This window comes from Vicia villosa, linkage group LG1 (assembly GCF_029867415.1).
Source record: "Vicia villosa cultivar HV-30 ecotype Madison, WI linkage group LG1, Vvil1.0, whole genome shotgun sequence".
In the NCBI taxonomy this organism is placed as follows: Eukaryota; Viridiplantae; Streptophyta; class Magnoliopsida; order Fabales; family Fabaceae; genus Vicia; species Vicia villosa.
In genome coordinates, this window is record NC_081180.1 from 13879813 (window position 1) to 13951078 (window position 71266).

The 71266-nt window shown below is 32.9% G+C and overlaps 6 protein-coding genes and 1 long non-coding RNA gene across 15 annotated transcripts; 5 read left to right on the forward strand and 2 right to left on the reverse strand.

Annotated features, from left to right (window-relative positions):
• Positions 1 to 3414: 3414 nt before the first annotated feature.
• Positions 3415 to 5553, forward strand: LOC131601370 (protein transport protein Sec61 subunit gamma). 2 transcript variants are annotated; one of them, XM_058873171.1, is made up of 4 exons: positions 3415 to 3485; positions 3660 to 3779; positions 3896 to 4011; positions 5350 to 5553. In XM_058873171.1, the coding sequence occupies exons 2-3, from the start codon at positions 3686 to 3688 to the stop codon at positions 4009 to 4011; spliced, it is 210 nt and encodes a 69-aa protein (XP_058729154.1). In that variant the 5' UTR covers positions 3415 to 3485; positions 3660 to 3685; the 3' UTR covers positions 5350 to 5553. The 2 variants fall into 2 exon arrangements, with proteins under 2 accessions (XP_058729154.1, XP_058729162.1); XM_058873179.1 differs by lacking the exon at positions 3415 to 3485 and adding an exon at positions 3490 to 3537.
• Positions 5554 to 9203: 3650 nt separating this feature from the next.
• Positions 9204 to 18587, forward strand: LOC131629072 (calcium-transporting ATPase 8, plasma membrane-type-like). 5 transcript variants are annotated; one of them, XM_058899881.1, is made up of 31 exons: positions 9204 to 9293; positions 11911 to 12088; positions 12182 to 12298; positions 12389 to 12428; positions 12508 to 12617; positions 12713 to 12844; positions 12934 to 13023; positions 13179 to 13248; positions 13368 to 13438; positions 13516 to 13599; positions 13695 to 13772; positions 13857 to 14012; positions 14091 to 14173; positions 14261 to 14369; positions 14475 to 14530; positions 14638 to 14680; positions 14755 to 14838; positions 14942 to 15079; positions 15161 to 15226; positions 15308 to 15535; positions 15617 to 15790; positions 15899 to 15958; positions 16113 to 16277; positions 16369 to 16485; positions 16704 to 16802; positions 16907 to 17044; positions 17141 to 17241; positions 17461 to 17641; positions 18098 to 18205; positions 18293 to 18384; positions 18458 to 18587. In XM_058899881.1, exons 2-31 carry the CDS (start codon positions 11924 to 11926, stop codon positions 18564 to 18566), a joined length of 3264 nt encoding a protein of 1087 aa, XP_058755864.1. In that variant the 5' UTR covers positions 9204 to 9293; positions 11911 to 11923; the 3' UTR covers positions 18567 to 18587. The 5 variants fall into 5 exon arrangements, with proteins under 5 accessions (XP_058755864.1, XP_058755872.1, XP_058755855.1 ...); XM_058899889.1 differs by having other exon boundaries at positions 12517 to 12617; XM_058899872.1 differs by having other exon boundaries at positions 15617 to 15958.
• Positions 18588 to 19020: 433 nt separating this feature from the next.
• Positions 19021 to 22385, reverse strand: LOC131629102 (choline monooxygenase, chloroplastic-like). Its single transcript, XM_058899904.1, has 10 exons — positions 22044 to 22385; positions 21384 to 21429; positions 21016 to 21151; positions 20694 to 20768; positions 20392 to 20604; positions 20196 to 20291; positions 19982 to 20094; positions 19755 to 19848; positions 19272 to 19322; positions 19021 to 19172 (listed from the first exon to the last, which is right to left on the reverse strand). The coding sequence occupies exons 1-10, from the start codon at positions 22327 to 22329 to the stop codon at positions 19035 to 19037; spliced, it is 1248 nt and encodes a 415-aa protein (XP_058755887.1). The 5' UTR covers positions 22330 to 22385; the 3' UTR covers positions 19021 to 19034.
• Positions 22386 to 27470: 5085 nt separating this feature from the next.
• LOC131601384 (uncharacterized) lies at positions 27471 to 30721 on the forward strand. Its single transcript, XR_009283654.1, has 7 exons — positions 27471 to 27739; positions 28036 to 28145; positions 28268 to 28337; positions 28868 to 28932; positions 29016 to 29094; positions 30009 to 30081; positions 30484 to 30721. It is a non-coding gene; the product is annotated as an uncharacterized LOC131601384 (long non-coding RNA).
• A 10001-nt stretch (positions 30722 to 40722) lies between these two features.
• Positions 40723 to 42499, forward strand: LOC131629108 (plant intracellular Ras-group-related LRR protein 6-like). Its single transcript, XM_058899915.1, has 2 exons — positions 40723 to 41060; positions 41286 to 42499. The coding sequence occupies exons 1-2, from the start codon at positions 40881 to 40883 to the stop codon at positions 42147 to 42149; spliced, it is 1044 nt and encodes a 347-aa protein (XP_058755898.1). The 5' UTR covers positions 40723 to 40880; the 3' UTR covers positions 42150 to 42499.
• Positions 42500 to 44079: 1580 nt separating this feature from the next.
• Positions 44080 to 48918, forward strand: LOC131629114 (GATA transcription factor 28-like). Of its 4 annotated transcripts, none has more exons than XR_009291967.1 (6): positions 44082 to 44395; positions 45063 to 45168; positions 45570 to 45638; positions 45740 to 45831; positions 47057 to 47111; positions 48439 to 48570. XR_009291967.1 is itself a non-coding variant. In XM_058899926.1 (5 exons), the coding sequence occupies exons 1-4, from the start codon at positions 44235 to 44237 to the stop codon at positions 45794 to 45796; spliced, it is 393 nt and encodes a 130-aa protein (XP_058755909.1). In that variant the 5' UTR covers positions 44083 to 44234; the 3' UTR covers positions 45797 to 45831; positions 45955 to 47037. The 4 variants fall into 4 exon arrangements, 2 of the variants coding, with proteins under 2 accessions (XP_058755903.1, XP_058755909.1); XR_009291960.1 differs by lacking the exon at positions 48439 to 48570 and adding an exon at positions 48571 to 48907 and having other exon boundaries at positions 44083 to 44395; XM_058899926.1 differs by lacking the exons at positions 47057 to 47111; positions 48439 to 48570 and adding an exon at positions 45955 to 47037 and having other exon boundaries at positions 44083 to 44395.
• A 17055-nt stretch (positions 48919 to 65973) lies between these two features.
• LOC131601391 (auxin efflux carrier component 2-like) lies at positions 65974 to 68033 on the reverse strand. Its single transcript, XM_058873197.1, has 5 exons — positions 66920 to 68033; positions 66631 to 66826; positions 66291 to 66534; positions 66122 to 66198; positions 65974 to 66040 (listed from the first exon to the last, which is right to left on the reverse strand). Exons 1-5 carry the CDS (start codon positions 68031 to 68033, stop codon positions 65974 to 65976), a joined length of 1698 nt encoding a protein of 565 aa, XP_058729180.1.
• Between the last annotated feature and the right edge of the window lie 3233 nt (positions 68034 to 71266).

The window sequence follows — 71266 nt, forward strand, 5'->3', positions numbered from 1 at the left end:
ATAAAAATCTCAAAAATTAATTTTAGGATATTAATTAATTCACATATCATAAATTTTATATAATTTATGAGTAATGAATAATAATAATTATATATTTTGATATAATTTATGAGTTATGAATAATAATTATTATATATTTATATTCTGATTCATATTTTAAAAGTTAAAATAATTTTAATTAAAAAATTAAAATAATTTCACTTACAAACTGAGTTATAATTTTTTATTTATATATTTATATATTTATAATAATTATTATATATTTACAAAAAAAATTAAAAAAATGAGTGTTTTAATTTATATATTTATATAATAATTATAATAATTATTATATATTTATAAAAATTATTATATATTTATATATTTATATATTTATATAATAATTATTATATATTAATTATAAATATATTTGTATATTTATATAATAATTATAAAAATTAAAAAAATGAGTTTTTTAATTTATTATAATTATTATATATTTATATATTATATATTTATATATTTCACTTACAAAATTAATAATAATTATTATATATTTATATATTTTTATTCTAATTCATAATTAAAAATGAGTTATAATTTTTTATTTAGTTATAAAAAAATTAAAAAAAGATTTTGTCTTAATTTTATTTATTGAATAAATTTTATATTTAACTCTATATAATTCAAAATTTACTTATGAAATTAAAATGTTTTTGATTTATATAAGTTAGTAAAATAATTTTTAACTTTAAAATTGTTTAGGAAATAACTTTAAAATTGTTTAGGAAATTTTGATTCACCTTGATTTTATTGATTCACCTTCATTTTATTGATTCACCTTGATTTTATACCTATTAATTGTATACCTTGATTTTAATTTTTTAATAATTATTGAATTCTTTCGGAAGTGTATATCCGAAACATTCCAAGACCAATTTGGTCTTAGAATATTTCAGATATGCATCTCCGAAGACATCCCTCTCCCAAAAGGGCTGTTTTCGGAAATGCATATCCGAAAACTCAAAAAAGGGTGTGTTTTCGGAAATGCATTTCCGAAAATTCAAAAAAGGGGTGTTTTTGGAAATGCATCTCCGAAAACACCTTTTTTTCGTGTTTTCGGAAGTGCATTTCCGAAAACACATTTTTTTCCAATAAAAGTACGTTTTCGAAAATATATTTCCAAAACAAGGAGTATTTTGGTATATTCGCCAAAGGTGACTAAGAAGGTTAGGAGGTGGGTAAAGAAATTTCCTAAATTAAAGTTAGTAATCACTATTTTCATAGTTGATTACTTATCTTAAAATTGGTTGTAAATAAGTGATATTTATAAAGTTATTCGCATCACTACAGGACATGCACTATGGGTAGAATATTTCTTACTATCTAATGCTTTCACCATTGGTTGATTGCACCACATGAATTTTATTATGTGCAGACACAATACTAGTCAGATCTAATCATGCATCTTATGTTGCGGATGGAACATCTTGACTTAGGAGGAAGAAAATTAGGAAAAAACCAGTTTTGTTCTATCGTATCTATTTTGAATAACTGTTAACTTTTTGTTTTTTATTTTAAGATTGTGTTCATGTTTTGTTTTGTCGTATCTATTTTGAATAACTGTTCACCTTTTGTTTTTATTTTAAATTGTGTTCATTATAATTAAAGGAAATTTTTCTTCATATCAAAGTTATCTCAACCCAATAGAAGAATTTCATTATTGTTAGAGAAATGCTACTTGTACACTAAAGTGTACACCTATACCGTAAATTAGACCATAAATATATATTAATCAATTTTTTAATAATTTTTTTTTTACTTTGGCAACTCTACAAAGTTAAAAGAAGTATATACATACGATGTAAAAGCATTTGGTGTAGAAAAAGAGTGTATACATAAAATTGCTGTTATTCTTAATAGAGTTTCAACCATAGTAAAGTTATCTTAGTGGTGCTTTTCAATGCATTGAACTTTTTGAGCAACTTCTATGGATAGACACAACTAGGTTACATACAAATTGCCAATGTCTTTGACGCTAGAAGCAATTGAGTCTGCACCACCAAATTAGACAACACCAATTGAATATGCACCACCACTTTTCAATTCAGGCAAATCCAAGAAATTGTCGCAACCTGTATTGAGTCAACCATAATTATATTTATCTTTTATATACACCTTTTATAATAGTGTTTGCGTGTATCTTTTGTAGTTGTGTTTATGTACACCTTATGTCATTTTGGAATATGTTTAATGCATTTGATTTGAATAAGGAATGTAACAAGATTTTAGTTTAATGCCATTTAATTCAAGATTATTTTTATATAACAAGTTACAAATGCACTTTAATCACAGTGTTCAATTATCTTTTCTGATTTGGTCCTCTTAACTAACTATAAGGTTTCAATTTAATCTCTTATTAAATTGGTAATTCACTATTTTGACTCTTACATGCTGTCACGCCACATCCCAAGCTTACGAAACTATTTTTAAAGGACTAAACTGTAACATTTATTAGATAAAGGATTAAATTGAAATCTAAAATTTAATTAAAAGACTTCGTCACCAATTTAACCTAATTTATATTAAATACAAAAATACAAATTTTTTAAGGTAGAGATCAATTATAATAAATTGATAAAAGTAACCAATCGTTAGTTGATCTAGTGGTGATTGACGCTAGACTTGATAAGGAGAACCACAGTCCGATCCCCCCGCAACTGCGATCGGGAGGGACTGAACCCACTTGATGTCAGAACTTACCCCCGAACTAGACTATATCAGTGGTGATAAGCCAAAAAAATTGATAAAAGTAAAAGAGAAAATCACCGCAGTTCGACCACGATTTAGAGTTATCCCAACCGAAGTTCCCAGTAGGGAATTGGTTGCTTATGAGCTCAGACTTTCAAATCGTGGTCGGAAAAGACGCGACAAAGAAGGATTTTGGTAAAGGCATGCCACATCACACAAGTTAACATTTTTTCCAACTTAAACAAAAAAGATATTAGATAAATAATTAAAGTAAAATCTAAAATTAAGTTAAATGCCTTCGTCACTAATTAAATCTAATTTATATTAAATAAAAAATAATTTTGTTTAAAAATAGAGAATAATTATAATAAATTAATAAAAATAAAAGAGAAGAACACATAAAAGAAAAAAGAAAAAAGAGTATCACTTACCGTTTAAAATATTTTTACACTGCCAACCAATCACATACGTATATCCCGCCAAATTACGCTTTTAATTTTAAAATACTGATAAAATATAACTGAATATTATAATTCTATTACATAAATTTACACTGACAACACTACATTTAGCCTTTAAAAGAAAATGAATATTTTTAAAATATTAAAAATAAAATTAAAAATATTTTAATAAATAAATAATAATGTTAATATAAACGTTTTTAATTATTGATTGAGAATTAAATTCCTTTACAAAACTATATATCAATATTCATAAATCTTCGTTGCATAGAGAAGAAATCCTTAGCACACAGAGTAAGACTTCAATTGTTAAATTTTCCGCGTTCTCTCGATTTATCGATCATTGGTTCATCTTTGATTTCTATTTAGTTTTTCAAACTTCAATAATTAGGGTTTTTTCTCTTTCAATCGATCGTTGATCTGTTTTCTTTATTCCGATCTTGATTTTTCTTCTATTTCAATTCTCAGATCGAAACTCCAAAGCGAAAGAGAAAATGGACGCCATTGATTCTGTCTTCGATCCTCTCAGAGAATTCGCCAAGGACAGCGTCAGGCTCGTCAAGCGCTGCCACAAACCAGATCGCAAAGGTTAAACTCTAGATCTATTTCATTCCTATGTGATCTTCGTTTGATGCTTACTTGATTTGAAAATTGAATCTGTGTTATGGATCTTTGTTTTTATTGTTATGTGTTTTGTATTGTAGAATTCTCCAAGGTTGCGGTGCGAACTGCTATTGGTTTCGTTGTGATGGGATTTGTTGGCTTTTTCGTCAAGCTGATTTTCATTCCTATTAACAACATCATCGTTGGATCTGGTTAGGTAAAGTTATATTCCTTTGCTATATATTTTATTTGATATTTCATTTCCTCATTTTGGCTTCATAGATAATCTGTTTGTTATCTCGTCATGTTGAAACTATAAATTTAGTTTTTGTTTTGCAAAGATGGTGAAAAATAGGCTTAGTTGGTTTGGTCATGTAGATAGAAGATCTTTAAATTCTGTTGTAAGAAGAGTAGACCAGATAGATAATAATCAAACAATTTGAGGTAGAGGTAGAGGTAGACTTGAAAAAACTATAAGAAACTATTAAAGATTTTGAGATTAACGAATTTGATAGAAACATGGTAGAACATTATGGCGGAATTTGATTCATGTAACAGATCATACATAGTAGGATAATGCTTGGTGTTGTTGTTAAATTTTTAAGATCCTTTAAGTTGAAGGACATATTTGATGGATTGGCTCCTATGATGATAGGATGTAGATTGAAGACCTTTAGATTTTGTTGTAAGAAGAGTAGATTAGATGAAGAAAAATCAAACTTAAAAAAATTATAAGAGAAACTATTAAAAAAATCTCAACATTAATGAATTGGATAGAAACATGGACTTAGATAGAACTTTATGAAGAAATTTAATTCAGGTAGCCGAACCCACTTAGTGGGATATGGCTTGGTTGTTGTGGTTAAATTTTTAAATTCCTTTAATTTGAAGGATGAATTACTCGAATGTTGTAATTGTTGGAAACCCATGCTTTGTCCTTGCTTGTAAGATTTTTGCATGATTAACAATAGTAAAGAGGGTTTGCATGTGTGCTTACAGTGTATCGTTTTAGTTTGCTCTAGTTATGATTAGTTGGTGACTTTCTCTTCATTGGTTTTGGTTTGTAATGTTGGTATTGCTTTTTGATGTTGAGTTTTTCTGTAAAATCAACGATAGAAATGCATTTTTTGTTTTAAATCTACTTCTGCTTTTTCTAAATAAACATGTTTGTGACAGTAAGATGTTATCACTCATTTGAAAACTGCCGAGTTGTAATCAGTTGATCACTGATTCACTATATATTGTAAACATTAAGATGCAGTTACTGCATTGATACATGTACAAGAAATTATGTCTAATTAATTTCTTAGTGACTTATCTGTTTGTTACGAGCTTGTGTAATGACTCTGGCTCTTTCTGTAATTTATAGTGTTTATCTTTATTTGGTCTGTTTTGAACCGATTGTTCTTTACATTGAGTTGATACTCTAATTACTTGATTGCTGATATTGAACGCCAGGAGAAACCGTATCATATGGCATAAAGGATTTGAAATTCGTGTTTTGAGCAAATTGTGTGTAATAAATGATGTACATAACTCTTGGTTATTTGTGCAGGATAAAGGAAACTACAATCGCCTCAGGAATTCAAGCTGTGAAGCATAAGGAGGCAGATAGAACATTCAGTGCATTTAATTTTAGTTTTGTATTGGTTTTTCCATAGTTCTTTTTTCTGAAACATTACAGTTTAACATGTAAAATTACATTTTTCCATGTGTTAGAATTTTGACCCATTTTTCAAGGAGGAAAAAGTTAAGATAAGGAGTTGTACATCGGTTTTGATTATTTTCTCATAATTGCTTTTTAGTTATTTTGAACATCTTGCAAATCTTTTCCAGCACGGATCCAAAAGACTGGATTCTTGGTGCTAACTATATTTAGTTAGCCATTGCTGAACCAGAATCGGATCAGCTTATCACATTTTATCAGATTATTTATAATATTAAGTTTGGATTCTAAATGACAAATAGGAATGACAATTGGGAGGGTCTAGGTAGTGTACTGTAGTACTCATTCCCATATCTATGGTTTGAAAAAATTCTCGTACCTGAGTTCATATTCGCGTGGGCATCAACGTTTGTATCCCTACCATATGGGTAACTAAGTACCCATATTCGTATCTGTTTGCCTGCATTTATAATAAAAAAATTATCTATTAATTGAAAAAAAATTATCAATTAATTGAAATTTATTATTGCTATGTTTGGATACATGGTGGAAAATCCACAAACCCACATCTATCCCAGAAGCGGGAGATGAGTACAATTGCGATCACTAATGATGACGCCGGAGATGAGTACTATTGCAACCACTAATGACAAATGATTTGTTGGTTTTCACTTTTCACTGTGTGTGCGCTGCAAAATATAATTTAATAGCTCTCATTTTTAATGGGACAAAACCAAAGAAAAATTTAATTTAATTTTATATTTAAATGCTATGATATTTGAGGCCACTGACGATTGCATGCAAAGCAAGAGTGGAATTGGAGATCATGAGTTAGAGCTCCAAAGAGTGATTGATGGCTTCAACATTTGCTCTCATCTCTTGAAAGTCAAGTTTCAATTCTTACCTTACAACTCTGAAGTAATTTGTAACATCATACTTATGAGTTATGATATATTCAATTTCAGCTTACAACTTTGCATATTAAGCAACATTATGAAGCTCATTGGCACTTAAGACTTTGTGTAGTTGCTATTGACAAGTAGAAGACATTATCATAGGATGAGGCATAAGGAAATCTGCGGCGAGTCCAAAATTAATTTCTGGGGTCTTTTAAGACTATAATGTAATTTTTTGTTTTTACTCTTGGGAACAAGTTTGTAAGCCCTTAGATGAAGCTGACCTTCACATTAGATACCTCTGTCCTGGTTGAGAAACATATTCTTCTTCTAAATCTTAGGCTGTTTTTTGTCTAGCAAATATTTTGAATAACAAATGTATTAAATGGGGGTACATGTGATTGCCATTTTAAAGGATTTAAAAAATATTATGATAATTTTTGTGTGTGGTATTTAATTAAGATTTTTATAAAATTTAAACAAATATGAGATATTCATTTAAAATAACCGGTTGATATATTTTAAGGACATCGAAATCAATTTAAAAAATTTGTGATATTTTTTTCTAGGACAACGAAATCAATTGATATTTAATGGATATTTTCTGCAATTAATAAAAAAAAGATTCTTGATATTAAAAAATTTACATGTTTTTAATAGTTTTTTTTAGTGGAATAAATTTTGAGGATTTTTTATTCTCATTTAAATTTGGGAATTTTTCTCAAACTCTTGTAAAACTTTATGTGAAATCTATTTTTAAAATGAAAGACACTCACATGTATTTCATTCAATAAAAAAATAATATTTAAAAGAGTGTTGAAAAGAGTGTTTTTAGCATTCATCTTCTATTTAATTTAAAAAAAAAAAAACTTTTTGTTAAAACTTTTCTCAAACTCTTGCAAGACATTTTCAATCCTAATGTTTTATATTATATTTACTTTTCCTCTCTATTCGTTTTGTTTGCTTTATCATCAGACTTGATTCTATCAACATATCTACTTGTACTGATTGATTATTATTTTTTCCTCTAACACTTTTGATTTGATTTTAAATTTTCAACATAACATTTTCTTTTTGAGATATTTTATGTACTTGCTAAAAACCTACAATTAGAGTAATCCTATATTTGAATGAAAGGTTTTATGTGATGTTTTAGGGTTGTTTCAGGTGCTTAGACTATGTTCATGCAGAATGGTAAAAAGCTTCGTGTATATGGTTTTTCGATGAATCAATTGATCTATCTTCTCAATCCCATGACCGAGGTATTTATTTATAGAAATCTCTTGGGCATGTGTCTTAGAACTCAGAGAATGGCTATCATACTATTCTCATAGGAGTGTGAGACGTGGAAGTTGTTATTCACCCTATTATGATATAGAACATGACTTTCCCCTTCGAATGATATTTTTATATCATTGTGTAAGGGCACATTATTCCGTATGTTTTATAAGTGGGTGAGGGACGGACTGACCAACTCCAGTGGTATTGACTCACCACCAATGAGCTTTGTGTCGTTTCATTTAGGACTTTTTCTTCTAGGCTTGGTAACCTTATCTCAATATAGGGTTCAATATAATTATATTGATACAAGGTCCCTCAAGCCCGAGAGCTTGTAAAGGACTAAGTGATTTACTTTAATCACCTAAAATTTTCACGTTTGGGCTACCCCTGCAAGGCAATTAAAATCATCCTTTGGGCAAGTCCCTCAAGTGTCACTTGAGGTGAGTCCCCAAACATCAATTGAGGTGATTCTTTAAGCATCATAGGTAAACACATGCACATCGTTAAATAAAACTAATGATGAGATTGTTTTAGGAAGTCAAATCGGCCTAAGTTCCTTGCACGTGTCAGAGACATGAGGAATCTTTTTGTAATTATTGATGTACCTAATGAAAGGTTACTCATTTCTCCTAGGCCTTACTTTCAAATTCTTATAAAGAGGGGTTCATCCATTCCTCTCATCTTTTTCAAATATTTTCTCTTCCACAACCTTCATCTAAAAACCTTCATCAAGCTCAGAATGAACCTCCTTCCAAGCTTCACCAACTACAACTCTCAATCCTTTATTCACATGTATAGGTTTTAATTCTTCTTCCATCATTTTCCTCTTTAATTGAATTGGACCTCGAATTTGAGCCGATCATGTTGGATTGATTGGCCTACCTAAAACATAAATATTATATAGATATGAATGTATGACAAAAAAGCAACAAACTGCGTCACTAAACCTAGAAGAAACAATATATTGTTATGCATGATCTTTTAAACTTTTTTGTAAAATATTCAAAGCATGTTAGAAAGTCAAAAGTATCTAATATGAACATTTAAAAAAAATAAAAAAAATAGACTCTTATAACTTTTTTTAATGAAAAATAAGTTGTATAATAAATAAAAAATAAAATAAGAATGATTGAAATTTACTTAAAAAATATATTAAAATTCACTTAAATATGTTCTATATTAAACACTCCACGAATAGATGTTTTAGTGAAATTACTAAGAACTTTCTTCTGTACGTAATTAAACCATACATACAGAAATAAACTATCAAAGAAATAAACATCTTATTGATGGTTTTCACTACTAATTATGTTTGGCTTAGAAAGGATATAGTCCTTTTTCCTCATTTGCTTCCATTTATAGATTAAAATCATCTAAACTACAATTACACAATTATCTAGATATAAGAAAACAAATATATCCATATGGGGCCAGAATAATAATAGGCTATTATAGCTCCGACATGAATTTCCAAGAAGTTTCCTTCAATCCTGACCGATGTTGACGACAGAAAAATCAAGAACCAGTATAAATATAAGTTGTTTCTAATTTCTATGATGCATATAGAACTTGGACACTGCACATTCTAAACTTTATTCCATATACGTACGTGTGCTTTTATGTTCTTCTGAAAGTTTGAAGTAGAACTTCATCAGTGTAAGTATTGTATAGCCTTTTCATATTTGGAAAAATAAATATGAAAAATTGATATGTTAACTTACTTATAGTAATATGTTATACTTGTTCACTGAAAAATTGATATGTTCACTCACTTATAATAATTTGGTATACTTGTTAATGTTGTTATGTCCAACTAATATTTGAATGTCAACAACACAAATTTCTCTTAAACTATTATAGAAAATTTTCTATTAAGAAAAATCTTTAATCACATCAAGTTATTGAGCCTTGAGCTTCATGCTGGGTGCAAATCCAAGCACAACTCAAATAGAAGTCATCTTTTACCACAAGCAAGAATATATTTTTTTTCAAATTCAATACCAATCCTCCGATTATATACTTTCAAAACTAATCCTTCCTTGTATTTTGGTTGAGCCTTCTAATATCCCATCAAGTGAAACGGAGGGAGAAACATGGATCAAATTCACTACGATTCACTCTAATAGACTTTCAATAATTTTGCATGAGAGGGAATGCACTTAATTTTGTCATTAATCGTAAGATTCATTATCTTTGGAACTCCATTGTATTGAGGCATCTTTGAAATTATCTTCTCACGTTTGATTATATGTTCTTTGAACTACTCTTCAAATGGACCTCTATATTCACCGTCATTATTTTCTCTAGCACATGTTAATTTCCTTTCTTTTTCTCTTTAAACACTTGCATTAAAGAAGAAATCACATCTAAGAGTATCATGGTACGATGATCTGAAACCAGGGCCGGCCCTGGGCCCGGGCAAGCAGGCCCTCAGCCCAGGGCCTCAAAAAAGAGAGGGCCTCAAAAATTTGTTTGTGGGCTCTAGGAATTGTTACGAAACATTATTATATATACCGTGTTCGGGAATATTAGAACGTATAGTCTTTATGGTGCAGCGGATAGAAATATTGATCTTTAAGTGCACGTTTCTAGTTCGAGTCTTACAGGTTGAATTAAGTCACTTTATCTTAAAAGTTTGCATATATTACCATACCATTTGAACTAAATAATTTGATTATTAACTACTCCTTTATACTTTTTATTATATATATAATATTAATTTTATTAACCTTTTTTATTTTATTTCTTTATATTAAATTTTATTATCATATAATTATAGTGGTTTGCCCTTGTTTTATAAAAAAATATATTGTTAAATTTTATTTTATTAACACAATATTCATAAGATTTTATAATTTTTTAAATTAATTCAACTTTTTTAATACTACTACATCACATCAGTTATAAAAGCAATTAAAAAGAATTATCTCTATGTAATTATTACTAATAATTTCTACTCTCTTAATATCGAAAAAAAAAATAAACATTAGATAAACTTAATTTAAATTATTGATAGTTTTTTTTAAAAGATAAATTAATAAATTCATTTTACAATAATATATTAAAAAATTAACAATTTTAATATTATTTATAACTAAATTTTTTGATTATTTGTTATTTTTTTTAAGGGTCCATTTTTTATATTTGCCCTGGGCCTCTAAAAAGTCAGGACCGGCCCTGTCTGAAACCAATAATTCAAACTGAATCTTGACATATAAGATTTATGAAATTATCATCATAAATAATATAAATATCACTATCACATGCAACTTCAGATGTTTCTTTATCACTTTTGTTTTCTCTATCTTCTTTATATGAGTCCCACTTTGCTAGTTATTATCGTTATTTCTAACTCTGCTCCAAACCGCTGCTAAGTCACAAGCTAGCCATTATGGTTATTTTCGATAGCATAAACTATCAATTTTTGAAAATTTTCTCACTTTAGACAGTTTTCGAATCCAATCCAAATGCCGCCAAAAATTTTAGCGCTAAATGTTTTTGAGGGGCATGACTACCAAAAATATCTCTATGTTCATAATGGAAATATGGCTGCTGAAAAATTGTCTTTCAAAAACAAAAATTTTACAATATCGTTTATGGGGTTTAAAATCATCGGTATTTTTGAAGTCCTTGAGTTTAATGCTAACTCGAGAAGTTTCAATTCATATTGCTAAATTTCAAGATTCAAGTACCTTTGACTAATTCTGACACTCTCACAATCTTCTTAAACTTAAACGGATTTATACGAAACATGCTTAAGAAAGATTAGTCTAACTCGCATTCGACTGTGTTTAAGTTCGACTCACTTTCATTCAAGTAAATCTAATTCAACTCCTTTCATTTTCTATTAACAAATTAAATTATTCTTTATTGTAAACAAGGACAAACCCTTTAAACAAGCTAATAGGCTAGATCAAAATTTCGAAAAGGTCAAGTTAGACATAAAGTTACACTTAATTTAGAAGTGGGACTTGGAGCATATGTGTTGTGGAGATTGTGCTACAAGTTAGTGCATTTTTGTGTACTAGTTATTCTTCTTGTATATATATATGCACACATGCAAAAGCAAAAAGCATCTTAAAAAACTAAAAGGCAAGCCATCTAAATATTCAACAATGTGGAAAACTATATCAGTTTAAAGAGATCACATATATTCTCTTTTTGGATATTTTATTAAGCATGGTGAATGTATCATGAATGGAGTTTTCAGAATTTGCCTATGGATTAGCAGTATATAAGCATAATGTAATACTTGGCATCATTTCGGCGACAGGTTCCTGGAAACTATGACTTCGTCAAAGGATTCTCCTCCGGCACATCGTGACTTAGAGTCCGGTTCTCTCAATGCTATTACCTGTTCTGCTGATGTGGATGGCGAAGATTACTCAACGGATCCATTTGATATTAGCCGAACAAAGGATGCTTCCATCCAACGACTCAAGCGTTGGAGGGTAAGTTTCATATCAACAGCCAACTCACTCAAGTTTTGGGATCTTTGGTTACTATTTTGAACATCTTGTGAGTCTCTCATTTTGTTTTTCTAGCAAGCTGCACTCGTGCTTAATGCTTCTCGTCGATTTCGTTACACCTTGGACTTGAAGAAAGAAGAGGAGAGGAAGCAAATACTGAGGAAGATTATAGTTCATATACGAGCCATTCAAGTTCGGTTCTTTTGGTTGATTTTATTTCTTATTATTGCTCATGTTACACTTGCTAAGTGCACTGACTTGTTGATTATTTTTCTCTACCAGGCTGCATATCGTTTCAAGGAAGCTGCGAAGAACACAAACAGTGAGAACTAAAATTTCTTAACATATTCGAAATTTCGGTACAATATTGATGAACTAACACTTTTAACTGCTATGATTAGGAACCATAGTACTTCCTTCAAGCTCCAATGGAGAATTTTCAATAGGACAAGAGCAACTTTCTTCAATCTCAAGAGAGCATGATACAAATGCTCTAAAGGATTATGGAGGGGTAAGTGTGCCAAAAACAACTTTCTTAACTCGGTAATGACATTAATTAGTATCATAACTTCATATAAATTCACAAGTTTCTTCTGAATTTATAAGGTTATAGGGTTGTCAAATTTGTTGAAAACCAATTTAGATAAGGGGACTAAAGGCGATGAAGCTGACTTGGTAATCCGAAGGAATGCATTTGGTTCCAACAACTACCCTCGAAAGAAAGGACAAAACTTTTTGGTAAAATTTCGACGGATGTTGATTATTTGATGATTCTCTTTTAATCGGAGTATTATACTTATGTCTTTGTTTTCGGTTGCCTTCAATAGATGTTTATCTGGGATGCTTGCAAGGATCTGACCTTGATTGTTTTAATGGTCGCTGCGGTGGCTTCATTAGCACTTGGGATAAAATCTGAGGTGAGATCATGAGCTTTTCTTGAGTTGCAAGGTATTTCTAGAAACTAACAACTTAACAAAATAATGAATTTAGAGAAGAAAAGCGAAAGACAAGAATGAAATATTCTATCCTAAAATATAAGCCTTCATGCCGATGGATGACTTTTCTGTTTCAGGGTATTAAGGAAGGATGGTATGATGGCGGAAGCATTGCTTTTGCAGTTATTCTTGTTATTTCTGTTACAGGTATTAATTTTTGGCCTTGGTATAGACTTTTGCCGTTTATTGTGAATGTTGTCACAATAATTATATATCTAGCGATTCTCACATTATCCGCATTTGTTTCTCCTCCTTTTTATTGGTAGCGATAACCGATTACAAACAATCTCTTCAGTTTCATGACTTAAATGAGCATAAAAGAAACATACATTTGCAGGTTTGTGTGTTTTTCTGGCTTAGCTACAAATTTATCATATTTTTAACCTTATTATGTTTTGATTTGTGCTTGAAAAGGTTATTAGAGATGGAAGAAGAATCGAGATCTCCATATATGATGTTGTTGTAGGTGATGTTATACCACTCAATATCGGTAACCAGGTAGGTACCTGAGTTTATCTTTTAGAAAAATTTCCTATTGTACCTAATGATTGTTTTTGCTTCTAACTATTTAGTTCTTAACTGATTAATTCTAGGTTCCTGCCGACGGAATTTTGATCACCGGTCACTCTCTTGCAGTTGATGAATCAAGTATGACCGGGGAGAGCAAGATCGTAAGTGTTTATCTCTACCATGTAGAGAAGAATAACTATGGTTTTCTTTCTCTAAGTTGACAATGATTTTTCTTTTTTTTTCAGGTCAATAAGCATTCTAAGGAACCTTTTTTGATGTCGGGATGTAAAGTTGCAGACGGAAGCGGCACTATGCTAGTAACCGCTGTCGGTATTAATACCGAATGGGGGCTTCTAATGACTAGCATTTCAGAAGACACTAGTGAAGAAACACCTTTGCAGGTTTATCCTATTTCACATCAGGTTTCACCGTTGTTCCTTTAATTATATTGTCTGTTGATCTATGAGTTCTTAAAATAGGTTCGCTTGAATGGTCTCGCTACCTTCATCGGTATCGCTGGCCTCGCTGTGGCTATAATTGTTCTAGTTGTGTTACTCGCCAGGTTTCCATCTGCTTCTTTGTAAGATTCGATATAACCTGGTTGTTTTTACGGTACGTGTCTCTGAGATGGTAATCTGTTTATGCATAGATATTTCTCCGGGCACACTAAAAATCCCGATGGAAGTGTTCAATTTATAGCGGGAAAGACCTCGGTCGGGGATGCTATTAATGGAGTAGTTAAGATAGCCACTATTGCGGTACGTGCATCGATCAGAATTAGACTGCAAGTACATGCATGTACTTGCATAGTGCCACAATTTAAATTCAATATCTGAGATGATTGTGACTCCTTGAATATGAAGGTCACCATTGTAGTGGTTGCAGTACCCGAAGGACTTCCTTTAGCTGTTACCTTAACGTAAGTTTTACGAATTAAAATCTGAACTTCTAGTTTTACTTTTTACTTTTTTCCTTCCAGATCTTATTTCTCCCTAGTAACACTTTTTTATGTCAATTATTTTGTAGACTTGCTTACTCAATGAAAAAAATGATGGCAGATAAAGCTTTGGTATGTTCATTTTGTTTGCACTTTCCTTGAATTTCGATTGTGAAGCTCAATATAATACATCACATTGATTGCAGGTGAGGAGGCTTTCTGCCTGTGAAACAATGGGATCAGCCACAACTATTTGCAGTGATAAGACTGGAACATTGACAATGAATCAGGTTTTGATGCAGTATTTAAACCAGAACATTAACGATTCGTTCAAATTCTACTAGGCTATAGCGTTATTGCCGCTATTTAACAACACTTATTTTCTTGAGACAGATGAGTGTTGTTGAGGCATGTGTTAGTGGGAAGAAGATTATACCTCCTAACGATAAGTCGCAGCTATCTCCTATCCTCTATTCTTTGCTGATTGAAGGTGCTGCACAGAACACTAATGGAAGTGTTTTTGTACCTGAGGTGTGCTACAAATTTTTTTCCCCCACTCTGCCTCTATAACAATTTCCATTTATGTATAATTATGTTCTTTGCACTTTGAAGAGTGGCAATGGTGTTGAGGTTTCTGGATCACCAACAGAAAAGGCAATTTTACATTGGGGATTTCAGGTCTATTTTTAAGCTTGGATTTTCTTTTCACCGAGCTTTATGTCTCCACATATAGTTATTGACTATCATATTGAATCTCAGCTTGGGATGGATTTTGAGGCTACCAGATCAGAATCATCAATCGTACATGTTTTTCCATTCAACTCGGACAAGAAAAGAGGCGGAGTAGCATTACAAATGGTAATACCTTCTTTGCAGCCCGACGCTGAAATCCATATACATTGGAAAGGTGCTGCTGAGATAGTTCTTGCCAGCTGTACTCGGTATTTTGATATAAATGATCAGTTGGTGGATATGGATGAAGAAAAGGTTTGAGAACATTGTGATTTTCAGTCTAAATCTTCAATAATTCTTGAGAGTTCTTTTAAGTTAAAACTTATTGGCTTGCAGATGACAGTTTTGAGAAATGTCATAGAAGATATGGCTGCCAATAGTCTACGTTGTGTTGCCATTGCATATAGACTATTAGATAAAACGGAGAACATTCCAACCGGCGAAGAAGAACTTGCTTGCTGGTCATTACCAGAGGACGATCTTGTTTTACTGGCTATTGTCGGTCTGAAGGTATGTATTTCCTCCAGAATTAATACTATAATGTCATCTTTGTCTTTTTTAGAATCCATAACCATTCTTGAAGGATCCATTCCTTGTAAATTATGTATCGAAATGCAGGATCCTTGTCGACCTGGCGTCAAAGATGCAGTGCACCTTTGCCAAAAAGCTGGTGTTAAGGTATTTAGATATGTGAAGATCTTAAAAACATAAAATGACTATTTGTTAAAATTTTGTTTCCTTGAGAAACAAGTAAATGAGAAAACTTAGAAGTTTGTCCTGAAATTAATCCATGCATGGTTCAATGGCAGTAACTTATCACCTCTAACTCTAGGTAAAAATGGTCACTGGTGACAATGTTAAAACTGCAAAAGCAATTGCTGTGGAATGTGGAATACTTGGTTCATTGGCGGATGCTACAGAGCCAAACATCATTGAAGGAAAAACATTTCGAGCCTTGTCAGACAAAGAGAGAGAAGACATTGTTGAAAAGATCTCGGTATAATCGAACTACTATAGTCTATAACAGCTTTAGTGATATATCATTGACAAGTGGACAAGTGAGATGAGGTTTGAATTCAATGTAATAGGTTATGGGACGGTCGTCTCCTAATGACAAGCTTCTGCTTGTGCAAGCATTGAGGAGGAAGGGGCATGTTGTGGCCGTAACCGGGGATGGAACAAATGATGCTCCAGCACTGCATGAGGTTTGTACAGCATTTTTCATGTTTTTGGATTCAGTCGATCATGTTTATAATTTGAATAATTGTCATGGTGCACCAGATGAGTCATGATTGTAACCGATGCCAAATATGTTACTGATATGTCAATCTAATATTCACAGTTTGAACCTGTTGGTCTAACACACATTTTCTGATTCAAACCTAGTTTTTTTTTTTGAAATTGTATACTTTTTGGAGTCTAGGCTGATATAGGTCTTGCAATGGGCATTCAAGGAACAGAAGTTGCTAAAGAGAGCTCTGATATCATTATTTTGGATGACAATTTTGCTTCTGTTGTGAAGGTTAGTGCTCAGTTCTTATTTTGGGGGATTTTGATTTTGAACTGTTATAAAATTGATGTTTGAAGCATAATTCGTGTACCTTTCAATTTTCTGGACCGATGCAGGTTGTTAAATGGGGGCGATCTGTGTACGCAAATATTCAGAAATTTATCCAGTTTCAGCTTACAATCAATATAGCAGCTCTTGTTATAAATGTCATTGCTTCATTTTCCACTGGCGATGTCCCACTAAATACAGTACAGGTTTGCTCTCTGTCTGTCACTCGCTGGTTTGTGCTCGCAGTCGCAAAAGGCCAACCTTATGACTCTATTTCTTTATTGCTTTTGCTTTGTCAACAGCTTCTTTGGGTAAATCTAATCATGGATACTCTAGGAGCACTAGCCTTGGCAACTGAATCACCAACAGATCACCTTATGGATCAGCTTCCAGTTGGTAGAAGGTCAATCATGTTTCTTCTGTTTTTTGGTTTCGAACTTGGTTTAGTGGATCATAAGTTTTGTTAGCGAATTCTTCATGTTTGCATAGGTTCACTTAATGCATTCACGAAAAAAGGACCTACGGAGTTTGAAGCTCCATTACCAAAACATCAGATGGTGTTGACTTTATGCTTCAATCTTTTTTGTGTTACGAAATTGATTCTATCTTGTTTATTTTTCAGAGATCCTCTTGTAACAAATATTATGTGGAGGAATCTGCTAATACAGGCTATGTACCAAGTTTCTGTCTTGCTTATACTCAATTTCCAAGGCAGGAGCATACTGAGTCTAAGGCACGAGATCAACGCCTATGCTGTCAAAGTGAAGAACACTATAATATTCAATGCATTTGTTCTATGTCAAGTAAGTTGTTAGGAACCCGAATTCGAGATATAGGAATTAATGGATAAAAACACAGAATATATAAGAAATGAATTTAAAATGCTCCAAAATGGAAAGTAGTGTATTATTTCTGGAAAAGAAAAGTAAATGCAAGAGGATGAATATCCTAATGACCACAGAGCAAAGCTCCTACAGAGACACTACGCCAACTGTCCATAACAAACTATAATCTTCCATAATAATCTCACCCTCCCTGGCCTCACTCGATATACTACTAAGAGGCATAACAAACTTGCCAACTAAGCAGCCTACCCCACTCATTATATACCAAATAACCTCACCATACTCTTTATTACAATAATAGCCCTTTTCCTATATTTCTTGTACTCGTGTCTCTATCATAAGTCCTCCTCTTCATTTCATATTTGGTTTCTCTGTTTTTCAATGATGACAGAAAAATATTCTTCCAAACTGCAGGTATTTAATGAATTTAACGCGCGAAAGCCAGATGAATTCAACATTTTCAAGGGGGTTACCAAAAACTATCTATTTATGGGGATAGTGGGATTAACTATAGTAATCCAGGTAAGTCTTGCTACAAGTCCTCTGTGGTTGTTTAACTTTATTTAGGAAAGTAGAGACTGCAATAAAAAATTTCCGTGTTTTTTTCAGATTGTCATCATTGAATTTCTTGGAAATTTCACTAAAACAGTCAAGCTTAATTGGAAGCAGTGGCTCATATGTGTTTTTATAGGATTTATCAGGTCAGTTGATTATCATATGCACTTGAATGCATGATGCAACTTGCTCTTAACATTCTATTCCCAATGCTTGCAGCTGGCCTCTTGCAGTGATTGGAAAACTGATACCAGTACCTACGACTCCCATGAATAACTGTTTTAGAAGATTTCAATGTGGAAGAACTAGAAGAAAGATGGATTCTTAAGCTTCTCAATAGTAATGTATAGTATAGATATCTTTCTGGTTCACTCTCTCCTCACCGTCTTTTCTTATCGGAGATGACCTGCATTTGGCTGATACGAGAAAATTGGTTGTAGATAAAGGTTTCTTTTTGAACAGATAATGTTTGATTTGTTTTATGCTTAGGATACGAACTTCAGTCAGTCTCTTTTTTAGAGTGTATTTTATAGTTTAATGTCGTATGTTTGACAAGCTGCTAGAAATGGAGGATAATTCCAATTAATTTTTTCAATTCATTCCAAAGCTACTATACTACTATTGCAAGTTAAACGAGCCTACATTACTGGATATATACAACAACTTCGAGAGATTATATTTGATTAAAATAAAATCCACTCTGATAGAGTAATTACATACCATGCATTGGTTTCAAATTCAGACAGTCACCTATTGGTTGCTGCGGTAATTTATTATCCATCGTGAGTGACGTGATTTATGTTGTCAGGTTTTCGTGCAGCAGACAGTGAAAATGGTGCATGGCCTGCTCAACTTTAGGAGCATATCTTCCGACAGAATACGCTGGAGATTGGAGGCCCTTTTGAACACCTTCACACAACACAATATCTTCTATCTGCTCATGAGTTACTAAATGCATTACAAATTTACAATAATAGGTATGTTGCAACTTGAGGAAAATTTACAATCGAGTTTGCTAAACAAATGTTTGTACCTGCACTTTCTCACTGTCTTGTAAGCTTTTCTCTATGAAATCTTTGTCACCCTGCTCAGTCAAAGAGAAGTCAGCAGGCACTAAGGTTTTTGAATGGACTTAATTGTTCGAATAAGTATTGAACTATTTATCTTCTAAAGTCGTAACTCTTGAAGTTGACTCATAAAAAATAAAAAATGAGACACATAACACACCCCTGATGTCTAGGACTAGACATCTAAAGTGTGATCTGAGTGGTTTAAAAGCCAACGGCTCAACGAATTTTAGATAGGCTCTGATATCATATTAGAATTTGAGTTTGGTCTAACCTACAAAACCGGATTTTAAGGCGAGGAGTGTCCCTCTATAAATTCTATTCAATGTGAGACTTGAATTTTTTTTTTCAATATAGTATTTTTTTATGGAGTCATTCAAAATACGAAAGCAAACCACTGAACTTCGCATTGATTAATATTGCATACCCTAGCGATAACTACAAATTACCAGGAGCGAGGGTTCAAGATAGTAGTCAAAAACCACTTGACATTTGTTGGCTCCTAGTGGAAGTACAAGATTGGTGTCCATCCAAGGTCCATACCTATCAAGCATGTAAGCACCCCAAGTTATAAAAACCATGCTAATTTGCAAAACAATTAGGGGAAGATGCCAATACTTAAGCAAGAGCATGCATAGAAGAAAAAAAAAAGTTTAACAGATCATAAAGCAAGAACCTATTAATCATGAAGTTTGGGTAAATGAAAGCATATATAGCTTTTCTTCCAAGTCTATCTTCGCTTTTCCCTGAGCTTCCTTCACAACTTTGGATGCTAACCCTTTCAAACAACTGACTCATAACATGATTCAATTTGTCATGGTATACACTATACAATGCATTAGAAGGTAAACATAAGAGAATTTATAAAAGAGCTGCAGTAAAAAGCATACTGTGGTAGAATAGGAATCGAGATTAAGACCAGATGCCAGGTCTTTATGCGCATATGGCACATGATAGCCACCATCTAAGTAGTTATCACAGAATACCTACAAAAAAAGACCCAAAACCACCAAATTTTAAGCACGTTCATGAATCATATAAAGAAAAATGACAATAATAAATATAAGGTAAGACGAGAGGTCATACCTTCCAATTGCATTCAACGGTGTATTCACGTCTACATACATAACTTAACGAAGAATCAACTCCATTGGTACTCAGTATTTCTGAAGAGCTACCAAGCCATTCTTTTGCTACATTATGACTATCAACTTCCTCTTGAGTAAGATTCTCCTTTTCCAAATTGAGAAGGACAAAAGGCCCCCACGTAGCTACTTTGATCGGTATAAGACCAAAATCCTATCCTTCATGGTTAGAGAAATCAGCCAACCCTTTTGCTTTTGTACATACATTGTATAATTAACTTACTATATAATAGAACTGCATACATTTACGTTGAAATCTCGCATTCCTGATATCCTATTTGCCTTAAGAAGCGCTCCATTTAATCCATATGTCCATCCCTGCAAAAATAATTGTCTTCTCGCATCAAAGTTTTCAAAACAAGAAAAGAGGTATTGAAAATAGAAAACTAAAACGAAAAAGGATCAGATCATGGTAACAGTCATTATCCGTGAAGGGATTCATCGAAGCTTGACAATTGTGTCTTCGACCTCACAAAGGATGATAACATAAGAAAGAAGGGGATTCATGGAAAAAGAGAACCAAAATAATGCTTGAACGCATACTTAATGCTGTAATTAACCTCACGTGGTAAGGGCAGACAAAACAAGACTTTTGTCCACTTCCAGAAGCAAGAATAGAAGCATGATGACGACAGACATTGTAGAAGGCCTGGACATTTCCGGTGTCATCACGGCATACCACAAAGTCCACATCTCCTAGTCTGCAATATTTAGTCCTCCATGTGGTTCTTAGAAATCCGGAAGAAAAGAAAATAGTGTACACAACTTAATATGTCACTCCTAAATATCCTTTTCCCCTTCCAAGAACCAAATGGAGTTGCAATTAGACAACAATGTTAACAACATATGTAAACACAATAAAGAACTTGGAATCAAATCTATTTACTTCTATTGAAGACAGAGCGGATCATATATTATTTAAAAAAAATCCACCTTCCAGTGAAAAAATCGCCAGGATCCTTTATCTGCTCTGTCGATCCTAATAAATGAAATTGAAGACTTTTGGCCGTCAAAAAATCTCATAAGACAAATTGTAAGAGGGGAAAACTCAAAATGCAAGGATTAGTCTAGTTAATCTACCATAGTCCATAGAGATAACATAAGAACTTAGTATGAATAAAAGCATTATATTACTTACTTAGCAATCAACTTGACACGAACCACATGTGTTCATGTCATATAACATTCCGGGTCTGTTTGAATTGGCTTATTTGAACTTATCGTCTTGCATAACTACATGTAAGACTATTTGGAAGAACTTATGACATGTTCATAAGTGTTTTTTAGCTTATTTCCATAAGCATTCTAGGATGACTTATAAAAAAAACTTATTACTTATATGAAAGTAGTAATTTGACTTTATTTTAGTTTTTGTTATACCAAATACAAGCCTTAGAATCATATAACAAACAAACATACATACATACATGATAAAATCAAATGAATAATTTCAGATTCTAAACCAACGAAACTAATGATTGAATTGAAATTCTACATCATGAATATGTTTTTGTTTTCCTCTTTATCATCAGCAGGAACAAGAAAGCAGAATGAAAATACCCAAAAAGGAAAAAGAATGAAACTTGAACTGACCCACAGCTTGCCAGCCTCTGTAGAAGACGCGATCGAGCTCAAGGTGGAAGAAAGAGTGATCAGTGTACCATGATGATGGAGGTGTAACGGCTTTCTCTATGGGAATCTCTGGATTGAAGTGGTGAGCAAGTGTGTGAGATAGAACCGAATCTGAATTGATAAGAGAATAACAAATGAGGCTTGTTGAATGTTTGTTGGGAAAATTAAGGTGGTTTTGAGGTTGTCTCTTTCGGAGATTTGGGATAAAGGGTTTGACTTGCATGATCATCGCCATTTGCGTAAGCATTCTCTTTTGGTGTGTGTTTCTATCAACATGAACAAACACAACAGTTTTGTTACAGTTTCTTGTAATCAAATTTTATTTTGTTTTTTGTTTTTCTTTTGCATTTTCTTTATTTTAAGGGAAATAATTTATAAAGGATTTGTCAATATAAAGGACTTTATAAAGGAAAAATAATTTTAAAAAAAAAAGAAAAAAGGGATGTGCAGTGAGAGTGTAATATTTACACTGTCAGACAACTATGTATCTTATCAAGTCATCCTTTAAATATTAAACTAGTCAGAGACCCGTGCTATCGCACGGGTACATTATTTATGGTGTAGTATTTTTTGAATGATATGAAAAAAATATGAAATAAAAAGTTAGACCAAATTGTATATATAAAATAAAAATTAACCATTAAAAAAAATTTATAAATAAGATTTTCATAGTCAATTTCACAATGCTTTGCAATTTCAACAACATATATTTTGAGGATGGGTAATTTAATTATGATATTGTTTAAATAACTAAAAAAAAATGTAGTAATTTAGAATCTTCAAATAATAATCATGAATATATTTGGGGGCGACCGTTGTTGAACTGTCGTAAATTTCTTTTAAGGGCAGTTGGGTCTACAACCGTCGTAAAATATTTCAGATTTTTAAAAAATTATGTCCTAAAACTTTTTTTTCTTGTAGTGTGAGATGGAGAAAAAATTAATATTTAAAAATAAAGATTTTGTCTTTTGAATTAAAATAATGATTGATTAACTAAAATAAATATTGTCTTGTTAGTGACCCGTGAGATAAATACACTTTTCATCATGCTAATTAAATTAAAAAAATACATTATACAAATAAATCTAAAATGAATTATTTAATTATTAAATAATTATACAAAGAAAAATTGATCCATGAGACGGAAAGAGAATAAAAAGAATTTTAACATTTGAAAAAATAAATAAAATATGTATTATGTTGATAGTGACCCGTAAACTACAACATAATATCATGTAAATTTATTTAATATTGTATCATATATATTTACAAACATGTAAATTTAAAATGAATGATTCAATTATAAATTAATAATAATCATAAATATGCAACTATATTATATTTTCAATTGAAATTGTACTTTATAAAGAGAAAGAGAATGAGGTAGTGTATTATGTTTTTAAAATTAAAAAAAATACATTATACAAATAAATTTAAAATAAATTACTTAATTATTAAATAATTAAGCAAAGAAAAAAATTAATCCATGAGACGAAAAAAATAAAAAGAATTTTAACATTTGAAAAAATAAATAAAATATGTATTATGTTGATAGTGACCCGTAAACTATAGCCTAATATCATGTAAATTTATTTAATATTGTATAAAATATATTTAAAAATATGTAAATTTAAAATGAATGATTCATATAAATGAATAATAATCATAAATATGCAACTATATTATATTTTCAATTGAAATTGTACTTTATAAGGAGAGAGAAAATGAGGTAGTGTATTATGTTGTAGAAAGTTAGTGGACCAATGAGAGTAGAACACTTGGTGCAAAAGTTAAAAAGGTGAAGAGTTATTTTGTTAGTTACTAAAATGTCCATTTTATAGTGTAAATTTATTTGGAGGAAAGGGCAATTTAGGGAGTTTGGTCAATCTTTTAATATATGTTAGATTTGGAGGAAAGGGCAATTTAGGGAGTTTGGTCAATCTTTTAATATATGTTAGATAGTAGATAGTAGATAATAGATAGTAGATAGTAGATAGTAGATTATTGATATGATTTGACACTTTAAAATAATCTGATTGGATCACTACCATTAAACTCTTACAAAAAAGGTAAGTTTGCAATTATATTCTTTTAACAATTTTTACACTGACAGAGTATATTAATTAATTTCAAAAAGAATTTAATTGATACACACCGACGGTGTAAAGCATTTTTACACTGTCAGTAAATCATAACCGTTAAATTTTAATAAGTGTTTGACTTTTATTCTAATCATGTTCAAAGTATGACATACAAATGGTTGTGATACACTTTTTGTGTAAAATTTTTTATACCGACAAAATATATCAATTAATCTCTTTTAAAAAATAGGGGTGTTGTTAATTTATGTTATAAGGATGTATGTTAGAAAATTCAAAAATGATATTTTTATTAAAAATAATAATATTTTGATTTTTAAAAAGTTGAGTTTACGATTCTTATGTTAAACACATGTTAGGATTTTCCTAATCATAATCGAGCTATTTTTTAGATCAAGACTACATATCACTTATACACATAATCGATTCTTATAAGTTATACACATGTAATCTCTAAGATATGATGATTCCAGTTTTTATAGAATTTAGATCAAATATATCATACTATACTCTAATGTTTATTGCCTGTTGTTGGCAATGTCAACGTTGTCTTGATTTGCCATGCCTCATTCCTACTATGCATGATCTTCTACTTTTTTTTCCAAGTAGTTCTCCAACAGTAGTTCTCCAACAAGGATACAATAATCTTAAAAATGGAAATAGTCTATTGACATCTTCTCAAGTGTTTGAATGTTTTTTTAATCATAGGATCTAATCTTTATTAAAGATAATTCAAGTCACTACAATGGGTTGTAGTTTTAAGTAAGCGGTTACACTTTGCTTCTATTTCAGTTTTTAACTAAACGGGCCTTAAATGTAATCGGTTGTACTTTTAGTGCAACCTGTTGTATTTTGTTTTTGATTGACATTTTACAAAGGGGTGCAACCGGTTGTATAAAATTGCAACATATTGCACTAACTTGAATTATCTTCTATTCTTAACACATTATCTTAATTTAAGTCCTCTAAGTTGTTCATTCCCATTAACTTCGTCAGTCTCTTTAATACTTTAATCGTGACTCCACTGATCAACAAATCGGCCATTTGGTATTTACTTCTACAATACCCCAATCTAAACCTTCCTTCACTAATAAGTTCTCTCAAGTAGTGAAACTTCATCTCAATATGCTTGCTTCTCCCATGTGCAATTGGGTTCTTAACAAGGTTTATAGCAGAAACTTTATCAACCATAAGCTTACAATGTCATCCTCTTCGCTGTCCAACTCCTTCAACAAATTCATTAACCACACGACTTGGCACGCACACAACAAAGTGACAGCGTAGTCTGTAACACCCCAATTCTACCCCGCAATTATAAGCGAAAATCAGAGTGCATTTAAAAATATTCATCAAACGATGGGATGCCACATTTTGACTTAACCAAACAAATATACTTACACTACGCCAAAAAGGCTTTTAGACAACACACATTAGACAGCGCTTTTATACAAAAGCGCTGCTATAAGTGAAATAAAAAATAAAACCCGGAAACATTACACGAAAATTCTTATTCTTTCTATATTCTCATATTTGTTTCCTCTTTTCCCTCACACAGAAAAAAACCCTAAACACCAACAAAAAATTGTTCTTCTCTCACGAATCTCAGGTTCAGTGCTTCCCCTCTCCCTCTCATCGTCGTCACCCATGGATTCTTCGTTTCATCTTTGTTTCATCGATTCTCTGTCATCACCCATGGATTCTCCTCGGTCAGCCCTTCCTTCTTTTCGATTCACCACCGTCGACCCTTCCTTCACTTCATCGATTCACCACCGCCGGCCCCTTCCTTCCCTTCATCGATTCACCACCGTTTCACCAGAAAGAAAAAACGAACAAAATCCATTTGTCAACCATTGATTATCCACTGGAAAGAGGAAATACGATCGATTCAGATTCACCTCTGAATCACCACTCAAACAGAAAGAGGAAACGCCAGAAAGAAAGATTGGACAAAACCTATTCTACGTCGAACTCAGCCCTTCGTCATCTCACCACCGTCGTCCTTCTCTTCATTGGTATTTGGTAATCTTTCTTTTCTCAGTGTCCTTGTAATGTTGTATTTGAACCTTGTGACAGAACAGTTGACTCTGGAGTAAAATAAAACCAGTTGATTTCCACATGTTGTGAACCTGAAACTCAGCCATTTCCTTCTTTCTTCTGCAGGTCTACTACATGGTTTGCTTTGAATTAATTTGTGTGGGTTATGTGAACTGACTTTTAACATACAATAACTTAAGTTGGTTTTGGGATGCAGGGTTTGAGGGTTGTTTGTGAAAAGAATTGAATTTTTCATGTATGGATCTATTTGAAGTGAGACTTGAATTGGAGTACGAACACGGCTGCATTGCATATGGTGAGCTTATTTTGGACAACCTGAATTGCATTTGAGCTTTGGATACATATGCGAAACATTCGAACTGAAAGTGAGTGTCTTGAACTCTGATTTTGTCTTTTGTTATGGACAAGGTGTTGTTCTAGCATTACGTTTTGATGTGGGGCACTTTTGAAATTTGAATTTGCTCTAGTATGAACTTTGGTAGGGAGCTAGTTTTTTTTCTGTCAGTTTGAACCATGAGATCAGTTTTGTTCTGTTGATTTTATGGCATTGCTTTAGTTTTTATTTTTTGGTTTATTTGCTGATAGGTAACATTTATGCTGTTAGTGATTGGGTGTTTGGATGATACTTAATGGTTAGTATATCTTTTTGTGGTGTATGTTTAAACATGATATGGGCTGATTAATAGCATGGAATTGTTTATAGAATGTAGTGAGATTTATGTAAATGTATGCAAGGTTGTATGATATATATGATATGAAGATGTATCAGTGGCATATTGTGGAAACTGGTTTAGTGTATGTGCATAATTGTGTATTCTGATTCAGTATGGTTTCTGTTGTGCAAGGTCTCGCATGGCTTTCAAAGCTGGGAGGTTTGGAGGTTTGGTGTGTCGGAAGTCTGGGTCGGCTGAAATGAAGCTGTTGGTTTTGTTAAAACAAATTGGAGCTTAGTGGTGGACTAACTCAGTGAAAGGATGCTATTTAGAGGTTCAAGGTTAATTAGTGTGAACTGTATTTAGGTGCCAGTGTTGAAAGTTGGATTGCAGGCATAATCTAGAAGTGAACCAAACTTTAAGTCTCAATGTGATTTGGGACATGTGCTGATGCGCATCGAACTGAATTTCCTCACCGCTCCTGATCGATCTTCTTTTTTAGGATTTAAGAACTTGTTGAAGTACACCTCTATTTACTAATAAAGCTTGTGAACCACAACTAGAAATATGCTAACTATTTTCATGGATTACAATCTTATTGTTTTGCTTTGTCTATTTGTCTCTGACATCATGAATCATAAAGTTTGTATCAATTGCAACTCATTGTTCTGGATTACTTTGACAGTTGATCCGAATACGTTGCCCGTCCAAGATACTGTTTGCTCCTTCACGTCTTCTTTCAGAGATATTGTTTGCTGTTCTTTATTGCTTTCTTCCCGCACGTGGTCGATTCCTACAGTGCCTTCGACTTCACCGTCGCAGTCTGATCATTTGGCTTCTTCACAATTTGGTGAGTGATAACAAAATTTGTATGTCACTTTTTGGCAAAGCTGTCCAAAGTAAACTCATTCACAACTCATTCTGTCTAAATGGCTTTTGTTAAAACTTATGCATAAAATATACATATTTGTTAATTGTTAAAATATACATATTTCTTTCTGTGATAGGGATTCTTTCTGGAATTCCTTTTTGTGAACCGAATATGCTGGGTGATTGGTTTAGATGTCGACTGAACCGGTTTAAAGTTGAGCCGGTTTCAGTTTTATTTTGTATGGTGGGTACTGATTTGTATTGTTTTTGCTGTAGGTTTTGTTGGGATTGTATGCGGAGCTGTTGGGATTGTATGCGGAGCTGTTGGCAGAATTTTGTTTGAGAGATTTGGTTGGTGACGAAGAATTCTTGCCTATTAAAGAAAGGTGCGGGAGTTAGCTTTGTATTTAGTTACACTTATAGTTTAAACTTGATATTTAATGATGATTTTACACTTGACATTGATTTAATATTACCCTTATGAATTGTTTTACATGTACCTTTCCAGCTCAGTGGATTTGGTTATTAGTTGCTTGGGCCTTCACTGGACTAATGATCTTCCAGGAGCAATGATACAAGTAAACTTTTTTATACAGTTGTGATCATTGATGTGCTTATTAGCTTTATTTGTGTTTGACTTTGCCATTTCCTGTTAGTGTTCCAAAAAGAGCGTTAAATGATGCTAGAAAAATGCGTGGATTTTTGTCTCTTTAGGAGTTTGGTGGAATCAGTCACAGCATATTGAAGGCACAAATTGTGTTTGCATGATTTTTTATTGTCTTCAAATATTTTAATTATTTAATCAATTTTTGTAGTTGTTAAAAGGGAAATTTGGCGTTGTCATAATTTATGGGCGTTGTTAGTGTAATTTAGAACATCTTAGATTATCTTTCTAGGATTGGCTACCATGTTTTTTTTATATTTGACAATTTTTTATTTTATTTTAAATTACAACTAGGAGTATAGTATTAGTATCGATAAAGTTTAGTGCTTCATTTTTTCCAACACTATCTAGTCAACGCCCAAATCTTGTTTCTTTCACTTTATCCAAATTTCGGTTGTAATGTCATATATTATTATTTACAATGTGATATTTTATGTTTGGCAGTCTATGTTGGCATTAAAGCCAGATGGCCTGTTTTTAGCAGCTATCCTCGGAGGAGAAACATTAAGGTGACTATTATTATATTTTAGAGATTTGTTTAGAATATCAATGTATGCATGGAGCATTTTTATGACATTTGTGCTGAAATCAGGGAACTCAGAATAGCTTGTACTGTAGCACAAATGGAACGCGAAGGAGGGATCAGTCCCCGAGTTTCACCTTTAGTACAGGTATGCATTGTTGCAAAACTGATTTATGTAGTAGTTAAGATCCTTCGCATTTTGAATGAATGTAATGGTGTTCCTTTCAAATAGAATAATGTGGTGCTGTTAGATCCTTGAACCATAATACTAAGGCTCATACTTGGAGAGTGTAGATATGGAAATCAAGGTGTTAGCAGAAGAATAAACTGGCTAAGGATGCATGGACATTTTTGTTTGTCATGTCATAGGTTATAATTCTGTTTTATCACACTGTTACCTGATTTTTCTGAGGTAGCTATCTATTTTACATTGGCTGAGGGGAAATTTATAGGGATCCCATAGTAATCTTTATGTGGACTTTTTAGGTGTCTACTACAAACTGACGTACCTTTTCCTCGTGAAAGCTTAGCTCTGGGGATTGATTTATACATGTTCGCTTCATCGTTATTGCAAGCTTTGCAGAATGCAATAGATTTGTTTTTTCAAAACAATAGATTAATCAATGTCACATTAAATGATGACTAATCCTTGTCAGTTGGCACTGTTAAATAATGAAGTCCGTGGTTTTGTTGATGGTTGGTTGGTTTTGATGATGGTTGGTTGGTTTTGAAGTAATAAGTGCTGTTCAAATACATGGTTAGTTATGTTAGTTGATGATTAATGAAAGTAACAAGGTGTCACAACTAATTAATCACCCACTGAGCGCGATTAACCATGATTTTGAATTTCATTAACCATGATTTTCAGATGTACATTTGAACACGAATCATGGTCAATTGATACTATAGTTGAACACATGAAAATCATGTGTATTTGAACATAATTTATAAATATGATGTATATGAACACCTAAAAGTTGTGGTTAATGACGTTAACAAGGTGTCTCTTCTATTTTTTCTTTGGGTTCGTTGTAACTGTTACATAATTCTTGGCATGGTCAGGATCCTTGATTCCTCTCTCACTGCATCTGCTTCTCTAGAGTGTTCGCTGAGGATGGCGTTCATATCATCTCAGGTAAATATTTAAATATATGATTCCAGTTATGATTTAACTATTTATTTTGAGAGGAGCATGTTGTAAGAATTGTTTACTACTGGTCAGAATAGCATTTACATGCATATGATCTTGATTTAATTGACATGAATATAAGTGGGATGTTCTAGTTTGCTATATGGTGAAGTGGCTTGGTTAATTGTGGGTTAAAGGTCTAATTCTCACGTTAGGCTATCCAAAAATTAAAGTCTTCATTAAATACCTTATCCACGAGATGTTATGGTCTTGTTGTTTCCAGGTGTACATGTTATTACTGGGTTTGTTTTTCACTAATTATCAGATTCATTTTAATACATTTATTTATATACTTAATGAATATCGGTATGCCAATTACTTATAGTTTTACATAATTTGAAATGACAGGTCATAAAGGATGCAACTCATGGAAGTGAACCTGGAAAAACAATATCACTCTAAGTTTTTAATGCGTTGATTTGTATAGATCATGAGCGATATTTGATAGAATTATTTGAGAAGTATTTGAGAAGTATGTGATTTCTTATTTTGTTGATGACTTTTCTATTGAAAAGTTCTATCTATTCATTGTATTTACTTATGTTTTTGTTTTATATGATTGACAAGACATTATTCAATGTTCATATGCTTGGTTTTTTATATCCTGAATTTCTTTTGTGAAGATGTATATTAATGTTGTTGTTTCAAATTTTATATTGAAGCTACAAATTTGTTTCAAGTTTAAGCAATTTTGGTGCAAATTCTGATAAAAATCTGGTGCTAAAATGGTGAAAATCTGGTGCTAAAATGGTGAAAATCTGGTGCATATATGCTGACTTATAATAGGCAGCGCTTTGTTTTAAGCGAAAACAATTTTTATATAGGGGGGATAGACAGCGCTTTTAATGAAAAGCGCTATCTAAAGTTGAGAAAAGCGCTGCCTAAAAGGGGGATTAGACAACGCTTTTAAAAGGCTTTTTCTTAAAAATTTTGTTTGAGAAAAGCGCTGTCTAAAGGGGGTCTTTAGCAGCGTTTTTTATAAAAAAGCGTTGTCTAAAGGTGGCCTTTAGCAGCGCTTTATAGGTAAAAGTGCTGGCTAAAGGGGGCCTTTAGCAGCGCTTTCAAGGTGAAAAAAAGCGCTGCCTTTACCTACGGCAGCGGGGGAATAGACAGCGCTTTAAAGCGCTGCCTAAAGCAAAAAAAAGCGCTGTCTTTTTACTTGTTTGGCGTAGTGTTATATTGCATTTAATAATGATACATAGTCAGAAACATAACTTCATCCACAACTTCCAACTTAAACTAATAAACATCTTTCAATTCAACTTAGAATAAATGTCAACATAGAATACAACAATTAAACAATAACTACTAATCCCCCCGAGTGCTACGTAGCAGAGCAATGGACACCAACTCGACTTGCCATAAAGCAACGTAAAGACTTCACTAAGTCACTTCGAACATCCACGGCTAATCTTGAGTACCTGCCCATTTCCCATGGTAGGGGAAATATCAGCAAAGGGGTGATATATCTTACAATATAAAGGAATGCATGATAAGTAATATAGGAGATATAGATCATATATAATTTCACCACTTCATACAACAATTATCACAACTGCACAACTTATAACACAATACAACTTTTACCACAACCAAACCATCAACAAAGCGACTTTCACCATAACAGCTATGTTATTAGCCAATCATAACATCGTATTCAAATTCACAACTTTATCCTCAACACATAACAATCACAACAATTCAAAATGCAGCTCAATATGCAACTTCATTTTATGCGTATGCATGTGGTACCATTTAGAGTAAACTCCCAACTTAAACATTTTCCATTGGGCCAACTTAAACATTTGTCATATAGGCCAACTTGAATATTTTCCACTTGGGCCAACTTAAACAATATCATGGATGCGACTCAATGATGCACACCCATAAATACAACTTAAACAACATAACCAACATAACCAACTTGGACAACTTAATCAACTTGAACAACTCAACCAACATGAACAACTTAATCAAATTTGACCATAGGGTCTACAACAACAACAACAACAAATTCATCATGTTACAACAACAACAATTCATCATGTTACAATGATAACAACAATTCATCATGTTACAACAACAACAACAAATTCATCATGTTACAACAATAAACATCACATTACACGAATCAAGTAATATCATAACATGTTATATTCAACTTCATATATATTGTTAATTCATCACATGGTATCATCATCGACTCATACATATCAAATACGCACGATTAATCGCATATAGCATACAACATCTTTATCGACTCATACATATCAATACGTACAATAGCAACAACAACAACCTATCATTACTATTTATAGTAAGGCATTGTATCTCAACTACATCTTCACGGCATACAAACATACCCAAAGCATTTATCATCACAAAACATCATTGAATATTACACCACATAACATGCCATAACAACGTTATTCACAAATTATCAAGTTATAATGCACATATACATAATTACATGTTAACAACATCATAATTTATTCATCATGTGCTAACCATTCTACTTCTATCATATAGATGATTTCATTAGCTTCTCAACGCTTCGAACGACGCATAAAACGGGGTTACGAATCAAAAGATACATCATTTCAAAGTTTGGACAAGTTTTGCGCAACAGGGTCCGCTTAGCGAACCTCAAGAGCGCTTATGCACTTGCAAAATCAACAACCCCACTTCAAGCGGACCATAATGGAAGCGAACAATTTCTGAGCTCCGCTTAACGGAATGGCTCCGCTTAGCGAGCCTCTTTATTTTTCAAAATGAAACAGCATCCGCTTAGCGAGCCCGAGCCCGCTTAGCGGAAGAGCGATTATGCAAAAAAATGATAGCACCAACAGACCTGCGTAATCCCCCTTCCCTCACCCAAGACTCATTCAAATCAACAATTAAACATGTATAAACACAAAATCTATCATCATCCATCATCAAACATCAATCAGAACACATTTCCAATCAAAGATTTCATGCATTTTCATCATAAACCCTAACAATACAAAACTATGAAATTTAAAAGGTTAAAGATTGAACATAATTCACAACATCATCCACTCATCTAAACCTCTAATAATACATCAAGTTCTCAGCAACCATTCACCAATTTTGAACATTTATCAACATTGCAATTCTTCACACATTCATGGATTTCAATTATGAAACCTAATCTCTACCATACTCATCATCATGCCAACCCTTAGAGAGTAAGAACCTCACCCTTACCTTAGCAAAAGATCCACCTTCTTCAATGGAGTCATTCCTCTTCATGCCATAGCTTTCCTCTTTCATCCCTTCTTTCTCTTCTTTCTCCTATTTCTCTTCTTTCTCTTCTTTCTCCAAATCAGAGGTATGTCTCTAAAACCCTAACTCTCTTACTATCCTTCTTTACTTAATTGGGCTTAACCCATAATCCAATCTCATTGTGCTATATTTCTTCAACTTAAGCCCAATTCATAATATTCTTATAATTACTCAATTAAGCCAAACACACATCAATAAATAATCACATAACATAACAAATATTATTCCCAATAATATTCTACGACTACAATTGATCCATAACGCAAATAATACTAACTCGCAATTGTATTATTCCGACTAATCCGACCATAATTTAACTGCTCCAATCAACATATTATTCCAATTACGCCTTTAAAATAATACCGATAAATTCAACTTCGACTAATTCCAATGAATAAATCCTTGATTAATTAAATTAAATTAAATAATTAATTAAATTCGGGGTGTTACATAGTCAGCCCCACAAGAAGAGAGTGCTACTACCGGTTCCTTCTTCGAACATCATGAGATTGATGTTTCGCCAAACATAAAGATGTATCTTGCTGTACACTTTCAATCATCTTTATCTCCACGCCAATTGAAATCGGTGAAACTGAGCAAATTGCATTTTCTACCCTTGTCCATTGCGAGAAAGAGAATTCCGCAACGAATAGATCCCTTGACGTATCTTAAAATCCTCTTGATTGTTGCCAAGTGAGACACATTATGTCTCTCCATGAATTTAATCAAAATACCAACACTAAATGCCAAGTTTGGTCGCATATAGCACGAATAATGCAAGGATCCAATCAACCTCATATACTAAGTTGGACTGACCTCTTGCTTATCATCAATCTTCGAAAATTGTAGCCTTAGTTCAAATGGATTAATGGCAACATTGCAATGCTCCATTTCAAACTTCTTCAAAATCTCAAGCGCATACCTTCTTTGGTGCATGAGCAGTCCCTTCTTGGACTTGTGAAACACAATGCCAAGGAAGTATGTTATGAGGTCAAGTTCGGTCATCTCAAACTCCTTCATAAGCTCACTCTTGAACATAGAAATACATTTTTTGTCGCTGCCCGTAATTAACAAATCGTCTATGTATAGACAAAGGATTATCACCCCTTCATTTGTATTCTTCTTCACATACAAACAATATTGGGATACACGCTTCTTGAAGCCAATCTCCTCTAAGAAACCATCCATCCTCTTGTTCTAAGCTCTTGGAGGTTGTTTCAAACCATATAACATTTTCCTCAACTTGTAGAAATTTGACTCTTGGTTTTTCTCAACAAAACCAGGGGGGCTGTTCTCCATAAACTTCCTCTTCAAGATGTCTATTCAAAAAAGCATATTTGACATCTATTTGATAGATGGAACAATTTTTGTTATTCGTAATACCAACAAATAGTATAATAATTTCAATTCTAACCACCGATACAAATACCTCTTTAAAGTCAATGCTTTCTCTTTGCAAAAATTCATTTGCAACTAATAGAGCCATATGCTTGATTATTTCACCTTTGGGATTTGCCTTAACTTTGTACACCCATCTTACACCAATAGTCTTCTTTCTATTTGGTAGATAAACTAACTTCCAAGTTTTGTTCTTCTTAATTTATTCTACCTCCTCCTTCATAACACAAATCCATTTTGGATCACTCAAGGCCTGCTCTTCCTTAACGTGTTTAGATTCAACCATAAGTGCAAAATAGACAAAATTACCATCGTCATTGACTTCTTTATATAGAAACAACTCACAATCTTAGAGTCTTGGAGGCAAACCTCTTTGCTTATTGATCTTCTCACTTTCTCTTCAATCTGGGCTTCAACGGGGGCTAGTTCTGTGTAACACCCCGATATCCGCTGCACGCTTCAACCGTGTCGGCCAACCGAGCATGTTCCGGCTTAATCAATAATCCCCCCTAGGTCCGCTTATCGGCTGCCCAGGAAATATTGTTTTTGCCTCCCGCAGGAATCGAACCATGTACCTAGGGGTTAAGTACATATTCATAGCAATTCCTGCTACCACTTGAGATGTAACACCCCGATATCCGCTGCACGCATCAACCGTGTCGGCCAACCGAGCATGTTACCCGGCTTAATCAATACTCCCCCTAGGTCCGCTTATCGGCTGCCCAGGAAATATTGTTTTTGCCTCCCGCAGGAATCGAACCATGTACCTAGGGGTTAAGTACATATTCATAGCAATTCCTGCTACCAATTGACCATATGGTCAAGTGGTAGCAGGAATTGCTATGAATATGTACTTAACCCCTAGGTACATGGTTCGATTCCTGCGGGAGGCAAAAACAATATTTCCTGGGCAGCCGATAAGCGGACCTAGGGGGGAGTATTGATTAAGCCGGGTAACATGCTCGGTTGGCCGACACGGTTGATGCGTGCAGCGGATATCGGGGTGTTACATTAAAAGGCGCCTTTTAATGTAACACCCCGATATCCGCTGCACGCATCAACCGTGTCGGCCAACCGAGCATGTTACCGGCTTAATCAATACTCCCCCCTAGGTCCGCTTATCGGCTGCCCAGGAAATATTGTTTTTGCCTCCCGCAGGAATCGAACCATGTACCTAGGGGTTAAGTACATATTCATAGCAATTCCTGCTACCAATTGACCATATAGCTCAAGTGGTAGCAGGAATTGCTATGAATATGTACTTAACCCCTAGGTACATGGTTCGATTCCTGCAGGAGGCAAAAACAATATTTCCTGGGCAGCCGATAAGCGGACCTAGGGGGGATTATTGATTAAGCCGGTAACATGCTCGGTTGGCCGACACGGTTGATGCGTGCAGCGGATATCGGGGTGTTACATTCTGCACTTTCCAGCACTGTAGAAACTGATTTTTCACTAGTTTAACCGGTTGCACTTCTTTAATTTCCTAAAAAATAACGTCCCGAATGATCAGCGTTATGTTATTCACTACGTCATACAACTTGTAACCACCGGTAAATTGATATCCTATAAGTATCATCAATTCTCTTTTATCATTCAACTTCTTTCTAAGTTGTCCTGATACATGTTAATGTGCTATCGAAGCCAAAACTCTCAAGTTATTCAGATTTGGTTTAATTCTAGACCATGCTTCCCCCGATGTTATCTTCTCAAGCTTCTTTATTGAACACCTATTCAACAAGTATGCAGTTATGGACACCGCTTCTCCCCATATTTCTTTCGGCAAGTTCTTCCCTTTTAATATGCTTCTCACGATGTTCACAATCAATTGATTCTTCCTTTCGATAACACCGTTTTGCTACGATGTATATGGTGTTACTACCTTATGCAATAACCCCTCTTGATCACAAAATCTACAAAAGTAATTTAAGACAAATTCGCCTCCACCATTCGTTTTAAGAACTTTGAGCTTGTGACCGCTTTGCCTTTAAACCGTGGACTTGAACTTCTTAAACTCATCAAATACCTCATCCTTTATCTTGATTAGGAATGTCCATAGTTTTCAACTATGATCATCGATGAATGTGACAAAATGTCTATTGCCAACAATTGAATCAACTTGCATGGGTCCACACACATCTGAACACACCATTTTAAGGTGACACCTGGTTCTAAAAGTTGCATCCTTGTTGAATTTTTCTTTATGTTGCTTAGCTTGCACACATTCTTCACAAATTTCAGTTAGTATGTCGATCAATGGTAGCTCCGTTACCATTTCGTTCTTTTGCAAGGCATTGAGATCTCAGAAATTGAGATGCCCGAGTTGATAATGCCATATCCACTCTTCTCGACTAGCCGTTAGCAAGACACCTATGCTCCATAACTTTCAACTCAATCTTGAAAGTTCTATTGGAAACCATAGGAGTTTTTTGTTGGGTGAGAATATGGAGTAAGAAAACAGTCTAAAGGGGGGGGGGGGGGTGTGTAGACCATATAACTAAAATTATACTAATTTTCCAGAAATAGAATATTATAGGATTTTCAAAATTTGTGCGCGAAAGGTTTAGGATAAAAATATGAGAATTATACTTTTATTGGATTTTGATCAAGTCAACAAATAAACAATTCACAAAACTCACAGATTGTTCACTAATGACTAATTGAATGATTTTATATTACACGAGATGGGTCTTATACGACATTTCAATTGTGATCGAATGTTAACAGCACTAGTTCCATAAAATTTAATCACCACTAAAGCTCAATTAGGCACCAAATCTAACAAAACCTAACCTTATGTAGTAAATCACTACCAATTGAATAAACGATAAACTACACTAAGAATTGAAAACCTAAGCATGCAATATCCTACAAAAATTTAAAAGTAAGAGTGTGTGTGTGTATGTGTGTGCGTATGTGAGAGAGAGAGAGAGATTACACACGGATATAGAGTGGTTCGACGTTCATCCTCGCTTTACTACTCCAGTCTTTAATGGTTTCCCATTAGAATTTGCTTTGTTCCTTTTTATTTTGACAAATATTGCAAGAGTTCATACAATCACTAACCTACTATAATTCTGTAAAAAATAAATATCCTATCTATATCTTGACTGGTATACAACGTAATGCCAAACTCTTCTGCATAATCTTTACTCGATTCACGCTTCTTAAATCTTCCATCTTCACCAATCTTCTCCAAGCCTTCATGTGTAGCAATCACCCCTTGATCCTCCAATTCTTTGAGTGATGAAATGTATGGATATTTGAGAAGAACTCCACCTTATCAATATTCATTCACACACTCACTACCAAGGTAATTTGGAAAAAGAAACCCCTTTCTTTTCAATGGAATTTGTCAGCACCAATAACAACAACCTCAATCTTGCAAGCTACCTGAAAATCTCAACCAAAAGTTGTTGATTTGGACTTCAATTTTTTAGCATTTTTCAAACTTTTGTTGTTATTGTTGTTGATTTGCACCTTGCCGCTTCTCCATTCTCCCCATGTTATCATGACCAAAAGTGTGTTCTCCTCATCGAACACTTGGCATGCGACTCTAGCTTCAGCTTCTTAGGGTTGTTTCTTGTTGGAATTACATTCTTTTACAGAATGGCCAAGCTTTTGACAATTAAACCGTTGCACACTACTTTTGTCAACAATCTTCTTCCACCTCTACCCTTAGATTTCCATCTCTTTTGTTGTTTGATCCAGCAGCTCTATTACCAGTGTTTCACCCTTTTGGAATGTTGAATTCTTGGAATTTTAGGACTCTCTTCCTCCAAAATTCTGAAAGTTTCCTCTACCTTTGCTCATCGAACACTTTCCCTTCGCCTTCTTGTCTCTCTACTTGAAACAGGCTTGCAAAGCTATCTCTGCTTTTGCCTTATCAATATACCTTTCCTCCATTTTCTGCTCATGTGCCTAAAGAGAGCTCTACATCTCCTATTTGCTCATTGTCGTAAGATCATTCGATTCCTCAACCGCTACGTACACAAGATTTTTGTGATAACTCACTACTCCATAGTTGTTTCTCCGTGTGCTTTTACTTGGTTCACCAACCGAGTAATTCTCATCGTGAAATCGTTGATGGTCTCCTTCTCCCTTATTTGAATCAATTCAATATGATGTTTGTGAGAGGTATAAATTTTTTAAGGAATGTTTTTTATGTACCTTGATTTGACATCTTCTGCTCTTTATATAGAGGTATTATTAGGGTTTCTAAGGATACATAATCTTAGTTTTAATCATGTTCGTCTGACTAGACAAATGTTTGAATGTGACTCATTTTGTTATCTCACACACATGTTTTAATTTGTCTACTTGGATCAGGTTCTTTCTAAAGCTAGTCTATGCCTGCTCCACATGTCATACAACCTACCTTTAGGAAATTTGAAACAAATATTTTATCCTCTGACGTCATTAACTTGGTATTACTCCACCAAAAATATCTTCACCATCTTGAGTTCTTGTGGTTGCATTGGGCTTCTCGATATTGGGCCACATTTGAAGTCGAGACTGGGTAGGAAGATTACCCAAGTGTTTTCCAATCTCTCTAATCCTTTATATATGAATCACATAAATCTAAGGTATTTAGAAGTGTTTCCCAATCCCCTTAGATATCTTTAAAAGTTTTTTGAATTCCAATAACTTCAAAGAATTTCTATCTTTGTGTCTCTAAGTTTATCTACTAGAACTGACACATCTTTCCCATATCTTTCAGACTACATTATGAATGTTTTAATAACAAGAATGATAGAGATAAATATTTATAAGTGTTAAAATCCAACAAATCCATAGCAGATCCAAAACAAAAATATCTAATAAACATATTCGTGAAGTGAAACGACTAAGTCCAATACCTACGAATTGATTGAAACAGACATAACCCTCTTCCACCACCCTCAGGATCATAGCCCTCGTCGCAGTTCCTCCGCTACATAGCGTCGTAGACCGCCATCTGTGGCTTCGATGTCCTCTGTGTCGACTTTTCAGTACTTTTTTGTGTGTTAATTTCTGAAAAATTCAAAATATATATTTTTTCTCTTTGTCACTTGATATTTAAGATATATTTATACAAATATCATCATCGTTTTGATCTTTTAATATTATATAAGAATAATAATATAAAAGTATTTTCACCATTTTAACATCACCTAAATTCTTTGAAACAGGTTATTTAGGGATATTTTTAGTTCTTGAAAAATGTTATAAACATTGAAGTAAATGTTTAATGGCTCATAGAAGTTTTGAGAGAAAAAAATTGCATAAGAAAAAAAGAAGAAGAATTGAATGTATTTTGTAATTATCGACCTAGACACGGCCATTTATTTAAGATTAGGAGTGACAAACAGGCATGTCTGTTCTGGTTAGGATCGTTCCACAAAAATCCGCAAAAATGGGATGGGACGAGATGAGCCTAAAATTCTGACGTGCCCCACATTAAAAATGAGGCAGGGCGGGGCGGACTTGCGGCACTATACCTTTTAAGCCTAAATATTAAAAAAAATATATGTCTAACCGAAACAGACACATTAAAGAGTGCACGTTTAAACCCTTGACCCGCCCCCTACAATGAATATTTTATCATTAAAAAAATAAAAAGTGTATATTTTTAAAAAATTAACCTTAACTTAAAAAAAGTTAAATTAAATATTAAAAAAAACTAATTTAAAAAGTAAGACACATTATTGTTAGTTTGAATAGAATTACAGAAAGGAAGGGGATGTTGACTTAATCAAAGTATTAAGTGGAGAGGGGAACATGACCAAGCAAAGCCAAAATATACGGTTGTTGTACTAAGTAAGTAGAAGACACGTCACACACACAGCACAACACAACAAGAACAACAACAACTGGCCCTCCCACTTCGCCGTTACTTGTCCTCCGTACACTCAGATCTTCACTTTGCATTTATAAACCAAACTGTCTCTCTTTTCTCTCATCTCACACTAATCCTCATCTTCAACCTCTCTTATTACATGAACCTTAAACACCATCACCATCATATAGTTGTTAGTATTACCTAGCAACGTTGTGTAAAGATGATGTACGAACAGCAACCGGTGGAGAGGACCACATATAGTAATAATTCGAATTCCATTGAGGAAACTGAAAGGCTTGAAATAGTTAACTTGAGTGGCATGTCATTAGACTCTCTTCCTAACCCTTCTCTCAATTTAGCTTCCATTTGCAAGTTAGACCTATCCAATAACAATCTTCAGGTTTTTTTTACATTTTTGAAAAAATTGTGTATGAGTGTAATTGACAGTGACATTTTTGAAAAAAAATGTGTATCAGTATAATTGACATCGATATTTATAATTATATTTAATTAATTTATTTTTGTAAATTATTATTGGTGTTGATGTATCAGTGCCATATTATATTAACGGTGTTTTGATCTAATGTCCTTGCTAAGAGTAATAATTAATTTATGATTGAAACAGAACATTCCGGAATCATTGACGGCGAGGCTGGTGAACACGGTGGCGTTGGACGTGCACTCAAACCAGCTGAGAACCCTTCCAAACTCCATTGGCTGCCTCTCCAAGCTCAAGCTTCTGAACGTCTCCGGCAACCTCATCCAACACCTCCCAAAAACAATTGAGAATTGCAAGGCCTTAGAAGATTTGAATTTAAACTTCAACAAGTTGATCCAATTACCAGAAAACCTAGGGTTTGAGCTAATAAACCTCAAGAAACTATCAATCAACTCCAACAAACTTCTCTTCCTTCCACGCTCCATCTCTTATCTCACATCTCTCAAGATTCTCGACGCACGTCTCAACTGTCTCAGATCTCTCCCGGAAGATCTAGAGAATCTCATCAACCTTGAAACCCTAAACGTGAGTCAGAATTTTCATTTCTTGGATTCAATTCCATCCTCCATAGGACTTCTATTGTCTCTCGTTGAACTTGACATCAGCTACAACAAGATCAAGTCCTTGCCGGACTCCATTGGTGGTCTCAATAAGCTTCAGAAGCTGAGTGTGGAAGGGAACCCTCTTACTTCACCACCACCGGAAGTGATGGAGCTTGGATTGCATGCAGTGAAGGAGTATCTCGGCAACAAGATGAACGCTGGCCATCAGAGTCCGACACCGATGAAGAGTCCAACTAAGAAGAAGTCATGGGTTGGAAGATTGGTTAAATATGGAAGCTTCAATATCCGAAATGGACCACGTGAAGAACGCGAAGCTTTCATCGTTTCTGATGATGATAGATCGATCGAAAGTGTTGCTTCAACTCGCTATTCGGGGATGTTTTCGCCCCGTCGTCTCTTCTCCGGTCGGAATTACTTTAGCCATTGAAGAGCAAATTTGTGTTTCTTTGAGACCTAGGTTGCACTTTTTTGATTTGGAAATAAACTGTTATATCCTGTTGAATGATGAAATATAAATGTATGCTGTATCTGCATGCAATTTTGTGGAATGTGATGATAACCTAAAAAAATATGACACCACCACGGTGATATGTGAAAAAACATTGAAGGTTAGTAGTTAGTACTCCCTTTGGTTTTATGTTATAAGAGATATTTAGTTCATCAAAAATTGATAAATTTAATTTAGAAATTAGATCAAACATATTAATGTTGATGATTTCTCAATAGACCCCATGGGTCCCTCAGGCATCATCGAATTGACAAAAATGTCACGGTACTCTCGTAGATACATCTCTGTAAGTAACTTTTATGGTTAAACATAGTAAATTTTGGAATTTTCTCAATTATTTGGAAAAATCTCAAATTAATTTCATGACATATGTTTGTGATTTTCCCAATGAATTGTGAAAATCTCAAATTAAGTTACAAATAAATTGAGAAAATCTCAAATTAATTTCTCAAATATTAATTCACTAGTACAAAAACAACAATATAATTTAAAAATTTACACCCGATATTCTAAAAACGGGTGTAAATTAGAAACGTGATGGCAATTTTGTAAATAAAGTTTCATTTTAAGGATTAACATGTGACAAATTACACTCTATTTATTAAAAATCGGGTGTAAATTAAAAATATTATTATAATCAGATCTCAATTACTCCCATTAAATTTAAAACGGGTGTAAATTTAAATTGCTTAAAAAATTTATTTATTTTATGACTCAACTCGATACCGCAAATGAACATATCCACAATCTTCAAATATTGGTCTCATTGACGCATCTAAACCTGCAAGAGAGTTTCCAGCATACAACTTCGCTTGCCTCACTATTCAGATCAGCAACGCAGCATACAGAACTCGTATATTAGGTGTACAACAAAATTCTCAAAAGACTCAAAGTTTCAAGGAGACACAATCCATTGATTTAGCTGGTGATTTTAGTAAAGGTGAAAATGGAGAATTGAACTTTGTTAGGGAAGATAGAGGGAGTTTTAATTTGCAGCACATCGACACAACTTTATCCTTCAAGCAGATCCTCCATCTTTAATATCAACTTTCAGCACTGATTTCCTCCAATCTTCAACGCAATCGCAAACACCGACGCGAGCTTCACCTCACGGACCACATCATCATCATCATCGGCGAAATCGAAAACTGACACACACAACTTCAACGATTCGAGAACACAGGTGAGCTCAACGCAGCAATGTCATTGATCATCGTTATCTGATTCAATCTACAATAACGATTCAGGACGCTTCTCTGACGACATTTTCGCTCATTTTTAACCAAAACCAAAGCCACCCTAATTCTCACCCTCAAAACGAGGTTGAGATTCTATCTGATTACTAATCAAGTGTTATTTTTCTTGCGTGCTTGTATCACACCCAAGTAAGTTCTCACTGTTCCTCTTAGATATTTAACTCCAAATTTTATGATTCTTTTTTCTTGTAATTTCTCAACAATTTGTTTATGCTAAATGTAAAATTAACAGGTAAATTTGAACTTTCAAACCTGAGAGATGGATGCATGGAAAGTGTTTGTAAAAATGTCTGTTTGAACTTTGAAGGACTTCTTCATATACACCTTCTGCAAGGAAAGGATCTCGACCTGCTCATTGTCATTTTTCTTTAAGAATTGACTGTGAGGAAACTACTAGAGAAATCAGACATATCGAGCAAGTTTTCAATTCAAGGTTTTTTAAGCATTATGGTAAACCCTTCTCCCTCATTCTTCATCCTATTTCCTCAAATCAAACTTTAGTTCAATTTGCAGAGAAACCTCTGTTCCAATCCAACGTTTTTCAACCATTATGGTAAACCCTTCACCCTCAATCTTTACATTTAATTTCAAATTTCAAATTTCTAATGTTTAGATTATTTTCACTTTAGAACTTTTGATTGGGATTGGGGTTTTATATTGGTGTTCAAATCAGAATTTGGGTTTGTTGATTTTCAAATGTTTGTGTTTGTGGAACTGAAGTTGAAATTTTGGGCAGGAAACACCGTTTATGACAGGGCTGGTTGTGGCTGCAGCAGCTTATGCAGGTAGATATGTTATCCAGGCCTGGCAAGCATTCAAGGCTAGACCGGCTGGGATGTGTAAATTTTATGAAGGTGGTTTTCATGCTACCATGAATAAGAGGGAAGCATCTCTCATCCTTGGTGTTAGGTATTTGCATTTTTGTTTTGTAAGATTGGTTTAGTTTGTATTGATTGGATGAATTCATCGCGGCGGCGGTAAGTTGATAGAAAAGGATCCGAAAATATTAGTTTTTGTTTAATAGGGTCTGGTATTTATGAATGTTTGTAACCTTTCCGTGAGACGCTATTTACTGTTTGTACAAAATATCTTCAAATAGAAGGTATCGTGGTGCTAAAGCACTATTGCATAACAAAATTTTAACAATCCACAGCCATAGCAGAATGTCAAATACCAGAAATGCATGCAGCTTGCAAGCACATGTATCATGTGTCTTATTGATTGGTTAACCTGTGTCTCAGTTTGATATTGTCCTCTTTTGTTTTTGTTGTAAGTTGCAATTTGAAATTTTCAATTAGTCAACAAGACTTATGTTGTCAACAGTGCGTCATAACAGAATAGCGTAGCGGTGTAAGGTCGGTGCGGCGCTTTTTGCCAGCGAGCCTTTGTCGACAATAGAGGTTGTAGTGGCTGCTATATATGCGGTGAAATTTCGGCCTCAAACCGCTTCTATCACATCCGCTATTAGGATTTCAGAAATAAACTCCCGAATTCTTTTTTTAAAACCATTTTTTTTGCAGATTAAAAGTTCATTGTATATCATTTGATAAATGGTGTTTCTTTCAATTTTTATCAGCTGTAGGCACTGTGGCATCAGTGAGAAGTGCACGCCAATGATGCGACGTGGACCTGAAGGGCCAAGAACCCTCTGCAATGCTTGTGGACTTATGTGGGCAAATAAGGTAAATGCTATCTATGTTAATCCTTCATGCCAGTTGAGTTGTTTTTGTTTTTCCTATGTTGCTCTACAAATTAATTATTAATGTCAGAAAAACTATGGGAAGGTCCATGTCTGTGGTTTATTTCCTTCGATTTTATCATTTTATATCTTGATACTTATTATTTTTTATTTTTGAGTGGGATCTTGATACTTGTTTATTAATGCAAGTGTATGCTAATTCATCACAAAAGGTGGGATACGAATACGAGATTGACGACACTCGAGAAAGAGTTATACACGTGATTGCCTATAAAATAGTTCATTTATATCATCTCAACGAGTAATGTTATATTGTACCATTCAGCAAAAATCTGGCTTCTTTTGATTTGGTTCATTTACATGTTTTCATTTTCTGAACCACAGGGAGCTCTTAGGGACCTATCAAGAGCTGCAACCTTGCCAACACACAATTCTCCACTAAACAAGAATGAGGTTGGAATTCATGCTTTCATTAAATTTACTTTGATTTGTCTTACCCATTTAGAAACTTAGATCCATATATTAAACTTTTCTATTAACTGGATGACTTTCAGAGTCAAAATTTGGAGAACAATCAGATAGTGCTTAGAGATGCTGCTGAATCATCATGACAGACCTTATATCGCATTACACTTACATTACGGCGGTGAGCTTATAGTCAAACTTTATTCATATGAGTTTCTGCTCTCATTGTTTTGGATTCGAAAATAGATTCAATGAAATTAATTTAGTCATACACATATTTGGTATTATGGTTATTTATTGACAGATCCACAGTGGTTTCTCCAACTAAATTGTTGGATTCACACTCTATTTGCTAGCTGGTGAGTTTTTTCTTATACTTGTAGCTGTTTGATGCATAAGTATATTAAATGGTTTGCTTAAAATAATTAGAAAATGAGTCTTCTTTGTTGGTAGAATGGGGCTGTTTCGAGCATTTTTTTTCTGTTAGTGTTTGGATTGCATTGAATACTTACACTATCTAATGTATGTATTCTTAAGCTTCTTGATGTTCACTAGTTAGTATTAGTATAGTGATAGAAACTGATACCAAACAATATAATTTAATAGTATAGTTTAAATGTGAGGTGCATTCTATTAGTAGGAATTGGTCCCTTGGTTTAACATTTTTCCACTTTCTGGATAAGTAATATTGGGGTAGATAGTGGATATACTCAAAACTAAGTGCGGAAGAAGCAACCTTTATCTTCTGTAAACTACTCGACTGTTCAAATGTTGCAACTTCCGCGCAGCCGAATAAGGTTAAAAATCATAATGCTGCTGCAATTGATGACATTCTGCAATTGATTCTAGGTTGTATGTAAACAGAGACAGGATACACGGTTAAAGGCTTTGAGTTAGGATTAGAGGGTCCAAACAATGTTGCAGCTGACCAACAATTAGTTAGTATAGTTGGAGTTGCGACCGAGTTATTAGAGGCAAGTAGGGGAAAGTTAGGGGAATCAAAAGGAACATGTTGTAGAGTGAAATGTTCAAATGCCATCTCTGAAAATCTGATTGAGATTCAACACCTTTCTTTTGTTACATTCTGCACAAATTCCTTTTTTTGTTCTCTTTATCTTTGTATAGCATTAACAAGCTTCTAGCTTTTGTCAAACAGAAAAGTTCCTCAACTCTACTGAAAATGGCAAGAGATGAAGAACATGGAATTTTACTTTCTGCTATACAATATGAATGAATAGTGACAGTTCCAACCAAACATGAAAGTCTCACAAGAATAGTTCTTATTAAGTTATAGTATTTTATTCCCTCATAAATCATTTGACTGTTGAAAGTGATATGAACAATAATGGTTTGAACAGAACATGAATCTTATCCTAATATTTGGTATTGTGGTTATTTATTGACAGATCCACAGTGGTTTCTCCAACTAAATTGTTGGATTCACACTCTATTTGCTAGCTGGTGAGTTTTTTCTTATACTTGTAGCTGTTTAATGCATAAGTATATTAAATGGTTTGCTTAAAATAATTAGAAAATGAGGCTTCTTTGTTGGTAGAATGGGGCTGTTTCAAGCATTTTCTGTTAGTGTTTGGATTGCATTGAATACTTACACTATCTAATGTATGTATTCTTAAGCTTCTTGATGTTCACTAGTTAGTATTAGTATAGTGATAGAAACTGATACCAAACAATATAATTTAATAGTATAGTGAATCTCTTAATGTTCTGAGGTTATAAATTATATTACTTTGGCTCAATTCTTGGCTATAAAGTACTATATTACATTATTATAGCTAAAGTACTATAAAGTGCTTAGCTTAGGTTTTCAGCTTCAATAACTTTAACTAAGCTCTCCTTGCACATGTAAATGTTACCCTATCTTTTATCAATCTAAACATGTACTAAACATGTACAAGGTTTGATTAGATTTATAAGAATAGAAGAAAGAACAGAGGCATTAGTGATATGAAACTAGTAATATCCAAGGAAACTTTACTATTAAAAAAAATCATTATATAGTAACTCATATTCTACTTAACTTTGTAATTGAGGTGGTTATGTCACTAAATAGAATATGTTGTCTCTTTTTTTATTCTTTGCTAGAAATGGTTCATTAACATGCACCTTAAGGCTCCAATTAACATTTTCCAAATTAAAATTTAAACTAGTCTAATGCATTGTCACAAATCTGCATACTCTCTTGCCCCATCCTTGTCAACAATTTTGATAACAAAGTTAGGAGGTGCCACAACCAACCTTGATCTGATTTCCACAATGCACTTATCAACAAGATCAATTGCTTCTTCCACAGACATTCCACTATGGAAGTGTCTGTCCATCATTGACAGTGAGAAATAGGAACCATAACCAAAAGCTCTCTTTTCAAGCTTGTGAAGTGTTGCAATGTAGTCAATGTAGTAGAGTGATGGCCCTGTCTCTTTGTCATAACCAGCAAGAAGGATGTTCACAGAGTAGGGGTTCTGAAGAAAACCAAATTCACGTATAAATAAACTTATTACTCATAATCACAATGCAACATGGCTAATTAATTGCAGCCAAACAACATAAATCATTTACGCATATAAATAGCTGAATTCATAAAAGCTTTTAACTCTTTTCTACATTTCTATGTTATTTTATTCATAAATAGCTGAGTGGAATAAAATAACTAACAATTTGGCCACTACATTGATCGTACATGTGTGCATAGTGTAGTTAAAAGCAAAGTATGACAAGAAATGAAAAAGGTGAGTTTGTGTTTGTTTGTGTTTATGGATTATTTGCACAGGTACATATTAGAAAGGATAACTCAGCAGTCTCTTCTCATAGATATTGGAGTCAATCAACACAAAAGCCAGTCTCCTTGTTGTACCAAAGAGATTAATCCGTTGTGTATTAATTAACACTGAATATATTGCAGGCTCTGAGTGAGAAAGGCTATGAACTTGTTTCCGGTGGGACTGAAAATCATCTAGTTTTGGTGAATATGAAGAAAAAGGTAACCCGATAACTACTTTGACTTTGCTTGAGAAGATGAAGTCGGTGTACACGAATGTAGAAGGTCTTCCTCCGGATTGAATTGTGGAAAACAATTGCTTCTCCAGGGCGTGGTATTTTGGCCATGGATGAATCCAATAGTACATGTGGAAAGCGGTTGGATTCAATTGCACTAGAGAACAACCGAAGCTAACCGTCAAGCATGGCGTAAAATTATATATGAAGAAAGTGTTATGACTTGATTAAAATATAATTTTTATGTGTATGATTTTATAGTACTTGAAATATTATGAATGCACATGATTTTGTATACTTTTGGTTAATATTAAAAATATTTTGACTTAGTTAAAATATGATTTTTATGTGTATGATTTTATAGTATTTGCAATATTATGACTTAAAATGAAATATAACTAAACGGTGTATATGAAATAGGGTGTAAATAGATTTAAATATAATATAATTGTTCATTCATAAATGGCACATTTACACCCGATTGTTATTAAAATAGGGTGTAATTAAGAACGTATCTACACCCAATTTTAATTAAAACAGGGTGAAAGTAAAATGTAATTACGCCCAATTACACCCAATTTTTATTAAAACAGGGTGTAATTAAAACGTAATTACGTTCAATTACACCCGATTTTTACTAAAACAGGGTGTAATTAAAAATGTAATTATGCCCAATTACACCCGATTTTTATTAAAACACGGTGTAATTAAAAACGTAATTACGCCCAATTACACCCGATTTTTATTAAAATAGGGTGTAATTAAAAACGTAATTACACCAGATTAAAATAGGGTGTAATTAAAAACGTAATTACGCCCAATTACACCCGATTTTTGTTAAAAATAATGGGTGTAAATGCGTTAGACATTTCTCACCCGGTGGATATACACCCGATTTTTATTAAAAATAATGAGTGTAAATTTAATAAAAAACGGGTGTAAATTAACATTTTTGTACTAGTGAAATCCCAACTTAATTAAGGTGGTGAAATCTTCCGTAGATATATTTACACAATGAGTTGAAAAGAGAGTGTTCCGTAGATATATTTATGAAAACGTTTTCGTAGATGCATCTACGGAAAAAACCAATTTTTTTAAAAAAATGGTGCTTCCGGATGTGCATTTACGGAAACAGGGGGCAAAATTTGAATTTTGCATGGTGACAAAGAGATCTACGGGGTGGATTGAGAAATTGTCTTAATTTTTATTAACATAGCCGTTTCTTAAAAAAAAGAAGTGGAGATGTATTAATCTTAAAAGGTTTTTTTTAATAAGACTAGGATTTCTAAAAAAAGAAAGCACCTTATACTACAAGATAATTATCAAAAACAAAGACTAGGATTTTTAAACCGATTTTTCAACTCGAAATCAATAATTTTCAAAATTTTAGCATCTAGCCATTTCGAAGTAAGACTCTTAGTTAAAATTACAATATCAAAATATCTTTTATGACCCCTTTTAAAAAGAATCTCGTTTTTTGCCAACCAAATAAACCAGACAATTGATCGACAACTAAAGAAGATGACATTTTTTTCTTAATCTTCCCTATCAAACAGTTATAAAATTCAATCAAATGAGACAAGACATCCTCTTGGAGAGACATATGACTTATACCAATCCATTTCAACATGATTAACCAAACACGAGAGACACAACAAGAATAAATGATCAAGATCCTCCACTTGGCCGAGGCATAGAGGAAAAACGAGATTATACGCACCAACGAGAATACCCCTATAAGCCAATTCATCTCTTATTGGAAGTCTCCTAAATAAAATCCTCTAAGCAAAAAAATGGATGTTGCTTGGAATCCAAGAGCTCCAAGTTAATGCTAAGATAATTGACATCTTTGTGCTTAGCAAGAAATTTGGAGAATAAAAAGTAGACAATATTATGTACACTGAGTTTTCCAAATACCCGGAAGAGTCCCTCCACCAAACAATATAATCTTCAGCAAGCGGAACAAGGAAATGTTTAATAGAATATCCTACAGGCCTTGCAATAGAGTTGTGTTTTAGCGGGAAGAGAAGATGAATGGATCCCTAGGTTTCAACTTCAGCAGCCTGAAGATCATTCAAATGTGTTGCTAACAGTACCCTTTGATCAAAGAATAATTCAAACATTGATGGAAATAACTCTTTGAAGGGTTGAGGACCTAACCATTTGAACCTCCAAAAATTAATTTTCGATCATGTACCGAGTTTACAAGAAATACCTTTCTGAAACAAACTCTCTTCTGACCCCCACGTTGTCACAGTGCCTCTAAGATCATGACATCAAATGGATGAATTTCTTGCGGCTAAAGGTCTAGCAGATTCGAGCAGGAGGTCTTTTATATCTCCATACTTGAATGATAAATACTGAAAGCATCGAGAGTCTTGCATGTCCATAATCTTCCAGGCTCATTTGCTGATTAAAGGAATGTTGAAGTATCACAATGCTTAAGGCCCAAGCCTCCTTCAACTTTTCATTTACACAGTGACAACCAAGAAACCTAATTGATCAGTCTCTTGCTTTCTTCACCTTTTCAAAGAAAAGCTCTTTGAATCTTGATTAATTCAAAAATTACCACCTGAGGTGCTTTGTAGAAGGAAAATAGATATAAAGGGATGTAATTAAGAATCACATTTAATATAACGACATATCCTCTATAAGAGATGAACTTGCTTTTCGGACTTGAAAGACAACATCACGTTTTGTCAAAAGTAGAAACCCACGAGCTGCGCCTTCTTCAATTTATGCCTATGAGAATTCCCAAAAAATTGAAAGGAAGATATGTAACAAAGTATTTTATTTCAGATGAAAATATTTAGTATGCAGACAAGTTACTAGAGGACAAGGCACATAGTAAGTTTGAGGTTGTGATGACATGCGGTCATTAAGTAATATTTGCGACCAATTTTATACAAACCGGTGGAATTATGAGCAAAAGCAAAGCCCCAATATGGAAGAAGTGAGAAAAAACAGCCAAGAGGAAGAAAGTTGAGACTTAGTGAAAATTTGAAGAAAAAGGAAGAAATCAAAGGATTTTTCCACTGGTTTTATCCCGACCGCAATGCTGACATCAAGGGCTTGATGAAATCATACCACGGCCGTGATGCTTCCCAACGCGGCCGTGATGCTTCCCAATATGGTCGCGATGCTCCGCTACTCTAACACACATCAACTACTGTTAATATGGATTTTGTTACTTTTTTAGGGTTCAAAATTGGAGATAAAGAAAGTGATGGCCAGAGTTTGACCACGAAATTGAAAAGCATTGGAGTCATTTGATAGATTATTTTCCATAGATTTTGATGAATACTTCTTATCAACTCATGGTAATTGTTAATTTCACTATGAATTGCTAAGTTATTTTAGATTAGGTCATTTGTGAGAAGAACCTAGTTATACTCTAGTGGATCATATGATTGTTTGAGATGATTTGAATTTCTTTATTTTAGAATCATTATTTAATTTTTCTTGTTCTTGATGCCTTTTGTATGTTGACGAGCACGCAAATTGATATTAGATGAGTAGAGATTATTAATCATAAGTCTACCAATCTGAATCTGGATAATTATTCAAGTTAGTAATTAATTAGGAATATGTAATTATAAGTTGTGGCCTGTGAATTAACAAACTGAACAACACATGGTTTAACTTTGAATTGGCCTAAGGAATTAGAGAGTTATTATGTAAATTAGTGAGTTGTAAACCAATGAATTAGGTATAGTGGTCTTGTTAATTTGCCATGAGATTACATTGTAATTTTAACTCATGTGATACACAATTCATCAACATTTATGATTAGGGGATTTGGAATAAAGATCTAATCGCTTTTCATTATTAAAATTTACTCATAAATTTTTCTTGTTTTTGTTTTTACAACAAATCACTACTGAACCCCCCTCCCCCCCAATTATTCATTTTAAATCGCATTGTTATTGCCTTGTAAAATTTGCAGTCCATGTGAAGAAAAAATATTTTATTACTTTGACAAGACTGGTACACTTTCTAGTTTAGTCCATCAACCATTTTCGAAGATCCAACACTTAAGACATTCTTTGTCTATTTCGATTTCAACTGTAACCTACATAAATCAGTCGATGTAAGACCACAAGTTTTCGTTTCCCCCTGGAAAATCCCGTTCAAAGAGGATTCAATCACTGGCCACCTCTTCCTAGACAATGAAATGTCTAGAAATTCAATCCCTGAAATTCGTCCATGATATAATGCTCCATCTGGCATGCTATTGAACCACAATATGGCCGGTCCGACCAAAGTTAATGCAAGCAATTGTCATTTGGACACTTCTCAGTACTGAGTTGGTCATTGATGAGATGCACGTGTTCATCGCAATCCCTCTTTCCACCATACTCGCACAACTTGGATGGTTTCTCCATGGATTTTGGTATCTTGATTTCCAAAATCTTGATACCTAGTTGATGCTTTGGTTACACCTTTCCCGACCTGTTTTCTGCTTGATTCGGGGAAGGACAAGGCTTCCCCGATCTCCCCTGGAACTTTGGTAGGAGTTTGGTGCTTCCTACTCATGTGCTAATTTTTTAACCTAGGCGTTTCGTCTTTCTTCATTTCGGTCTGCTCTAGGACGACATTATGAGTCCTCCTTGATGAAACCTCTTGGGTAATATTTTTACGTGGGGAGCTTTGTGGAGTATTTCTTCGAGGTGTTGTAACCTTTCCTGGACCGCATGCCAATTTTGCTGCCAAACTATATTGTAGATATTGTTCAGTAGCTTGTTAGTATCTTGATGTTCAAGGTTCGCTTGTAACAAATTGAGACTAGGTAAGGCTTTAGGCTACGAGACTAAAGGTGGAATCGATGATCCAATCAGAGGCATTTGGACAAATTCAATTATCTGAGGGAGCCTGGACAAAATTTGAAATATTTATTGGTATAAGAGAAAGAAAGTAGAATTAGAAAAGAGAATCTATAATATATTATCTGACACAATGATCATTAAACATATTAGACTAAATCTATTGAAACATCATTTGACTACTCATCATGAAAAGTACGTTCTTTTACCCGTTGGTGCATGCTCTCAATGATATCATCTGAACATGAGTACTTAATTAATAATAATTTTTCTCTGGCCAACTCAAAACTTAAGGTCAACAGTTTAATCATTTATTAGCAGATCAAGTACTCATTCTCTCTTGAATAAATCCGTCTTATAACTATGAGTAATTTTTATTCTTTGGAGAATAATAAAGATGATTTTCTTCTCAACGTTAAGATTTTAAATTTAAGAGACAACTAAGCAATAATACACAAAAATACAAAAGGTACAGCATTGATGTATGAAAATATTTAACATGACTACAAGGAAATAGTTTATTGAAGTATTTGGTAGCCATGTAGAAAACATGAGCATTATAGATGTTGATGAATTATAATGTTTTAGTGATGTTTATGTATGTGATGCTCTGAGCTCATTTTAAAGTTTTTTGATTTGTTTTGTTTTTTAGTTATATATTCATGCAATAAGTGACAATTAGAATAAATAATGTTATATTAATAATTACATTAATGTTTCCAACTAAATAGCCATCAAGAAAGAGTTTAGAAAAAGTATTAAAAAAAAGGGTTAAATAAGTTTTTCGTCCCTTTAAATATCTCAAACTTTGTTTTTAGTCCCTCAAAAAATTTCCTTCAAAGAATGGTCCTCATAAAATTTTTCGTCCACACTTTTGGTCTCTCACGTCTAATGCTGTTAACATAAGCTGATGTGGTACGCCACGTGACAATGCCAGGGTGGCAAGAAGCTGACGTGTCATGCCACGTGGCCAAGGTCAACATCACACTTGAACCCATAAAAATTTCGTAGCTAATTTATAGCAAATTTATTGAAACCAAAATTCTTAAAATAAATAATACTCTTTTAACAATAAATAACATTCACCATCACACCAATATACTGAACTGAGTATTGAAAATCTTCTGCAATAACAATACCAGTTAGAAAAGTGAACAACAATTTTTTTCTAATCCAAATCTGTGAGTATTTTGTAACCAAACAAATCAAAACCCTTTAAAGATACTTGATCATAACTAAAATGAGAAACACCTATATATAGATTTGAATATTTAATTATAATACTACATTACACCAACCAACCAATCACATATAGTTATTTTGATTAAATACCTGTAATTAATAACTGGTCATATTGTATATGCTACAATTCAACTTGTAACGACATATACAATGCATGTTAAAGGGAATTACCACAACAACCAGAGTAATAGTTGCATAATAAAAATAGGCAGTGAAAGAAAGCATACATTTTTTCCTGAGAGTTTCTTCAACAAGTATTGTTTCCTTCATATATATAAAGGAGCAAATCAATGAAACTAAATAACATGAAAACATATAAAATGCAGAAAATATGATAATACTATATTTACTACTGGGTGAATTTATAGACTTTCTCATAAAGCCTGTTATATTGCTTCCTATGGATTTTCTGTGTTGTTGATATCAATGAAAATCAAGAAAGAGAATAAAAGAGAGCAGAGTTGGAGTTCCAATGGATTTGCAATCACGTTTCATATTATCCATAACTAAATCATCATCCAAACCTTTTCCCTATCTTGTACAAGTTTCAGAAATCACTTCTTATTGTCGTGTTAATAAGTTCACAGTGGAGTTAGTAATATAAATCAGTTGACGGAGGTGTTAGCTGAGAAACTACAACCAACCACGACATTGAAATTAAACATGAGATTTTAATTTTGCAGTACAGTATCACATCCTATAGTTAATAACTGATTTGCACTATGTTGAAAAGTAAATGAAATGACCGTCTCGCATTAGGTGTGTGAGTTACGCATCCAATTATATGAAGAATCAACAACATGAGTAGACCATACAAGAATAGACAATAACATGGAAATCTAAAAGGGTTGTAGAACTTTCTTTTAAAACATACTGCATTCTTTTAAATTTCTAGAATTTTGGTTTCAATAAATTTGCTACATTTTAGCTACGATTTTAGCTACCGATTAGCTACGAAATTTTATGGGTTCAAGTGTGATGTTGACCTTGGCCACGTGGCATGACATGTCAGCATCTTGACACCCTGACATTGTCACGTGGCGTGCCACGGCATCTTCTGTTAATGGCGTTAGACGTGAGAGACCAAAAGTGTAGACGGTAAATTTTATGAGGACCATTTTTTGAAGGAAATTTTTTGAGGGACTAAAAATGAAGTTTGAGATATTTAGAAGGACCAAAAACTTATTTAACCCTAAAAAAAAAAAGATTAAATCTTGAAAGATTATCATCATAAATAAAATAAGAGTGAAGACCCATTTTGGTCCCTCACAAATATTACATGAGTCAAATTAGTCCCTCACAAAAAAATTGACTCAACTTAATCCCTTACAAAATTTAACCGGGTCATATTAGTCCTTCTGCTAATATTTTTTTCAAATTGGTTTTTTCTACTTCTAAACCGGTTTTTTTCATACTTCTAAACCGTGACTGGACTGACACGTTAGATTTTTTTTTTAAATACTAAATTAATTTTTATTTTTAATTTCATTTTTAAACAGTTATCAATGAATAATATCAAAAACGCCAAAATTATTTCTTATAAAGTAATTTTTAAACAAGTAATTTCCATGATTTCTACTAATATTAACAAATTCTATACATAAATTTTTACCTATGAGGTCTCAAATCCAAGTCTCATTCAAGTTAAATAATCTTCACTTTACAACTAGACAAATCAATTTCTATCGTTAATAAAGTGACTATCATTTACAACTAGAAAAATCAATTTCTATTGTTAGTAAAGCAACTATTATTTACAACAAGACAAATCAATATCTATTGTTAGTAAAATGATTATCATTTACAACTAGATAAATCAATTTCTATTGTTAATAAAGTGATTATCATTTACAACTAGACAAATCAATTTCTACGGTTAGTAAAGTGATTATCAATGACAACCAGACAAATCAATTTCTATTGTTAGTAAAGTGACTATCATTTACAGATAGATAAATCAATTTCTATTGTATTAAATTGACTGTCATTTAATCTGAAGAGACTTAGGTTCGAGACCATATTGATACAAATTTTGTATTTTATGTTTTAAATTTAGATTTGTTTAAGATTAACCACGTGGGCCTGAGTTCAACTCCTTATAAGAAACAATTTTGGCTTTTTTATATTATTAATTTATAATTGTTTAAAAATGAAATTAAAAATAAAAATCAATTTAGTATTTACAAAATGAAAAATAAATAAAATCCAACGTGGCAGTCCAGTCACAGTTTAAAACTAGAAAAAAAACCGATTTGAGAAAAATATTAGCAGAAGGACTAATATGATCCGGTTAAATTTTGTAAAGGAGTAAGTTGGGTCAATTTTTTTGTAAGGGACTAATTTGACTCGTGTAATATTTGTGAGGGACCAAAATGGGTCTTCACTCATAAAATAAAGTATACATTTTAATATCTTTAAGAGATCTGCTTTGTTTTGGTTAGCTACGGTTTGAAGTATTTGGTTGGGTCACAATAATTTTATCTTTAAGAGATCTGTTTTATTTTTGATGACTGCATAGCGACTATAGTTGTGAGGTCGTGGATTTGGTTATCTTCTTTCTTTACTTTAGCAGTTGGTAGTAATTTTCATATTAGAACACTCTGCTTCTCTTTTGTTTCGGGAAATAAGTGTCTCTAATGTTATATCTTGGGTGTGGAGTATCCGCAACTCTCTTTTAATAGTATTTGCCTATTTAAAAAAAGGGTAATGCTAACGAGTGCCCCCGGGGCACTGGTTAAAAGATTAAAAAGGTAAGTTGAACATTGTTTAATAAAGTAAAAAGATAAGTTTTTATCCAAAATATATGTATTTAATGCATTGAAAACATAAATAATTAACTTTTTTTATAGAATATTGTGTGTATTTAATGTATTGAATATGTAATATTTTCTTTATTAGGAATGCTTAACCAGTGCCCCTGGGGCACTCGTTAGCATGACCCTTAAAAAAATCTCTCAGTATCGATTTTAATTAATTTGTACAAGATCTACTTAATCTAAATGCAAGGTTGTCATGATGACAACCTTGAAACCCTAATGCTTATGTGGCATGGTTTTAGCAACTTTAAACACAACTCTAACCTATGTGGCATGATTTTAAAATTTTCAATTTTTATATCCCAATTTTTTTTAATAATATTATTAAAATCATTGTTCTAACCACTAATTTATCTCTACATTAAAAATAAATAATAATAATAATAATAATAATAATAATAAACAACTAGCACTATTAATAATAATAATAATATAAATAATATATAATATTTTGTATAACATGGGGATACCAAACAACAAAACTATTGAAAATTCGATTAAATTTGATAATATATAAATAATAATAAAATAATATAAATAATATATAATAATAATATAATATTTATCTAATAATAATAAATAATAATAATAATCATATAATATCCATCTACAACTATTATAAATAATAATAATATAATATTTAATTACCACTATTAAAAAATATATAAATAAAAACTATTATGAAAAATAATTAATCATAATAATTATAATCATTATAACTATAAAAACAAAAACAATAATATTATATTGAGCCACGGCTATAATTTTTTTTAAATATAATAAATTCAGAATAATAATAATAATAATAATAATAATAATAATAATGTAATATTCATTCACCACAATTAATAATAATATAAATAATAATAATAATAATAATAATAATAATAATAATGTAATATTCATTCACCACAATTAATAATAATATAAATAATATATAATATTATAGTATTCAGTTATAACAATAAAATATAATAATAATAATAATAATAATAATGATAATTATTATTTATTTTTATTTTTTTGAAATAAAAGATTGCATTTATTTCAAAGAGCAAAAGCTCAAAAGTTACAAGCTATAAATTGAACTACTTACATAAGCATATTTACAATATGTTTCCTATATTTGGGCTTTATCCAACCCCTATAAACTATAGCATCTATAATGTTTCTAGTAACTCTATGCTTATCACTATAAGAGCCTGTATTGTCAAAAAATTTCGAATTCCTGTACATCCAAATACCGTAGCACGTTTCGGTTGCGATAGCTTTAAAGATTTGATTCTTCCAACCTTTCCTCTTAGCAACCTGCTTGATCCAATTCATGTTAACATGAGAGGGAGTATTCAGGTTGATCCACTCCATACTCTTAGTCCAAAATGTGGCCGTTTCAGAACATGTAAACATGATATGCTCCAGGTCTTCTTCCTCTCTATTGCAAAGCTGACAGATGGAATTTTGCAGCAAACCCATTTTATTCAATCTTACTTTGGTTGGAAGCCTATTTAGACAGACTAACCACATGATAACCTTGGCTCTAGGGCGTGCGAAATTATGAGCCAGAATATGGTACCAGTCAGTTCTTGTGTTGTCATCAATCAGAATATCATACACTCTCTTCATACTAAACTTCCTTTGAACCTGCATTTCCAACCAGATATTGCCAATTCTACCCACCAACTCCTTAGCTGCCATAATACTTTTTGTGATCCACGTGCAGTTACCATTTTGAATATCACTCATCACCTCTCTGCCTTTCAGGTAATAAGCATGAAGCCATTTAACCCAAAGGTTATTCTCCTTCATGCTGATTTTCCACAGACATTTAAGAGTTGCCACACTATTCCACACCTGTAAGTTCAGAATACTTAAGCCACCTTGCTTGACAGGAGTACAAACTTTCTTCCATGCCACCGGGCTCTTTTTGCTAATACTTGAGGATCCTGCCCAGATATACGATCTACACATGCTGTCCAGCTTATGGATGACACTGGCAGGAATAGGAAGACTTGCCATCCAGAATTGAGCAATGGCATTGATAGTGCTTTTAACCAATTGGATTCTCCCTGCTATGCTTAAGAGTTTAGCAGTCCAATGTCTAATCCTAGCCATAACTTTATCTATAAGAGGCAGGTAGAAGTTGATGTTTAGCTTTTTGCTGTCAAGAGGTATGCCTAGATATCTGACAGGAAATTTACCATCAGCATACCCAGTTATGGCTCTAGCCTCAGCAATTTTGTCAGGATCCATGCCACCATAGAAGGCCTTACACTTAGAGGGGTTCACCCTTAATCCTGTAGAATCAGAGAAATCTTGAAAGCTCTTGAGAATCAGTTTCATAGAATTAGCATCACCCCTGCTAAATAACAAAACATCATCAGCAAAGGAGAGATGAGTAATGTTAAGTCTCTTGCACTTACTATGGTACTGAAACTCAGGATTATTGGCCAGCTTATTCATCACTCTGTTCATATATTCCATCATGAGCACAAATAATAAGGGAGATATGGGATCTCCCTGTCTAATGCCTCTTCTTGCATCCATGACCTGAGAAAATTCCCCATTGACATTGAACCTGTAGTTGACAGTTGTTGTGCCTAGCATGATCCATCTTATGAATTTGGTAGGAAATCCTAACTCCTTGAGGATAGTTTCCATAGCCTTCCAGTCAACCATGTCATAGGCTTTCTGGAGGTCTAATTGAAACATCACTCTAGGGGTCCCTCCTTTCCTATTGTATCCTCTGATCATTTCATAAGCCAACAAAATGTGATTCTGAATAACCTGGCCTTTCATAAAGGCTGCTTGACTTTGATGGACAATCTCAGGGAGCACTATGCCAAGTCTGTTGGTGAGGATTTTGGAGATTATTTTATAGAAAGTAGTGCATACTGCTATGGGTCTATAATCCTTCACCTCTTCAGCTTTGTCATGCTTTGGGATCAGAGTCACTATGGCACTATTGAAAACCTTGTACAGCTTGCCTTTTTCAAAGAACTCCTGAGCAGCTAGAACTACATCTGCCTTGACTGTGTCCCAGCTAGTTTTGAAAAAGTGAGAGCCAAAACCATCCAAGCCTGGAGCTTTTAAATCTCCAATATTCTTCAAGGCTTCCCATATCTCTTTCTCAGTGACAGGACTGGCAAGGTATTCACATTGGGACTGAGTAACTTGCTTTCCACTTCTCAAGACCTCAATGTCAATATGCTTAGGACAGTTCCCTTTGGTCCCCATGAGGTTTTGGTAAAAGGATCTGACCTCTCTCATAATGGCATCTTGATCTTCAGCATAAGTACCATCTGCCAGTTTTAGTCTCTTCATTCCTCTGTGTTTCTGCTTAGCTTTAATTGAAGCATGGAAATAGGCTGAGTTTTCATCATTCAGTCTTATCCAGTCAATCTTGGCCCTTTGCATCAACATCTGTTCATCCTGCTCCTGCAGCCTAATGACTGCCTCTGTGCACTCCCTTATCTTAATGATCAGATTTCTGTCCTGTTTATTCCTCAGAGCCTCCATCTGAGCCTTGTCAAGATCTCTTCTAGCACTGTCAAGGGTATTCTTGGTAGTCATCATGCCTTTACTGAACTCCTTTAAATCATCTTTGAGTCTCTGAAGCTTCCTCCAAAGCACAAACATGGGAGCTCCCACAATAGGTATATTCCAACTGTTTTTGACTATATCATCATAACCTGCCAGCTTAGTAATACAGTTATAGAATTGGAATCTTCTTTTAGGAATTGTTTGGTTCTCCTTAATCACTTGTAACAGAGCATGGTCAGACACACTTGAAGGTAGGGCATTCAAACTCCAATCATTAAATTTCTGGAACCAGTAGACATTAGCCATCAATCTATCAATCCTGGAGTGGATTGGGTCTGCAGCTTGCCTGTTGCTCCAAGTATAGTAATCACCAGTGTGGTCCATCTCACTCAGCCCAGTTCTCATCATCATGTCCTGTAAATCAATGAATTCAGCTTCAGTTACCATCCTGCCCCCCATTCTATCTTGAGCTTTAGTGACATTGTTGAAGTCACCAATGATGCACCAAGGCTCTTGATTCCCAGGTTGAATTTGTTCAATATGGTTCCAGAGGGTCCTCCTTTTATCGAGTTGATTCTTTCCATACACAGCAGTGAGCCAATACTGAAAATCACCCCTCACATTAAACACACCACAGTGTATGAACTGGTCAGAACTGCTAGTAATTCTAAGGTCAAAATTCCTATCATTCCAAGTGATCCAGATTCTACCATTGACATGGTGTTGATAATTGTCAATGTATCTATCATACAGTTTCAGCTTATCTCTAATACTAATAGCATTATCCTTCTTTACTCTGGTTTCAATAAGAATCACAATATCAGGTTTCATAAGATTGAGACGGGAACTAATCTCCCTTAATTTCCCTGCTTTGTTAAGTCCCCTAACATTCCAAGAGATCAACATGGACCCCTATCCAGGGTCTCTATGGAGTCATTCAAATCTCCAAGAGCCTCAAATCCATTGACACAGTTGATATCTGAAAGAATAGTAGCAGTGATTCTCTTACCTCTATCTTTTGAAGCTGATCCAATAGTGATCCAATTGTTGTCTTCTTGAGCCCTCTCAGCATCTTTGCAAGCCTCCTTACCCTTTCCTTTATCAAGGTCCACTGGTTCTTTCTCCTCTGGCTTAGAAGATTGACTTTGTGGTCCTGGTTTTGGTTTCCATTGTTTTTTGACAAGCTCTCTGCATTTATGGCCAATGCTCTTGCATCTCTCGCAGTACAAAGGTTTCCATTCATACTCGACTGGTTGCAGCAGCTTTCTCCCTGCACAATCCTTTATTGCTATTTCTTGAGGCATCTCCTTTGTGATATCAATTTCAACCAAGATTCGTGCATATGAAACCCTCAGTTTGTTAGCCGTACACTCATCTGTAACCAGTGGAACCCCTAAGGCGCTCCCAATCTTGCTTAGACTTTTGGCTCCCCAAAGGTGGAGAGGTAGCTTAGGTAACTTCACCCAAATTGGTAGAGTTCTGAGCATGTCCCTCTTCAAATCAAAATCTGGCTTCCACTCTCTCAGCATCAAAGATATGTTCCTCAGTGTGTATGGCCCTCGCATCAACACTGTATCCATATCCTCTTGCGTTCTGAATCGTAGAATGAAGTAACCTTCTTCATGATAGAAAAGATCTGGTAATTTGACAAAATTCCACGTCTTCTCCATGAATTTCTTCACCGTTGTCATGCTGAGATCCTCTCCCATCGCGTACAAGATTAGGGCAGTTTCCCAATATTGAATCTCAGATTCAATATCCGTCTCTTCAATTTCAATTTCAATTCCCTCATCTGTGATGTTAGGTGCGACATACTGAATCGATAGTCCCTTAGCCGGATTACGATTCTCAGCAACCACATCAACCCATAGCTTTCGATCATCTTCCTTAGTAGTTTCCTTCTTCGATTCAATCTTCTCCGTTCCCTTCTTTAGGGTTTCGACCACAGTTTCCGTCTCCTTCACAAGAATCTTTTCCTTGCTAACAGTATCGATAGAATCTTGATCAGAACTCTCCTTCACCGGTGACGATGGTGATGGTTGGGTCGCCGGCGACGACGGCGCCACTCTTGGTGGCCTCCCTCGTCCTCTCTTCCCTTTCGAGCCTGTTCCCGCCATTCGCAATGATAATTATTATTATTATTATTATAATAATAATATTAATAATAAGATAATATCCAACTACCACTGTTATGAATAATAATAATAATTATTATTATATAATATTCAATTACAACTATTAAAAATCTCAAAATAATAATTGTTTTTAAAATAATTAATTATAATAATCATAATGAAAATAAATAATAATAATAATAATATAATATTGAGCCAACACTATGAAAAATAAAAAAATGTTAATATTAGGATTTAAATTATACAGAACCATTGAAATAAAATAAAAAATCGATGCAAGATATAACATAGGGATGCCAAACAGCAAATTTATTGAAAATCATTAAATTTGATAATCTCTCAAAATTTTAAAGTCATTTGTTGTATAACAATCAATTAAAATCAATTATCAATCTCTACATTAAAAATAAATAATAATAATAATAATAATAATAATAATAATAATAATAATAAACAACTAGCACTGTTAATAATAATAATAATAATAATATAAATAATATATAATATTTTGATGCAATGTATAACATGGGGATACCAAACAACAAAACTATTGAAAATTCGATTAAATTTGATAATATATAAATAATAACAAAATAATATAAATAATATATAATAATAATATAATATTTAGCTAATAATAATAAATAATAAATGATAATAATAATCATATAATATCCATCTACAACTATTATAAATAATAATATAATATTTAATTACCACTATTAAAAAATATATAAATAAAAACTATTATGGAAAATAATTAATCATAATAATAATAATCATAATAACTATAAAAACAAAAACAATAATATTATATTGAGCCACAGCTATAATTTTTTTTAAATATAATAAATTCAGAATAATAATAATAATAATAATAATAATAATAATAATAATAATAATGTAATATTCATTCACCACAATTAATAATAATATAAATAATATATAATATTATAGTATTCAGTTATAATAATAAAATATAATAATAATAATGATAATTATTATTATTATTATTATAATAATAATAATATTAATAATAAGATAATATCCAACTACCACTGTTATGAATAATAATAATAATTATTATTATATAATATTCAATTACAACTATTAAAAATCTCAAAATAATAATTGTTTTTAAATTAATTAATTATAATAATCATAATGAAAATAAATAATAATAATAATAATAATAATAATAATAATAATAATAATATAATATTGAGCCAACACTATGAAAAATAAAAAAATGATAATATTAGGATTTAAATTATACAGAACCATTGAAATAAAATAAAAAATCGATGCAAGATATAACATAGGGATGCCAAACAGCAAATTTATTGAAAATCATTAAATTTGATAACCTCTCAAAATTTTAAAGTCTGTTGTATAACAATCAATTATCAATAATTAATAGTATTCAATCAAATCACTTTTCTTTTAATGTCAAAATTTCTATGTTACAAAATAAATAACGCATTCAATAAAAACGTTATTAAGTTTTATACGTAATAATTAGTTATTAGTTTTCGGTTGCTAAATCATAATAACTTTTATTTATCTCTATTTATATATCTCAGTTAAATCATAATATTGTTCTCAATTTAAAAAAAAAAAAAGAAATTCATAGTAAACTGCAACAAGTCTTTCCATCAAGGACATGAAGAAAAAAAAATCATCTTCACTGTTTTCACAAAAAACACAAGTCTCTCCATCAAATAAAATGTATCTTCATTATTTAAGAAATTATGAGAGTTGTTATATTATTATTTTTATTTGATTTCATATTGTTTCTTTCTATTTTCTATGATTTTAATTTTAATTTCAATTTATAGGATTGATCTATTTTTTTTTTTTATAATTTGCTATTTCAATCTGATGTGGATGTACACATACAATTTTAAATTTTTGTTTAAGATTCGTATGTTTTGCAGATTTGTAAAATGAAACAAAGATAGTTGTTATGACAAGAACAATTGGCAATGAAATATGAGTTTAAACAGCTAAAATCAAGAGTATCATACAAAATAAATGTCATATACATTGAAGAGAGTTTATACTTTGCTAATTCAATCCTATGTTAACGTTCACGTACAACTTTAAATTTTTGTTAAAGATTCATGTGTTTTGTAGATTTTTAAAATGAAATGAAGATAATTGTTGTAACAAGAACAACAATCTAAAATGAAATACCGGTGTAACAACTCGAATTAAGAGTGTCACAGGCAAAGAAATCGCATAAAAATTGAAGGAAATAAATTGGAAAATATTTTTCTCTACTTAAAATGTCTTTTTTTCTTCGGTCAACAAGTTGTTATAATTGCAAGAAAAATCATGATTATCTCTTGATTTAGCAAAAAAATTTATCATTTAATTTTTCTCTTCATATTTTAAGAAAAAATTTCTATAATTAACACTGTCTAAAATAAATAAAATTATTAATTTATATTTTATTTGAATAATAATACATTAAATTTTTAAAGAATTAAAATCTTTAATTTTAATTTCACAAAAGCTTAAGTTTCAAATAAAAAACATTTTATGATTAATAACCGTACAACGCGCGGGTCACAATCTAGTTAGTTATAATTGGAGAGTAGCCAAACTATTTTAAAAAAGAAAGTTGAACAAATGAATATATATTTAGCATTATGCCATCTGTATATATCATGGATTTCTCATTCCTTCTTCTCTAATAATATTCAATATAATCTAACCATTATTGATACATTTCCTTCCCAGAAAATATAGACTATAGTCCAAGAAGCACATAGTAGAGTATTGTTATAGGCAATGCAATCAACATTCCAAATATAACCCTGCATAAATACCAAATTCTCTATTAGCATTTTCTTTTAATAGGGATATAAATGAAAAAGAAGAGAAAAAATGAGACTCACGCAGTACTGAGTATAGTTGGATGAAGATTGTATTCTTTGGCAAACACAAATGGAACAATACCTTGTGGAAGTGCAGCCTGCAAAAATTAAACATTGTTATGTCAATAATTAAGAACATTAATTACTTATATATTTTGATTAATTCATGATAAAGTGAGTTTAATTTGACCTGAACAATTGAAACATGTAAGAGAGTTCCGCGGATACCAACTCCGATTGAGGTTGCCGCGATCACAGCGGGTCCGATTAAGAACCTCACCGCCATAGAAAATGTTGCAACTCTTTTACCACATGCAATCAACTTAGGCTGTAATGCCATGAACAAACCTAGACTGAACATGGCCATTCCAAGTCCAGTGTTCGATAGGATTGAGATTGAACCTTTTATAATCGCCGGCAATTCAATGTTCCACCTACAAGATTAATTCAATATAAAAAATCATTATATTTAGCGATTCAATGGTTACGATTCACTGACAATATAAGAGTTTACAAAATCTTTTTGGTACCTATATGATATAAGAGCCCAAACAAGTCCTATGAGACTTGCATAGGTATTAGGGTTTCTAATGAGTTTTCTCCAAACCATGATGAGAATGAGTTTTGTAATCACACTTGCTGGTGGCATCTGTTTCTTTTTGCTTACATTCTCTCCTTCAACATCTCTTTCTTTCAGACTCATGTCCCCAATCATGTCATTAACACCTGCATTTCAAATTCCCAGTATTAAAAGTCAAAACAATAATCAACAAAAGGTTAATGAATTTGATGCATATATAACATTGTCTTCATTAGTACCTTTTGGTGAAACAGTGTTTTCTTGTGGAAGAGCTTTTGAAGGATCAACAACAGTTCCAAAATCAAAAGAGGGAGGTCTATTAACAGCATGCTTAAGATTCCTTTCAGAAACAGGTGAATCACTCCACACAAACATGTGTAACTCTTTGTTATTAGGTCCACCACCAATGCTATCTTTCTTCTTTCTCCCAGTATTTGTAGAACCATAAAGCATTGGATTTGGAGGAGGGTAAGAACCATTATTAATATTAAACATCTCACTCTCACCACTCACTTTCGGAGATTGCATGGAATAAACATCACTATTTCTTTGAAAACTATTTCTGTACCCGTGTTGAAACATTGCATAAGAATCAATTTGATTAATACTAGTAGTAGAAACTCTCGGTGTTGGCTGATCTCTTGACGATTGAACCGAATATATCTCAACACCGGTGAGATTCGAGACTCGTGGTGGCATCACCATAGAGTTAGAACCAGTAATCGATCTTCTAACAACCACACGAATTTTACCATCTTCACCAATCTCAGCATCGGTTTGAAGCGGCTCTCTACCGCTGAGCGAAACAACATCAGAATCAACTTTGAATGAAGTTATAGAAGCAGCAGTTTCAGGAAACTGTTGTGTAATAAGAAGTTTAGCAGCTCTATATTCAAACAAAAACAGCATAAGAGTATACCAAACAACACTTTGCATAACAACAATTTGCACCATGAGATTTCCTGATGAACCACCATACATGGCTGATAAAAGAGGGATTCCCATGACAAGTGTGTTAGGAAGAGTTGAAAGTGAGAAAAATGTAATAGTCCAATCAAGACTATCTTGATTTTTTGTGAAAATGTTCCATAGAAAAAGAACAGCAAGGATAACTACTTTTTGAAGTGAATCAGCTAATATGAAAAGGTAGTTCATAGTATATGGATCATTGGAGGATATAAAATGGAAAGAGAGCAAAGGAACTGCGAAAACCGCCACGAAACGGTTTATACCAGAACATTGATCTGGTGTGAAGATTTTCCACCAACGAACTGAACCATATGCTAATATCATAGCAACATATAATGGCACAATCGCTGTGAAAACATTGTACATATCTTTACCGGTAATCATGGTTATAGATTGATCAAGGTAGGTTAGACACAACAAAAAGAGAGTTTGTGAAAGATTCAAATATATTTTGATGTTGTTACAAGTTCACAATGAAATTTATAAAGGAGATTTATGGAAGAAACAATGTATTTGATTTTGGTCTATATAATAATATATTAAATATATTAATTTTTTTGAATGTAAGAATAAATTTTTTCTTATATTAAAAATTGTATTTATAAAAAAGTCAAAGATATTTAATTTTTTAATTTGTTTTTATTTGAGTCTTGAATTTTTTACTAAGAATTTATACTTACGATATTTAGATTTGACTCCAATTTATATTCTGTCATAAATTAGTGGACATATATTCGATAAGGTAGAAAAATGAACAGGATATTCAAATTAAATTCTTAGTCTTCCATCACCAATTTATATTCAAATTAAATTCACTTTTAAAAAAAAAAATTTCTAAGTCTTCCATCACCAAATTAAATTAAAATTAAATTCACTTTTTAAAAATAAATAAGTGAGATTCGACTTATTGTACCATTACATCCATTGTCCTTATACTATTATCAAGTGGATATATATATATTTTAACTGTTTTATGACAAAAATACATATATTTGCCTTTTAAAAAAAATTGTTTTATGAGAAAAATAAATAAAAAAATAAGGTGAACACTCCGGTACCAGACGACAAAATAATAATTACAGTCAAACTTTTACCAGACGACAAAATAATAATTACAGTCAAACTTTTACCGTCATTAATAATACAAATAAAATGAGAGACTAATAATAATTAAGAAGAGAAAAAGTCATGGTGATTTTTCTTCTTATGGTTAAACTATTACAATTATTAATGGGTAGTATTTTTGTAATGTTTTCAAAGAAAATTTATATTTTTTCTTTTATAATTTAAAGGTTAAATTTTTACTATTGATCTGAGATTAAAATACTATATATTTAATTTTAGTATGTTAAAAAGTCTAGGTAATACTTTCACAAAAATTATCCTCCATTCTCTTTTATAAGCAAATTTGATTTTATAGATTCATTGAATAAATGATGTATTTAAATAATATATGGATTAGATACATCACTTATTCAATGAATTTAAAAAGTTAAAATTTGCTTATAAAAATTACTTAGACACGCATAAAATATAATATATTCGGAGTCATTAAGTATATATATATTGGCTTCTCATGTTTCAATACTAGGGGCGGTTAGAGTTTCTTGAATGATAATCCGATTATGATCTAGTCTTTTGATGTTGGTGAACTTGAAGAGAAAATCAACTCTAGAGATTTATTAATCCAGATATGTTTTCTCAGAAGTTTTGAAACGTTCAGATAATTAACATATCTTTTCCATATAGTTAATTAATGGGATAAATAACTGTTCCCCCTGCCATTAGGGCGAGTTTTGATTTTGCCTCCTATTAAATTTTTTTAAAAGCTTGCCCCCTTATAAAACTCAGATTACAAACCTAGTAACCCCTACACCCATGTTACGCTGAGTTGGCCAATTAAGATCCCTGCTGGCATTTTTTCATTTGATGACATGGAAATAATGTTTATAACACATGTTAAATGGCAAATTAGGTTACAGATTTCCCAATCCTTTTCATCTTCATCGTGCTTGAGGCTTCCATTCTTGCTCTTCTTCATCGTTCTTGGTTGCTTCACATCTTGCTCTTCTCCATCGTCCCAACTGCAGCCATCACCATAATGTCTTGTAGAAAATCGATTGGAAGCAGCACAAGCAATACATCTACGGGTCCACCCATATGTGGATGTGACCTAGCTATGAAGATGTGGGTTTCGTCAACAGCTCGAAACCTAAATCGGAAGTTCTGGAAGTGTCGCAATGCTGGGGTAAGCTCGAGTTTGAATTTCCAGATTTTTGAAACCTGTTTATTTCTACTCCCGAATCTTGATAAACACTGGGTGTTGGGTTTTTTGTTTATTCAGAGTGAGAATAGCTGCGATTTTTTCATATGGGATGATGAATATGGAGACTCACTAAAATGGAATACTAATATTCAAGGGGTGTGTAAAATTTGTGACAAAACAGAAAAGGAGTTATATACAGTTTTGAAGAAATTATTGAAGGCAAAATTGAAGGTTGAAGTAGAGAGGAAGACTGTTGTTAAGCTGAAGATGGCACTTGTCTTTTCTTGGTTGTTTTTTGCATTTATGTACAAGTTGATGTAACTGTCAATTTTATGTAGGTTGATGTTTATTTAGTTTCAATTTAATGAAATTGTTACAATTTGATGTAGCTGATGTACGAGTTTAGTTACAATTTGATGAATGAAATTGTTGAACTATGCTATAACCAAAGTTGTTGAAACATTTGATGGCTGCTATTAAGCTGAATCTTATAGATATTCATTAATTAGTGCACCAAAGTGGGCAATTGTCAGTACAAAATATTGCAGCAAAAGATAGATATTGTCATTACAAAATAATGCACCAAAAGTGTGCAATTAAAAACTTAGCAATTCAAATAAAGGCACCAAACATGTGCACCAAAACAACAACATTCAAAATAATTCAAAAGTTACAAGTAATCAATAAAGATCTTCAATAGACTTCTTCTTAGCCTTCTTAGCAACCTTCCTTGCACCTTGAGTTCCATTGCAATCCTCTTCTTCACTTAAACTGATAGGCTGATCCTCTGCACCTGGTCCAATGATAGGCTTTTTAAACCAGAAAAGTTTGACCCTCTCACTTTGCCTCCTTCTCTTTGGGATGGAATCTTGCTTGACCTTAGCTTTCCCCTTCTTGATCTGGTTTGGCACACTATTGGCAGATTTTGTATGACTGATGTCTGGTATACTTGAAATCATATCATCAGTGATGTCTCCAAATACATCAGCAGAAGAGGCAGTTTGTGTTGCAGGATTTTAACTTGGCACAGGTTCATTTTGACTTGGCACTGGTTCACTTTGACTTGGCACAGGTTCACTTTGACTTGGCACAGCTCTCCTTTGTTTCTGTTTCCACAACACCAAAAGCCAATGGAAAATATTGGTCATTGGGGTCTCTGCCAACAGCTATCAGCAACTGCCCTCCATACTTGGTCTTCAAATGGCACCCATCCACCCCAATAAATGGTCTGCAACCATTTTTGAATCCTTATTTACACCCATCAAAACAAAAATAAAATGAACCAAACCTTGGCTGAATTGTTGGGATTGGTCTATCAATGTTAATCTTCACTATGTTCCCAGCATGTACC

What these genes read in the sequence shown, in the direction of transcription:
- LOC131601370 (XM_058873171.1), top strand. Translation starts at nt 3,686, where the DNA reads ATGGACGCCATTGATTCTGTCTTCGATCCTCTCAGAGAATTCGCCAAG. An exon ending in CCACAAACCAGATCGCAAAG is followed by an intron (nt 3,780 to 3,895) that starts GTTAAACTCTAG and finishes TTTGTATTGTAG; the next exon opens with AATTCTCCAAGGTTGCGGTG.
- LOC131629072 (XM_058899872.1), top strand. Translation starts at nt 11,924, where the DNA reads ATGACTTCGTCAAAGGATTCTCCTCCGGCACATCGTGACTTAGAGTCC. An exon ending in CTCTAAAGGATTATGGAGGG is followed by an intron (nt 12,618 to 12,712) that starts GTAAGTGTGCCA and finishes TGAATTTATAAG; the next exon opens with GTTATAGGGTTGTCAAATTT. An exon ending in CAGCTTCCAGTTGGTAGAAG is followed by an intron (nt 17,242 to 17,460) that starts GTCAATCATGTT and finishes TTTATTTTTCAG; the next exon opens with AGATCCTCTTGTAACAAATA.
- LOC131629102 (XM_058899904.1), bottom strand. Translation starts at nt 22,329, where the DNA reads ATGCTTACGCAAATGGCGATGATCATGCAAGTCAAACCCTTTATCCCA. An exon ending in CCGTTGAATGCAATTGGAAG is followed by an intron (nt 20,292 to 20,391) that starts GTATGACCTCTC and finishes CTTTTTTTGTAG; the next exon opens with GTATTCTGTGATAACTACTT. An exon ending in TCGATTCCTATTCTACCACA is followed by an intron (nt 20,095 to 20,195) that starts GTATGCTTTTTA and finishes GTTATGAGTCAG; the next exon opens with TTGTTTGAAAGGGTTAGCAT.
- LOC131629108 (XM_058899915.1), top strand. Translation starts at nt 40,881, where the DNA reads ATGATGTACGAACAGCAACCGGTGGAGAGGACCACATATAGTAATAAT. An exon ending in TATCCAATAACAATCTTCAG is followed by an intron (nt 41,061 to 41,285) that starts GTTTTTTTTACA and finishes TGATTGAAACAG; the next exon opens with AACATTCCGGAATCATTGAC.
- LOC131629114 (XM_058899920.1), top strand. Translation starts at nt 44,235, where the DNA reads ATGACAGGGCTGGTTGTGGCTGCAGCAGCTTATGCAGGTAGATATGTT. An exon ending in TCTCTCATCCTTGGTGTTAG is followed by an intron (nt 44,396 to 45,062) that starts GTATTTGCATTT and finishes AATTTTTATCAG; the next exon opens with CTGTAGGCACTGTGGCATCA. An exon ending in CTCCACTAAACAAGAATGAG is followed by an intron (nt 45,639 to 48,570) that starts GTTGGAATTCAT and finishes AATATATTGCAG; the next exon opens with GCTCTGAGTGAGAAAGGCTA.
- LOC131601391 (XM_058873197.1), bottom strand. Translation starts at nt 68,033, where the DNA reads ATGATTACCGGTAAAGATATGTACAATGTTTTCACAGCGATTGTGCCA. An exon ending in TACATGTTTCAATTGTTCAG is followed by an intron (nt 66,199 to 66,290) that starts GTCAAATTAAAC and finishes TAATTTTTGCAG; the next exon opens with GCTGCACTTCCACAAGGTAT. An exon ending in CCAACTATACTCAGTACTGC is followed by an intron (nt 66,041 to 66,121) that starts GTGAGTCTCATT and finishes GTATTTATGCAG; the next exon opens with GGTTATATTTGGAATGTTGA.